Source organism: Mustela erminea, chromosome 5, assembly GCF_009829155.1.
Source record: "Mustela erminea isolate mMusErm1 chromosome 5, mMusErm1.Pri, whole genome shotgun sequence".
In the NCBI taxonomy this organism is placed as follows: domain Eukaryota; kingdom Metazoa; phylum Chordata; class Mammalia; order Carnivora; family Mustelidae; genus Mustela; species Mustela erminea.
Window position 1 is genome coordinate 51,691,094 of NC_045618.1, and position 70,882 is coordinate 51,761,975.

Here is a 70,882-nt window from a genome sequence, read left to right on the forward strand (position 1 = left end):
TTTTATCATGAATGAATATTTGATACTGTCAGATGCTTTTTCTGTATCAGTTGATATGATTATATGACTTTTCCTCTTCAGCCTGCTGATACAATGGATTACATTAATTAGTTTTTTTTTTTAAAGATTTTATTTATTTATTTGACAGAGAGAGATCACAAGCAGGCAGAGAGGCAGGCAGAGAGAGAGGAGGAAGCAGGCTCCCTGCTGAGCAGAGAGCCCGATGCGGGCCTCGATCCCAGGACCCTGAGATCATGACCTGAGCCAAAGGCAGCGGCTTAACCCACTGAGCCACCCAGGCGCCCACATTAATTAGTTTTTGAATGCTGAGACTTCATATTTACAATGAATCCTACTTGGTCATGATGTATATAATACATTGTTGGATTTGATTTGCTAATATTAAATATGAATATTAAATATTTTTGTATCTGTGCTCATGAAAGATATTAGTCTGTAATTTTCCTTTCTTGTAATGTTTTTGTCTGGTTTTCATATTAAAGTAATTTTGGCCTCCTGGAATGAGGTAGGAAATATTCCTTCTGCTTCTATTTTTGGTAGAGAACTAATATTTCTTTTTTTTTTTTAAGATTTTATTTATTTATTTGACAGAGATCACAAGTAGGCAGAGAGGCAGGCAGAGAGAGAGGAAGGGAAGCAGACTCCCTGCTGAGCAGAGAGCCAGATGCTGGATTGGCTCAATCCCAGAACCCTGAGATCATGACCTGATCCAAAGGCAGGGGCTTTAACCCACTGAGCCACCCAGCATCCCTGATATTTCTTTCTTGAAAGTCTGGTAGAGGGGCACTTGGGTGGCTCAGTGGGTTAAAGCCTCTGCCTTCTGCTCAGGTCATAATCCCAGGGTCCTGGGAGCAAGCCCTGCATCAGGTTCTCTGCTCAGTAGAAGCCACAGTGATGTTTTGTTGAAGATTATTAATTCATGATTCAATTTTTTTAATATATAAAGGCATATTAACATGACCTACTTTTCCTTATGTGAGTTTTGGTAAAACATGTCTTTCAAGGATCTGTCTCATTTCACCTAAGTTATCAAACTTATAGGCATAAAGTTGTTTATATTATCCTTTTAATGTCCATGAAAACAGTAATGATACCTCTATTTCATTTCTGGTATTAGTAATTTGTGTCTTTTCTATTTTTTCTTGATTAGCCTATTTAGAGATTTATAAATGTTACTAATCTTTTCAAAGAACCATCCTTTGTTTTCACTGATTTTCTCTATTAATTTCTTGTTTCCAGTTTCACTGATATTTGCTCTATTATTTTTTCTTTTCTTTTGTTTATTTGGACCTAATTGTCTCTTATTTTTCTAGTTTCCTAAGGTAAAAGGCTAGATTATTGATCTTAGATCTTTCTTCTATCCTAATGTATGTATTCAATGTAATAAATTTTCCCCTAGTGCCTGCTTTTGTTGCATCCAACACATTTTGATAAGCTGTGTTTTCATTTTTAGGTCAAAATATTTAAAAATACCATTTTATGTTTCTTTCTTGACCCATAAGTTACTTAGTAGTGTATTGTTTAATCTCCAAATATTTTGGTATTTTCCAACTTTCTTTCTGTTACTGATTTCTGGTTTAGTTCCATTGTGATCTGAAAGGATTATATAGTTTCTATTCTCTTAAAATTGTTAACACGTGTTCTGTGGCCCAGAATGTGGTCCACCCAAATCAACTTACATCAGTACAGCAAGGAGAAAGCACCAAAATGATTTTTTTCTAGCCAAAATCCTGAAGTGCAAAATCTTTTTCAGTAAGGAAGGAGCTTACTCCTTTCTATCAAATACAGCAGGAGAGAACTAAGAAGCTGAAACTATCTGGCAGTTAATGCACAATTCAGCCTCCAAAGCGCCTTTGAGATTTGAATTTGTGAGCCCTGATTTACAATGCCATCACTAACTTCTGAGCATACAGCCTTTTGCAAGCACCATTTGGGAGAGATTCTAAATTGAGCTTCAGAACAAAATTAGGTAGCGTAAGCCCAACTTGAATACTTGCCCAACATGTGCAAGCAATTGCAACTCCAGATTTAGAGCACAGAGAGGCAGATAGGTCTGAAAGAAACCCTGACCTGCCAGGCAAGACTCCCCACATGACACTGGGAATCAGCAGGCCACAGAGATTACTCTTTCCCCTGGTAATGCAAGAGCTGTAAGGTGGCAGTCTTGTAGGTTTTATTGAGGTAGACTGCCTTGATCCAATCAAACCTTCCCTTAGAATCCCTGCTGGGTACACTCACCTGGATTCCTGTGTCCTGGCTTGAGGAATATACGGAGGAGTCTTCACTTTTCAATTGAAGTTCCTATGAGGGAAACCAGGGAAGCTGAACCTTGACTACAGAGACCATGTTGGACTCTGGGGATCAAAGAGAGAGTCCACACATTCATGAAAGAGATGACTCTTTCTCAATGGAGTATTCACAAACATCATTGCTTCTAGACATGAAAGCTTTGGTAAGAGATGGGGGACTCTTGCTCCTGTCAGTTGTGATTCGTGGAGAACACGGGTCAGATATGGTCTTCAGAAGGAGCTGAGGCCTCAATGACCAGCCAAGTGGATTCAAGTATAAATGATAGTGAAAGTGAAAGCAGTATCAAAAAGTGGAAGAAAGGGTGGGTGAGGTACAAAGCCCATGGGCAGATGATCTGATGCCTAGGAGGAGCTGGCCTATTTCTGTTCTTGTGGGTTTATGTATGGTTAGTAATTCTGGCATTGGATATGAAAGGGCCCAAATCAAATCCTGGGTCAGCATAGTTTTAAGACTGAAAGAAAACAGAAAGAGAAGGCAACACTGGAGAAACACCCTTATAGGGAACCTCAGAGCTAGGAGGACTTTGACTTGTAGGTTTGGAGGGACTAAGAGAACCCACCATTGTCCTCCAGGAGAAGGCAGTCCTGGAGGTCCTAGGGAAACTTCTGTTGGTCCATGGATTCCTGACATGACTGGCAGGGTCAGTAGAAGCTCTTAAAAATAATTAATACAGCAGTTCTTTCAGATGGACACAGATCTGTCTATGCTTCTTGCTTGGAATGTTTTAAAATCCAGGGTTAAACCCCAGGACATTTTGCAAAAAGTCTTCTGGACCAAATAAAAAATCCTGCCACCATCATCATCTCCCTTTAGAAGTCCAAATTGCTGTCTCGATCATGCTATTAAACCTTGACCTGCTGCAAGAAGCAGACACCTCCAGGAGGAAACTGAGTGACTGAGGAGCCTGCAGGGGAGGGGCAGGACTGCAGTGGAGCTCTGACAAGGGCCTGGCCTTGGCTAACAGCTCCCCTGTTCCTTTAGAGCAGAGACTTCTTTTCTTGATCATTTTCACCAAGTCGGAGCAATTAGCTGGAAAGAAAGGAAGCAGCACTTGGTGGGGATTATTGAGAAGGGGTGACTGCAATTAAACACTCTTCCAGGGGCCACAATCTTAGGTTAAGGTGACTTTAGCCTTGAGCTTACAGACTTTGGCCTCCCTAAACTTTTTTCACCACTTTTACTCTTCAAATCCAGAGATTTGAGAGTCATTCTAAGAGAGTCTAAGAGAGTCATTCCTCACCTCTCTGAGTACCTGATGGTCATAACATTAAGCCAGGGACTGAGAGAGGTGGCCTGGTGGGACTGGAAGGGCACCAATGACTGTAGCATAGAGTCTAGAAGGTGTGTTTCAATCTTTCCAGGCAGACTTTCCAAACAAGGCTCTTACCTGTGGTGAACAAAGAATTTTCCAAACACTCTCAGCATGTGCCTTTGCTGGTAGAGTGGGGAACTATAGTTTGATCTGTGTAGGGATCCTTAGGTAATTGGTTTGATTCCCACTGGAAGAAATTTCTACAATCTTGTCCTTTGCAAATGGAGCTACCCTACAGTTGGGCTTTATTTATTTATTTATTTTCTTTTTTAAAATTTTAATTTTATTTTTTCAGTGTTCCAAGATTCATTGTTTAGGCACCACACCCAGTGCTCCATGCAATAAATACCCTTCACAACACCCACCACCAGGCTCACCCAAACCCCCACTCCCCTCCCCTCCAAAACCCTCAGTTTGTTTCTGAGAGTCCACAGTCTCTCATGGTTCATCTCCTGCTCCAATTTCTGCCACCTCACTTCTCCTCTTCTTCTCCCAATGTCCTCCTTGAGCTTATTCCTTATGCTCCACAAGTAAGTGAAATCATATGATAATTGACTCTCTCTGACATAATTTCCTCCAGTCCCATCCATGTTGATAAAAAGTTTGGGTATTCATCCTTTCTGATGAAGGCATAATACTCCATTGTATATAAAAATATGGAACACTTCACCAATTTACGTATCATCCTTGCACAGGGGCCATGCTAATCTTCTCTGTATCATTCCCATTTTAGTATATGTGCTGCCGAAGTGAGCACTACAGTTGGGCCTTTAATTAGAACTGGAACCTGAGGATGATGGACACTAAGGTGAGCACATGATGTAATGAGCACTGGGTATTATATAAGACTGATGAATCACTGAACTCCACCTCTGAAACTAATAATACACTGTATATTAATGAACTGAGTTTAAATTTAAAAATAAAAATAAAAAATTCACACACACACACAAAAGAACTGGAACCTGACCTGATCCAGTCAGCCTATTGAATGCAAATTTTTGCTAGTTCTCAGCTGCATGAAAGAGTGGGTTTGGGGGTCTGGCTGGAAGCACAGACAACTATAAGCCAGGTGAGAACTGATGAGGGAGATGGAGAGGAAGGACTAGATCAGTATAGCAAAATTAATATGCATGCCACTACCTGGGAAGTGGGAGGAAGAGGAGAGAATCTGAGAAGAGGACCTGGTACAGCCACATAAAATCACGCATGCAGAAAAACTATCAAGAACAAGGATAAGATAGACATTTTCTGATAAATAAAAACTAAAAACATTAGTGATCAACAGAACTTTATTAAAGGAACAGCCAAAATATTTACCTTAAAAATGAAAATAAGCTTGGAAAGTGAGACTGAGATACAAAAAGGAAAGGTCAACAAAGAAATTGGTAAAAAAAAAATTTAATGGGCATAAATCTGATAGATTGAATACATACATGTATATTCACTCCCTCCTGAAGCCCCACTAGAACTATAGCATGAAAAGGAAACAATAGCAACCGAATTTCAGAAGATGAAAAGCAGATAATTTACCAATAAATGACGTGGAAAAATTGGCTGAAGAAGATGAATTCTAGTCAAGCAGTGAGAAAAAACAAGAATCAGTTCAATTTGTTCCAGAGTCCCTCTACATTTTTGGAAGTAGAGAGAATGGAAGGCTAAATTAAGCATTGGTTGAAAGATGTTTAAGAAGCAGTTTGATTCTCCATACCTTCTTTATTACCCAGGCTGATTGTTGTCCCTCTCCCACTCTCAGCAAGAGTCTAGTTGATTTGTCTCTGAACAGGTAAAGCATAGGGTCTTTTACATTTGAAACTAGGGGATTAAATAAATTATGCATACTAGTTACTGTGATGCCTATTTTGATGCCACATATTTGGCAGCTAGACAGGAAACTGAAGAATTTTCTTTGCATCATCTGACAAGTACAAAAGGAAAGATATGAAGATACTAGCATTGGTGCTTCTTAAAATACAAGCCAGCCATATCACTGTAGAATGAGGCCCAGAATCATCAAGTAGCATCCATATGATGCTTGAAGGTTGCAGTTCAGAGCCGATCTCCAAGAAAGAATTTTCTTGTCTTCAGCATAAAAAGGCGTGTGGGTTTTTTTTTTTTTTTAAGATTTTTATTTGATTTATTTGTCAGAGAGAGACACAGCAAGAGAGGGAACACAAGCAGGGAGAGTGAGAAAAGGAGAAACAGGCTTCCTGTGGAGCAGGGAGCCCAATGTAGGGCTCAGTGTGGGGCTCGATGTGGGGCTTGATGTGGGGCTCAATGTGGGGCTGGATCCCAGGACCCTGAGATCATGACCTGAGCTGAAAGTAGACTGAGCCACCCAGGCATCCCCAAAGGTGGTTTTAGTAAAGCATGGGAACAGGACCTGTGGGCAGCAAGAGCTGCCCTGGGGTTGTGAGAGGTGACTGATTACATGCTATCAAGTTGGGAAGGGGTTATATACAGCATATGCCCCCCAGGTATTTTGGAAACAAGTTTCCAGTACCTTGAGACTACTAATGTTAGGAAAAGGTCATTTATTACTGTCTAGTTATCCCTCAGTCACAAGACCCTTCAGACGTCTATCAGTGGGCCATATGCTAGGAGGATGATTGCCAACATGCATCTTGGGGGGTAGAAATAAGTTTCCAAAGGAATTTTTATAACTTAAAGAAGATGTGCAAGATCCTGGAGATCAGGCTAGGATTGCCTTTTGCCTTAGCAAAGTGTCAACATTAAGGCAACTGAGGTCCCAAAAGAAGGTCACTTTACCTGTTTTAAGGACTTGTCAATGGGCTGTAGGCAGTGAGGAAATTTAAATTTTTATTTTGCCTTTGTTCCCCACATCACATGCACTCAGAGGTTCCAAACAGCTACTTAGTTTCCCTTTCTTAAATATAAACATTTAACTAAGGATCAGCCAATTACTGAAAAAAAAATCATCTAATATGATTTTATTTGTCTGAAACAAGTAAGCAGGAGGAAGTAACTTGGAGGAAACAGTGACCATTATTGGGAGAAGATAATTTTACTTAAAAATTTTTTTAAAGTTTTTAATTTTTTAAAGATTTTATCTATTTGACAGAGAGAGACACAGCAAGAGAGAGAACACAAGCAGGGGAAGTGGGAGAGGGAGAAGCAGGCTTCCTGCTGAGCAGGTAGATGAATGCAGAGCTAGGATCCTGGGATCATGACCTAAGCTGAAGGCAAACGCCCAATGACTGAGCCTCTAAAGTTTTTATTTTTAAGTAATCTCTACACCCAACATGGGGCTCAAACTTACAACCCCAAGACCGAAAGTCACATGTTCTACCAACTAAGCCAGCCAGGCACCCATATAATTTCATTTTTTTAAAAATGTCATTAATGTTCTCAATGATATTATGTTGCAATCATAAGACAAAAAGGGGTATTGCAAAACCAAACAAACAAATACACTCAGAACAAAAAGGAGCTCTTATGAATTAAAAAATATGATTGATTTTTAATATGTACCATAATGTAAGGATAAGTAAAGCAAATGATTACTAATAGAAAATAGGATAGAAAAGATAAGAACATTTGAGGATCAATAAGGGAAGATATATTTTCAGTCAACAAAAGGGAGAGAGAAAAAGTGGAGGCATAGAAATTACCAAAATAACCCATGAAAATTTACCATATTTTAAGGGCATTAGTTTCTTGATGGTGTTGTTCGATACTCAAAAGTCTTTTTTTGGGAGCATCTGGCTGGATCAGTTGGTAGAGTGTGTGACTCTTGGTCTTACAATCTCAGCGTTGTGAATTCAAGCCCCATGTTGTGTACTGGTTACACAGTGGTTACACTGTGACTCATTGTATTATTCTATTTTTAGTATGTTTGAAATATTTTATAATAAAAAAGCCTCAGAAATATGACAATTAAGTCTCTATTTCAAGAAAATTCTAAGTTTTTAGAAATTAGGTATGTACTAATGAATGTCAGAAATACTTTCCTAAACATAGCAACACTAATTCCACGGAATTAGCCAACTAACCACTGGGGAATGTCAAATATCATGTGGGTTACTCAGAGACAGAAAATGTAGAACTGTAATAAACTACCAACTCCAAGAGGAGTTCAACTCTCTCCTCTCTTAGCAACACCCTGTTTTCTGATCCAAAAGTAAAGGAGGCAGGGGCGCCTCATGGCTCAGTGGGTTAAGGCCTCTGCCTTCAGCTCAGGTCATGATCCCAGGGTCCTGGGACCGAGCCACACATCGGGCTTTCCGTTCAGCAAGGAGCCTGCTTCCTCCTCTCTCTCTGCCTGCCTCTCTGCCTACTTGTGATCTATGTCTGTCAAATAAATAAATAAAATCTTAAAAAAAAAAAAAGATACATTTAGAAAAAAAAGTAAAGGAGGCAATATAGAAACCCACACATACACACAGAATCATAGTTCAGGATGGGAACATTGGATTAAAATAATACACTGAGCACAGAAATCTTCTTTTTTGCTATGACAAATTTCTTAAAAGGAAATAAATATTATATTTTCTCTTCCTCCTTTTATTGCTTTTTCATTTTTTAAAAGAGTAACTGCCTGACAACACAGAAAAACAAGACAGAGTGCCATCACCAAATCTTTATATAAAAAGAACTTCCAGGAGGGGAAAAAAAAAAAAGTTGGGTAATTGAATTTAAAAGAACAGAGAAATACAATGGAAATTTAAACTACAAACAGGAGATATCTATCCCATAATTCATAACTGATACATTTTAACTGATACCCAAATATCACCTGGCTTTGAATAATAGCCACAGTGGAAAAAAGAAGGATAAAGAAGGACAAGTGAACTTAGAGGAAACAGGTACTTAAAGAAGAAAAGAAAAAATCTTTAATTTTTCAAAATTCTATTAATAATACAATTTAAATTTTCATAAATCAAGAACAAGTTGTTATAGAAAACAGATTCTAAGAAGCAAAGAGTTCTTTAATTAATAATGAAATTATCAAAATTCACATAATATAAACATATATCAATTATAAAAGGGATTTGGCTGAAGACAAATTTCCAGAACATAGAACAAAGATGAGGGAAATGTTAAGTGACATAAAGGTAGACAAAATATCTATGAAACAGAGTAGAAGGTGCAGGGGCACCTGTTTGGCTCAGTCAGTTAAGGATCTGACTCTTGATCTTGGCTCTGGTCATGATCTCTGGGTTTTGAGATCCACCCCAGGTGTCTGGGTCCATGGTCAGTGCTCAGCGAGGAGATTCTCTCCCTCTCCCTCTGTCTCTCCCCACACTTGTGTGTCTGCACTCTTGTGCACTGTCTCTCTTTAAAGTAAATAAATAAATCTTAAAAAAGAATAGGGGGTGCAGAAGTAGACCCACATATACATAGCCACTTGATTTTCAATAAGAAAAAAAGAATGAATGGTCAAGTTAATTTTACCTATACCCCCAATCACTATTTTGAAGAAAATCCCACATATATTATTTTGCTATAACATTTTTTTGACATATAACATTATATTAGATCGGGTGTACAACATAATGATTTGGTATCTGTATATATTGCTAAAAAATCACTACAATAAATCTAGTTAACATCTGTCACCACATATAGTCACAAAATTTTTTTCTTGTGATGCAAACTTTCAAGGTCTATTCTACTTGTTTAAAAGATTGTATTTATTTGAAAGAGAGCACAAGTAGGGGGAGGGTCAGAGGAAGAGGGACAAGCAGACTCCATGCTGAGTAGGGAGCCCTATATGGGACTTTATCCCAGGACCCTGGGATTATGACTTGAGTCAAAAGCAGATGCTTAACTGACTGAGCCACCCAAATGCCCTCACGATCTATTCTTTTAGCATCTTTCAAATATGCAATACAGTATTATTAATTATAGTTGCCTTACTGATATCACATCCCCCATGTCCTAATTATTTTATAACTGGAAGTTTGCTATAACTTATTTTTTCTTACAAAATGATAATTACATTTTTGATACAATTTCTACCACAGTAGGACTTTTACTGATGAGGAAAATTGGTCAAGAGATATCAAACAATGATTAAAGCAGAAGTGTAATTCAGAAATGTTGCAATCCATTCATTGAACACATTTGTCAATCTAGTAGTTTCCTTAGTTTAAGTATCTTCTTTCGTCTCTCTATGTACAGACAGGAAAAGTTCTCCAGGGTATCTTAGAACAAGAAACAAGGTACAGAACAGCATAAGAAAGTCACAGGTAAATAAGCATTCTGATATTCACTTATATACACAAATACACCGAAAGGATGCACAAGAAAATAATGAAAATAATTAATAAGGCAATGGATATAAGGTGGATGGGGAGGCAGATGACCACACAATTTTTTAATCCATATATTTTTATATTTTTATTTTTGAGTCATACAAGCATGTTTTATGTCTTAAAAATAAATAATAAATAAATAAATATTTTCTTCTCAAATGTTCTATCTCATGCAAAAACTAGGCTATTCCTATGATCAAGTCAATTTGAAAGTACAGTTTTCTGAATACCAAAACTGTTGTCATTTGGACCAATAGCTATGTAGTATTTAAAAATTACCTGACTTTGATCTCATCTCTTTCTGCTGTACTTTTAAGCGTTACAGTTCAATCAGAATTTATTTATTTATTTGAGAGAGAGAAAGATGTGGGGGACGGGCAGAAAGAGGGAGAGAATCCTAAGCAAGCTCCATGCCCAGGGAGGAGCCCTACACAGGGTTTGATCTCAAGGCCCCAAGCTCAAGACCTGAGCTGAAATCAAGAGTCAGGCACTTCATTGACTGAGCTACCCAGGCACCCCCAATCAGAATTTAAAATGTATATAGTTTAAGTGTAGTTATCTATTTTTCAGACTTCATGAGTCTCTCTTTTTGCTGAGACCTCTCCCTCCTACTGCTCAACAAATAAAAGCTTCAGTTTCTAGTTTAGTTTTGTTTGGTTTAATTCAGCCAATTCTACCAGTCCCTACTCCTACTCTTTCCTCCAAATATGAAGTTATGACACTTTTTATGCCTCATCATGCCTCCATTTAGGTATTTTGTTTTCTCTAAAAAGGAGTATGTCCAGAAGGATGGAATCCAGCCGCACTTAGTCCCAAGAGTGTACTCTTCCTCCCATTATTTAACTGGTATTCACCTCACAAAAGCAGCTGTTCCTCAAGTCTGAGGTTCAGAGCAGTTTAGCTCACATACCATTTATTAAGCACCTAATGTGTGCCAGGCACTGTGCTTGGTGCCAGAAATACAAAGATCAAACAAAACATAATTCTCATCCTAGGAGTTCAGAACCTGGAGGGGACAGAGATGAGAAAGCAGAGTTACAGTAAAATGGGTTAGGTATTGAGATTGAGGTGAGCAAAACGTGCTACAGTTCAAGTTGGAGAGTGATGGGTAGGTAGGAGAAGATTCTCAGAAGAACTGATATGCACCAGAGTACATTGAGTATGAATACGAATTAGTCCAGTCTTCAGTCAGGGGCATAGAGCAGACACTAATGGAAAAATGTGAAAAACAGTCCAGAATTCTAAACAATACTTGGGCTTATGGTACAGTATATGCTCCTACTAGAGGATAAAGTTTAAGGCTGGAAGAACCAGAAAAAGCTAGAGATGGCTCAGGGAATCTTTCCCTATCTTATCATACCTCGGGAGCTCCTATTGCTTGCCGGAAGCTAGGATAGGGATTTCCAATATCATTTTAAGTCCTCAGGGAAAAGACACAATGTCTGTGTTACTTGGGGAATAAACATTTCCCCTGAGTGCCCTGCAGAAGAAAGTTGGATGATGCCTATGGCCTTCCGAAGTTGGTCAAAATCCATCTTTTATCTCATTCCCACTGTATTGTCCCCAGACTTTGGGGGCTGCTGGGCTTGGGGTTATTGGCAGATGGAGGCAGAAACATTCCCAGCCACCTTGTTAAATGGAAGGTCACCCTTTTATCACGGATGGAGATTTATCTTGAATAGAGTCTGGGAAATTTCCATTGAATTGCAAATCTCCCTTGGGTCTTTGAGGAACTGTTTTCTCCTTCTCTCTCTTGGTTTTACCTCAATACTTGGGTCTCTCTTCTCTAGCAGGCACTGTGGCTAGCCAGGCTTCTGATGTCTAGATTAATCAATCCTCATTTGGGGAAATCTCCATTGAAAACTGAAGTTATATACGAAAGATCCTATCCTACAATGGAGGGATTGATTAGAAACCAATGATTTCTTCAGCCTTTTCCTTCTATGCCCTTAGGCAAATGCCAGGATTCAGAAAGGAAACCCGACAGTTTGACATAAACTCATCAGCAAAAAAGTGAAGACGTGGCTGTGTAAATGGAACATTTTTCAACTGTCAGAGATGAACGGAACTGTAGGTAAGTGCAATAAGACTTTTCATGGATGAATGGTTTAACCCGTCCATATTCACCATTTGCATTCCAACCCCATGTGATTCTTAGAGTTCCATCCCTTGGAGCATGGTGAGATCATTGTCCTTCACTTGAATTGTGCCTCTTCAAGCCTAAGGCAGTGATCACATTGCAGAAGACACTGTTTCTACAGGGAGGGAGAGGTAGGCCTGATGGCTGACATGCACATGGCCATAAGAAGGGGCCATGTGGATGTAGTTGCCTCAGGGTTAGAAAGCCCCTTTGTTTACAAGGCAGAAGAACAGCATCTAAAGAATTATACCCGAGAGAAAAGCGCAAGAGAAGAAGCAGATTATCCAGTTGCTGCTTGTTTTCCCAAGTGCTTTGCCTTCCTTAGGAACCCCGACCTATTATTGTTAGCCTCACACTATAAGGCATGAAAAGAATCAGGGTGGAGCAGACCACTGAGTCATAAGAAAGGAAAGAGAATTCTAACAGGGTGATCCTCACCCTCATGGAGGAGACATCAAAGAGCTTCAGGGGTAGGTAGGAAAGAGTCCTTCCATATTTAAGGTTGGGATATATTTTCCTCTCACTTAAGATATAGTTAGGTTCAGTTTGGTGGAAATATTTTCACAGAGAGCCAGAAAGAGTCCCGTTTGAGGTGACTAGTTCTATCTTACTCCACTCCACACCTTATGTTCTGTGTTTCAGCCCAAATGTACTATGTGCACATGATACTCTTTTCCATTACAAAACATCTTTTCTCTCCTATCAAATCCACAGTCATTTTTAGCACTTATTTTAGGCATCACCTTTCTCCGGAACACTTCCTGTCTCTCTAAGTCTCAGTTTGGTTCTTTTCCCACATGCCCCCTTAGGGGCTATTCTTACTGGTGTCATTCTGTCTGTGACATATATTACCTTCTATGTTATTCTCATCAGGCAGTGAGCTACATGAAGTAGTGACAATGTCTCCTTTATTTCTGAATCATCAAGTATAGCTAGCACCCAATATATAATCAATACAGAAGAAGACTTGAATAATTTTATTGACAGTGAAGCCCTTTCTGTAGGAGCTGAGGAAGATGAGGCTCTGAATGGAATCCCTAGGGAGAAAGATGACAGAATTTCTTTATCCTAGACAAAGGTACCAAAATGTTTCTACTTATGTGGGACCCACGGTTGAGACACTGTAAGTAAAGAGGTTACTGTTTACTGGAGTGCTTCAAAGAACAGGGCTGAGAACCAAGGCCTTAAGGTAATTCTCATGCTTTGCATGGCTAAAGATGATCAGTATTCTAATAACTGAAGCATTTTTTAAAGTCAAGTTTCAGAGTATCATTGATTTGATTCTTATAACTGGTAGTGGACATGTTCAAACTGGAAAGATTTGAATCAATACTATGGACTTCATTTCTGATTTCATGAGTAATTACGAGGAATTCCTGATTCTGTCTCTGGCAAGTCATCTAATAGAGCCCAGGTTTGTGAAAGGGCGTTGGATTGCTACCATGGACTGAACGAGCATAAGAAACTCATTTTAGGGGCATCTGGGTGATTCAGTCAGTTAAGTGCTTGACTCCTGTCTTCTGCTCCGGTCATAATCTCAGGGGTCATGATCCGTGGGTCTTGAGATCAAGCCCCAATTCTGGCTCTGTACTCAGCAGGGAGTCTGCTTCTTTCCCTCTCTCTCTTCCCTTCCTCCTGTCCAAGCATGCACTCTTTCTTTCTCTAAATAAATAAATTAATCTTAAAAAGAAAAAACAAACAGGAAACAAGATGGGATCGGGAGAGAGACAAACCATAAGAGACACTTAATCTCACAAAACAAACTGAGGGTTGCGGGGGACGGGGGTGAAGGGGGTAGGGAGAGCGTGGCTGGTTATGGACATTGGGGAGGGTATGTGCTATGGTGAGTGCTGTGAAGTGTAGACCTGGAGATTCATAGACCTGTACCCCTGGGGCTAATAATACATTATATGTTAATAAAAAATTAAAAATTAAAAAAGGAAACATCCTAATATTCCCCAGAATACTTAGCTTAATGTTGATATTAAATAAATAGATCTGATCAAATGATTCTGTACAGTTAGAATTATTACAATAATTAATAATAATAATAATTAATAATAATTAATTATTACAATTAGAACCCTAGTCTACCCTTTAAATATGCCATAACTTGCTTTAGATAGGCAAGCATTTTATGAGAAGCTGAGTTCAGATAGACCCTTAGGTTGCTGGGGAAATTCTCCATTAAAAAGGTAGTTTTATATAATAGATGTACTAATGACCTAGCTACCTATGACTCATTCCACAGCCAAGCAGTTGAAGGACAAATGAGCTGGATGTGTGGATCACTTTCCAAGGGAAATGGCAAGCCAAATCTAGAGTCTGGTGCCCTAACTTACAGAGCTTTCTCTACTGCATCATTTGTCAGCTAAGTGCTAGAAATTCTTCTGAATGTTTACACTCTTATTTCACTTGCTTCTTACAACATTTCATGATGGAGTAGTGCAGGGGTGACTAAATAAGTCTCCCAAGGCTACTCGGCTAGAAAATGGAGATGATGGGATTCAAAGCTAAGCAGTCTACTCAAGTCCTGATCCTGGTGGAATGGGGATCATATCCTTCATGAAATCATTTTTTGGATACTTTTGTCAAACTCAGATATCTGGTCAATGATCTCATTATTATAAAAATGAGGCTCGCCATTTAGGATCTAAGAATGGAGGCTCCTGGCATTTTCATACATAAGTGTTGGCTACCCTTTCTGAAATATCTTCTCCAGCTTTAAAAGTAATTAGATGAGGACCTCAGGTTCTTCAGATCTTAGCAGGGATTGGAGAAAGTGGGGATATGTATGCCATATCACAATAAAATAAGTTACGGGATTGTTCTGGAGAAGACTTGTCCTCACTTGGATCATGTTCCTGTTGTCGCACAGGTGGGAAAGATAATGGCTCCAGGTGAGAATCAGAGCAGTGGTGTGACCGAGTTCATCTTGGCAGGTTTCCCGAATCTCAACAACACAAAAGCAGAACTGTTTTCTGTCTTCCTTCTTGTCTATCTGCTGACTCTAACAGGCAACGTGTTGATCGTTGGGGTGGTAGGAGCTGATACTCGCCTGCAGACTCCCATGTACTTCTTTCTGGGTAACCTGTCCTGCCTAGAGATCTTTCTCACTTCCGTCATCATTCCCAAGATGCTGAGCAATTTTCTCTCAAGGCAACACACTATTTCCTTTGCTGCATGTATTACTCAATTCTATTTTTACTTCTTTCTTGGGGCCTCTGAGTTTCTGCTGTTGGCTGTCATGTCTGTGGATCGCTACCTGGCCATCTGTCACCCTCTGCACTACCCCTTGCTCATGAATGGCACTGTGTGCTCTCGGGTAGCCTTGGCCTGCTGGTTGGGGGGACTTTTTCCTGTGCTTGGCCCCACAGTGGCTGTGGCCTTACTTCCCTTCTGTGAACAGGATGCTGTGGTGCAACACTTCTTCTGTGACAGTGGCCCACTGCTCCGCCTGGCGTGCACCAACACCAAGAAGCTGGAGGAAACTGACTTTGTACTGGCCTCTCTTGTCATTGTATCCTCATTGATGATTACTGCTGTGTCCTATGGCCACATAGTTCTGGCTGTCCTGCGCATCCCCTCTGTTTCAGGCCGTCAGAAGGCCTTCTCTACCTGTACCTCCCACTTGATGGTAGTCACCCTCTTCTATGGAAGTGCCATTTTTCTCTATGTTCGACCATCACAGAGTGGCTCTGTGGATACTAACTGGGCAGTGACCGTGGTAACAACATTTGTGACACCACTGCTGAATCCATTCATCTATGCCTTACGCAATGAGCGAGTCAAGGAAGCTCTGAAGGATATGTTTAGGAAGGTGGGAGCAGGCTTTCTAGGGGATCTTCTACTTGTTAAGAGTTTCAATAGGAAAAGAGTAAAGTGAAAGTGAAGGGAGTCTTGAGTCCCTTGACTCCAGTCTTGAGTCCAAGTCTTCTCCGTTGTGTCTCGCTTTCCTGTGGTCATTGTGGACATAACAAAATGACCAAATTCTGGAACCACAAAAGAACTCCAAAATCATCAAGGCTGCCTTTCTCTTTCAAGCAAAATTCCTTGATTCTATTTCATCTATAAATCATAACCAATGCCATCATTACATCATAAGATCCTCCAGTCTGTGAGATCTTAAGCTAAAGGGCCCATGATCACTAAGGAATCTAAGGATGGGTTTCAGAAAACTTTTTGCCTAACTAGAATTTAAATAAAATTTGAGGGTAAAAAAAATTTATAAGACCTGTTAATGTTAAAATAATAAATTTTATGTGTTTGATCTTATATGCATTTTTCTGGGAAGAGATCTGTTTTTGAACTTGCCAAAAGTTAAAAACTTATCTAAGTTCTCAGTAGAGTCTTTCAGTTGTTTATGAAAATCAAGAATAATAAGAAAAAATTCCCTATAACCTTCAAAATCAATAAAAATAAAATAAACAAATTTTCTGTGTATTTTTATATACACTTTATGAGAAACACTGCATTTACTATCAGGTGGAAAAGAAGTAAAGCAAATTGAATTAGGGCCTAACTTTTCCACAGTAATCCCTAGTGTCTTTGCAAAAGCAGTTCCAAGAGCAAGTTCATGAATAGTAGTGTTTAATGTAGTTTTCTAATTTTCACTGTATTACAAGGATGAATTAAAGACATCACTCATTTTTTCACTGGATTGCATACCTTTCATTAGTCCACTTTTGACATTCTTATATCTGTTGTGTTCAATTTTGTTTTGTTTTTAGTAAAATTGGAATTGGGACGGGGACCTTTAATATCAGAGAATTATGAATGCCAACTGTTGTTGTACCAACCAGGAACCAGACTTTGTGGTATGTTTTATGTTCTTCACTGGATATTTGAAAGGTAGTAAGGATTCCTATTTGTAGGGTCTTTGGACATCCTGGACAAATATTCACTTATTTATTTGTTCACTTTTTTTTTCATTTGTTCAGCAAAGTTCTGTGAAGTATCTTTGATATGTGCTGATATGTGCTAAGATGAGCAAGAAATGGTTCTTCACCTCAAGCAACTTTGATTTTAGAGGAGAAGACCGAGAGACAAATAATAATTCAAAGGAATAAGGATGACAAAGAGGTTTACAAAACGACATTGGAGATCATAGGAAAACTGATTTACCCTCTCTGGTATTTTCTTGTTAGAGAAGTTTTCAGAGGTTATCATCCATTAAATGGGGATTGATCCCACATTAGAGTGTGTTTGTATACATAGAGACAATGCTTATATATATATGCAAGTATGGACAGCACATCAACCTCAATACTACTGCGAAACTGGTAAGCTGAGCATTAGCATGCAAAGAGACAGCCATAAAACTTCAGTGGGCACCAGAAATAGTAATGCTTTCATCTAATTTTATTAATAATACACACACACATGAAACATTTCAATACCCAAAGTATTTTTGAGTGAAAACTAAAGGAATGGGAGGAATGACCAGTGGTTTAAAATAGAAAAAGAGGGGCACCTGGGCGGCTCAGTGGGGTAAAGCCTCTGCCTTTGGCTCAGGTCGTGATCCCGGGGTCCTGGGATCGAGCCCTGCTTTGGGCTCTCTGCTTCCTCCTCCTTCTCTCTCTGCCTGCCTCTCTGCCTACTTGTGATCTCTATCTGTCAAATAAAATAAATAAAATCTTTAAAAAAAATAAATAAAATGGAAAAAGAATACTTCTGGAGTGAACTTGGAGTGCTGCTCAGAGAACAGATGAACTATTGCTTAAAAATTCCCTATCTTCACAGAGCCTAAAAATCTGAAGCCAATCCCCAACATTGGCCAAGGAGAATTCATATAACAGTTTATAATATTTTTGGAAATAACCACTCCCATATTTTGGCAATAAAGCACGTTAAACCATCTATTTTCAAAATTACCTTATTGTAGGAAATTACTCGGGACTCAATTCAATAAAAGTTTATCGAGTACAATGTTCAGGGAAATAAGCTGGTAAGGAGAGAGAGGCATATATGGTCACTGCCACCAAGGAACTCATAGACCATATAAATGATAGATGTTACAATACATAATAAAATTATATTAACATATAAAAATAAAAGATTATATATATGTATATGTATATATATATATGTATATGTATATATATGTATATATATATACATATACATATATATATAAAACTGTAGGTCAAAATATAATAAGACCATTGTAAGATTTAAAAGTGGATCTGACACTCTTAATGTCACAAAACAAACAGGGTGGCTGCAGGGAGAGGGGTAGGGAGAGGGTGGTGGGGTTATGGACATTGGGGAGGGTATGTGCTATGGTGAGTGCTGTGAAGTGTATAAACCTGGTGATTCACAGACCTGTACCTCTGGGGCTAATAATACATTATATATTTATTTAAAAATTTAAAAAAAATTATTTTTAAAAAGTGGGTCTGACAAAGTGATATTTTACTAATAAAGCATAAGAGCAAATATTAGATAATTGAATGTGATTAGGAATGGAAATATCACAATAAAAATTGTACTAGGAAGCAATGTGCAATTTTCTTTTTTTTTCTCAATTTTATTTTTTCAATCTTATTTTACAAGTTCCTATTCCATAAGGAATTATTTACTCTTCATCTGAATGTTAACAGCATAATTGATCTTGGACTCTTATTTAAAATCATTTTGTTCTTTGTTTCCCCTGGGACTCCATTTGCTTGGTTTTCTCACCACATTTCCAGCTACTTTGTTTTGTTTTGCAGATGTATTCTTTTCAATAAAGCTATTAAATATTAGCTAATTGTAAAGTTATTCTTAGAAATCACAAATTAAGAGAAAGCTGAAAATAAGAACGTATTTCAAACACCTAGAACAGAGCCTAGTTCATAGAATGTGTCCAGGAAATATTTGTTGAATGAATTAAAGACTCAGAAGCAGATGATAGCCACTGCCCTGAAAGAGACGCTAAACTCAAGTGCTAAACTCAAGTAAGCAACAGTTTGGGTGTTAGTACTCATTTGCATATTAGGCTTACTCCAGTGACTATTTGAAACTGAATCTCTCACGTACAGCTAGAACACTTATGATCAGTGAAACAGTAGACTAGAAAAAAATTTCCCTTGCCACAATCAACAAATTTGTCTGCTTCTAGGAAAAAGTCTTCTTTAAGAATTCTTAATTGAAGCTCTCTTTGACTTCATACACAAAATTTGTGTCATCTGGGGTTACCAGAGGGGAGGTGGGCAGGGAGATGGGTGAAATAGGTGATGGAGATCAAGGAGGGTACCTGTTGTGATGAGAACTGTGTGATGTATGGAATTGTTGAGTCACTGTATTGTACAAATGAAACTAATAGAAGACCGTAGGTTAACTGTTTTAGAATTAAAATAAAAACTTAATAAAAAATAAGAATTATGAAAAAACATTACAAATATTTGTGTCATCTGGGAAACTGTAAGCCAATACATTAATATAAACATGATGCTCAGTTAATAACACCCATGGGCAGAATGAATACATCTCTCAAGAGGGTCACAGCCTCAGCACAGATAATACAAGTCTCCCTTAGATAAAGCCTTCTTGAACATAGCTCACAATCCAAAAACAAACAAACAAACAAAAGCAACCACATACAAGGCATTTCATCATAATTAAAAATTTTTGTGCTTCAAAGGATACTATCAAGACCGTGAAAAAGACATCTCACAGAATGGCAGGAAGTAGTTGCAAATCATACATCTGAGAAAGGACTTGTATCCAGAATATATATAAACATCTATTTTCAAAAACACAAAGAACATAACTCAATTAAAAACAGCAAAGATCTGAAGAGACATACAAAGTTATATAAATAGTCAATAAATACATGAAACTTGACATCACTAGTCATCAGGGAAATCAAATGAAACCACAATGAAAGACCACTTTGTATCCACTAAGATGGCTATAATGGAAAAGGTATTTATAAGTATTGATGAAGATGTAAAGAAATGGAACACTCATGCCCTTCTAGTGGGAATGTAAATTAGTGTGTCCTACTCTAGAAAAATTGGTCATTGGTCAAAAGCTTAAATGCAGTGTTACATATGACTCATCAATTCCACTTCTAGGTATATGCCCAGGAGACATGAAAAATTTTGTGTCCTCACAAAAACTTGTATACCATATTCATAGCAGCACTATAATGCCAAAAAGTGGAAACAACTCAAGTGCCCACCAACTGATGAATGGATGAATAAAATGTGGTATGTCCATTCAACAAAATATTACAAAGGAATGAGGTACTGATAAATACTACAACATGGATGAACCTTAAAAACATAATGCTGGGTGTCTGGGTGGCTCAGTGGGTAAGCCTCTGCCTTCCGCTCGGGTCATGGTCTCAGGGTCCAGGGATTGAGCCCCACATCAGGCTTTCTGCTCAGCGGGGAGCCTGCTTCCCCACCCCCCACCTCTCTGCCTGCCCCTCTGCCTACTTGTGATCTCTCTCTCTCTCTCTCCCTGTCAAATAAATAAATAAAATCTTAAAAAAAATAATGCTAAGTGAAAGAAGCCAGTCACAAAACACTATGTATTGTATGATTCTACTCACATTAAATATCCAGAATAGTCAAATCTATATAACGAGAAAGTAGAGTAGTAGTTGCCTGGGCTGCAGAAGAGGGATGGGAGGAAATGAAGAGTGACTTCTATGTGGTAAAAGGGCTATTTCTGAAGTGATGAAAACACTGTAAAATTGATTTTGATGGTGGTACAAATCCTCAAATAGTCTAAAAAAAATTCACGTGTACATTTTAAGTGGGTGAATTGTATCAATAATTCCTATAATACATTTTAGGCTTCATAACTTATACTGGTTCTACTATGAATCCTAAAGGGTATACTTTTTCTGGCAATTGACACCATTTTCCCTGTTTCCCCATTATTTTGAAAAAGGCCTTGAAGACAGAGACTGGGTTCTACCTGAGTTTGTTTTTTGCCAATAAGAAGAGTACCTAGTAATTTGGAACACAGCAAACTCTCATCACATTGATTTTTGAAAGGACAGATGACATAAGGGCTAGATAAGGGTCAAATAGCCATGATCACTAGTGATTTACCAGGGACTCTTTTGCATGATTCAAAGCAGCGGTGCCACGTTGTTAATAGTGTATTTTTTTTAAGATTTTATTCATTTATTTGACAGACAGAGATCACAAATAGGCAGAGGCAGACAGAGAGGGGGGGGGGGGAAGCAGGCTCTCCTCAGAGCACAGAGCCCGATGTGGGGCTCAATCCCAGGACTCTAGGATCATGACCTGAGTCGAAGGCAGAGGCTTTAACTCACTGAGCCACCCAGGCGCCCCAATAGTGTAGAGTATTAAAGGCCCACATCAGCTCGCATAATCAATATTGTTTAAAAAGCTGTTATACTACCAACAAAACAACCACAAGCAACCAGGACTCTTGAGTATGTTGAGTCAACAACAGACAGACTTAATCAGACCCGTAAGAACTTCTGACAATATAACCATTAATTGGGTCCTGAAACCCACACCTCTCTCCCACCTAAGATGATAATAAACCTATTTTTGCTTTTCAGAACTGGCTTCCCTTCTCTCACCTCCCTCCTCAGGCCATGAGCTAGTTCCCTTTAATTTGCTCCTCTGTGCCTTTCTTCAAATGCTGCGGAGTTCTTCCTGTCTTGATTGTAAGCCCAGCCAGTATGCCTGCCTCCTACTATGGCAATAGGAGGAGTAATGGCGCCACTTTCATCTGTGCTGGTTATAAAAGCCCCTGAGAGTCCTTGATACGCCAAAAAACCTCTGCCTTGTCTTGAGGGCAGGGAAAGAAAGGACCCACTAAATAATCGTGAACTACCCTGAGAACTTGGAGCCAAATGTGAAAGGTCTAGGTCTTCCTCATCACAGCCAAGCTCCTACAAAGAATTCTTTACCTATGTGTCCACACCTTCCCCTCATTCTTCACCCCACCCCTGTCATCTTCCTTACATTTCCTGCTTTAAATGCTGGTAAAGGCTGTCAGCAGCTCCTGAGGAATCAAACTGGCTGTCCGGACAAGTAACTGCCATGATGCTTCCTTTTCCAGTTCCTCCACTCATTGGATTTCATTCTCAACTTTTTACACATAGGGCCTGTCCTTAAATTCTTTCTCTGTGCATGCTCTTTCCTGTGTATTCTTCTCCAAACCAACGTTAACCACTATCTTGTGTGTTGTTGTTGTTTTTTAATTGTAGTTGACACACAATGTTCCATTAGTTGGAACAGGTGTTCCATTAGGTGTACAACATAGTCTATACATTACATTGTGTTCGCCACAAGTGTAGCTCCCATCTTATCACCATACATCCAATTACCTGTTTTTCGTTTGAATCTTTCTTTTGTTTGAATATTTCTCCTGAACCCTTTCTTTCGTTTGAAGCTTTCTCCTGAACCCCAGGACTGTGCATTTCCCAGTAGCAAACACATCCAACACAGAAAAAGCCCAGGCTAGATATGTCACATTTCTGGCGGGACAACCAAATAGGCAGGGCATCCTGGCACATTCTACCCTCTCTTTTCCCTCCTTCCAATCACCAATCACCAAACCCTCCATTCTTGCCTGGCCACGTAATCTTTCCAAGATCGGAACCTCTGTAAAGACAAATATGACCGAGTGAATCAGAAATTCAGTCAAAGGTTCCCCTTGTACAAGCAGGTTCGGAAGGTAAACAAACTTGAAGGCCTATTATTCCAGCAGTTCACAGGTTTGGGCTACTTTCTACAAACCAGAATCTGCAGCCACGATGTAAGGTTTCAGGTAGACACCTCACATTGCTGATCTCTGGTTTTCCAGGTAAGCAACCAAAGAGCACGAAAGGGTCTGGTAGATTCTTGCTAGAAATGGCAAGACAACTATCACTACGTTATACGGACAGAGTCTTGGAAAATATTCAGTTGGGCTCTCTTTGGGTGGAATGGATGTCTGCGCCTTTGGAGCTCAAAGGTCCCCAGGTCGCAACTTTACATTATTCGAAAAGGCACTTGTGACTGTGGGGTAAACGGTGTCCGGAACAGTGAGCGCAGTCGCTCTCCTCACGGGGATCTGGGCTCCCGGGGCGGGGGCTAGATCCCGCACCGCGGAAGGATCGCTGCCGCGGACCCTGGCCTCAGGAAGACGATTCTGGCCCGACACTGCGATGCTAATACACCTCCGGGTACCACTCTGCTCCGTGGGAGAAGCGCACTAGCTTTTTTCCCCACGAGGTGCCTGGGTAAGAACCGCAGGAGCAAGCTATTCCGACAAAAGAGCCTGTCAAAGCCACACCCGTGCACCCCGATCTCAAGAAGCCCTTGGCTCGCGGTGGCATCTTCGTTGTTCCTGTATTGGTCCACAGAAGGTGCGACTTGTCCGGAAGCTGATCTCGGAACAGGTCCAGGCTGGAGCGGTTCTCAGCCTAGGTGCATTTGGGCGGCGTTGGCTTTATTTGGCTCTAAACGGGGGTGTGTCCAAAAAAACAGAAAAACTGGGCTCGTCCGGGATTTGAACCCGGGACCTCTCGCACCCAAAGCGAGAATCATACCACTAGACCAACGAGCCGGCCCTGAAGGCTGGCTTTCCTCTTTTGCAATGTTGATTCATCCTATTAGCTGCCTCACACTGTTTTTGATGCTGCTCGTAAGCCCACCGATTTCCTCCAGACCCCCAAAACATCAGTATGCGCATTCGGAGGAACCTGACCCACACCGTTCCGGAGGTAGGAATGCTCATGCAGAAACTCAGGCTGAACTGTCAGTCTGTCTGTGACCCTTCTGAGGTGGCGTCTGGCTGCTTAGATGGTTGGGACCAGAACCATTGCAGGCACCCAGGGGTGTAAGGATAAAGGAACAATAAGAACCACACACCTCACTAAAAGACGAAGGTTACCTCCAGGACCAGTGGAAGACCTAGACACTATGGCGTCTATGGGGGTCAAATCCTAGAACCACTGTCTTAGCCCGCTCTGCTCTCCCTCTCTCTTTCAACACTTGCATGCATGCGTTGGCTGTTTCCTTCCAGACTTATTTAATAAACTTTGTGCTTTAGGTCTGGATTTAAGGTACCCTTCATGGGCCGGCCGAAGGTGACCTCGGGGAAGAATTGCCCGCTTCCTATACCCTCTTTTAAAGAAGGCTGGACCCCCGCTTCTCTATCACTCAGAAGGTGGTGGGTGGAGAGGGAAGGGAGGGCTTCGTCCTTACTCTGCAAGGCTTTCTGCTTGGGGAACGAAGTTCTTGGGCTCTGACTTGTCTGCCTTGGTCACATTGTCTGCCCTTGCGGCTAACATGTTCCTGGCACAGGGTACAGACTCGGTAAATGGCTATGGGATCTCCTGAACCAGGCACCAGACTCCTGGGCCGCCTACCAGAGGAGAGAAAAGGAGAAGAGGCGCGTTCCCTTCCCAACCCTCCCACAAGTGGCCACTTTCTATTTGTTCTGGACTTCAAGTTGGGCATTTACAAGAGCTTGGGGGCCCAGAGAGGAGTTGCCTCTCGCCCTCCAAGTTGTTAACAGAGTGTTAAAGGACCGAGGAAAGGATTAGCCAAGGTCAGCTTCAGGAGACCTGGAGGATCTCAGACCCAGGTGGACTGTGGCCAAGCTTGATTCAGCCCATAGGCTGGGAAGCGGGGCAGGGAGGTCCGGATGCCTTGGTGTCCTCACCCTCTCAGCTGCCAAATTCTGAGGGTGGGAAGGGTATGAACTGGGCTTAGAGAAAGTCGCCTCCCTTTAAAAAAAAAAAAGAAAGAAAGAAAGAAAGAAAAAGAAAACAAGCATAAAACCACCCCAATCATAATCTACAAGACCTGGAGAGGTTCATTTTATGAATCCAAGCAGATTGGAGACAATGAGGCTGCTGCCATGTCTTCCACCCTTCTCTTCTGTAAGACACCCTCACCCCACTCCTCTTGACCCCAGGCCTCCCTCCACTCCGGGCCCTGTTGTGGCCCGAGTTCAGGGACTTGTCAGGACTGAGGCTGAGGAGCATGTACCATGGTGCTTACGGCCTAGTCAAGAACACGGTTCTTTGTCACTCGGTTGTTTGAGGGTACTTTCTTAAAAACAAATTCCTTTCGAGTCTGAATTGTCTGTTAAACTTCAGACCTAAGGGCCAGTTGGCCACAGTTTTTTAAAACAAGGGATTCAACGCTTAAAAAAACAGCCCGTGAGGTGGCTCCATAGCTCAGGGGTTAGAGCACTGGTCTTGTAAACCAGGGGTCGCGAGTTCAAATCTCGCTGGAGCCTGGGAGGGTTGATTATTTTCCCACATTATTCTCCATTTTTGTCCACTTATTGAAACAGACTTGGAGGGAAAAAAAGCACTGTGTGATCTTTCTGGGAAAATCGGATCCTGGAGATCCAGGATAGAAGATCATAGAATCTGGACTCCCGTGATCCTGAGGGAAAAGTAGGGTGTCTACCTTCCAATAAGCAGGAGAGGAACCAGATTACTCAAGTCTCTGCTGGAAGACAGAATGAGGGTGGCAGGAGTCGACACCTCCCTGTTTGCGGAACAGGGCAACGTAGGCCTATTGACCGCCATGACCCCGTTGGCGTGAAGTCTTGCGCACTTCCCAAGTGCCGGCGGGCGCCGGATTTTTCCCGTGCCTCTGTAGCCACCGGTTCTCGAGTTAATTCCGCGGCGTAGTCCAGAAGCTGGGCAGATACGCCCCCATCGGGCTTCTACCCTGCTTCCATGATCACTTTCTCAGACTCAGAGTCCGCGTCTGACGCCCCAGGTTACTCCCCGGGATTCGACTGGTTATCGGTAAGACTCTCTGGGGACTTGGTGGGCTTCAATTTTAGTCTGAATCGCAAATACAAAGGAGCCAGACGTCTCACCAGCTGTTTACTATAGCCACAAAAATCTGTGCTAAGAAAACGGTGCCGCGCCCTTCGGTAGCTCAGTTGGTAGAGCGGAGGACTGTAGAGGGAAACAGTTGCGGTCATCCTTAGGTCGCTGGTTCGATTCCGGCTCGAAGGAGGTGCATTGCCTTTTAACGATGTCTCCTACTCAATTTCCTGAACGTTTTATCCTCCCAATCGGATGACCTGAACGTTTAGATTCTAATTTCAGGCAACAAGAGAGCAGCTTTCCGCCTGCCAAGAAACTTCACACACCTTCTTTGCGATCATGCGGTAGATGTGCTTCAGTTTACTCGGTTTACTGGCAAATGTAAACTAATGGCTTTCGTATTAGATTTGAATGTTACCTCCTAAACTTTAGGGCCAGTTTAAGTTGATTAAATAGTGGGGTAACATCCCTCGACCTCACCAGACACCTACACTTTTTCATAAGCGTGAATAATGTATGCTAGAGAAATCAGAGGTTAAGGAAAATCCGCCCTTGGAAAGGATAAATACACAATAGAGAATAAGCAATGCAAAAGTCTAAATATACATATGGAGCTGTTCATTCATTAATAAGGGAGAAATACTGATTTAAACGAGAGGATATTGTTTCATCACCGGATTAGAAAATGTTGATTAATATTTAATACTGACTGGGGTGTAGTGAGAAGGACATTCTTTGTAGAATGTTGTTTCTGGAGGGCACTGTTTCTGGAGGGCACTGATCATTATAAATCAGGAACCTTAAAAAAGATAGTGTTTGGCCAAGTATTCTATCCTACTTCTATACATTTATCATTTATACATGAAAAAAGGAAATACGGTAAAATATACTTATTTGTAGGTGATCTGTATTCTTTATATTTTTATTTTTTCTTTCAAAATATATCACGTGTATACATTAAATTAATTTTAAAAAAGTGTTTTACCTTTACAAAATGAAGGTGAAACATACTCTGTGCCACTGTGGAAGACATTTTAGCAGTTTCTTACAAAACTAAACACACTCCTGTCATGTAACCCAGGAATCATGTTCCTAGATAACTACCTCAATGAGTTGAAAGGTATGTCCACAAAAACCACAATAAACTGTGGCACATTGATACAAATGGAATATTTATTCAGCACTAAGAAAAAATGAGACATCAAGCCATGAAATAACAGGGAGAAACTTTAAATGCATATTACTAAGTGCAAGAAGCCAATCTGAAAAGTCTACATATCTGAAAGATGCAAAATTATGGAGACAGTAAATAGATCAGTGGTTGCAAATGGTTAAAGGCAGGGAGGGATGCATTGACAAAGCACAATTTTTAGGGCCGTGAAACTATTCTGTATGATTCTAGAGTGTAATGGTGGATATATGTAATTATACAGTTGTCAAAATCCATAAAGTACATAGTACAAAGAGTAAATCCTCATGTAAACTGTGGACTTGAGTTGATAATGATATATACTTGTTGGTTCATTCATCGTAACAAATGTATCTCACTAGTGCAGTGGGTCTTGATGGTAAGGAAGCTATGCGGTGGGTAGGGAGGAGAGAAGGTAGGTAGGAACTCTGTATTTTCTTACCCAGTTTTGCTGTGAACCTAAAACTTCTAGTCTTGGTCAGTTCAGGATGCTCTAACAAAAATATCATTGCAGCTTACACCAAAAATGTATTGCTCACAGTTCTGGAGACTGGGAAGTCCAAGATCTAGATGCTGACAGAGTTGGTGTCTGACAAAGCCCTGCGTATATAAGACGGCTGACTTGTCACTGTATCCTCACATGGCTAAGAAAAATCTCTCCATTTCTGAGAAAAATATGGTCTCTTTTGTGAAAACCGTAGGTGCCCCTGATTTTCTTGGTGAGAGGTGGGTGAAAAGGAAGGGAACATCAAAGAGGAGTCATTGAAGGGAAATGAAGGGGCCTGGGAGAACATGGAAGAGGATTTTGAATGATGAGGGGAAAAGTCATAAAAAGGAAGGCACAATCAAAAAGTGATGTGAAAAAACCCAAGACCTTGTTTCTTGCAGAGTCTTAGTTCCCTCCTCCCTTTATTTCACTCATTCCTCATGACACTCCTAGGAAGTTCCTCTACCTTCTCCAGGGGAGCTGCCTGCTCAAATGCAGGAGTAGGACTGTAAGGAACAGGGGCTGTAAATGGCTGAAAATTGCAGTGGGGTAACCCTTCTAAGAGGACACCACCAAGCAGTCCCTGAGTACATCATCTCCTCTTTCATGCTCGGAGTCAGGTTCTGCAGATATTGCAGTTGAGTGGTTTAGAGACCTGGACAGTCTCCAAGATAAGTAGATTCATTTGGAAGGAACTGGGGAGTGGCTAAGCCAACACCATTCACAGCACACACTCCCTGGGCCCTATGTAAGGAGTCAGTCAAGAATCAGTTTACAAACCTACCTGCAAAGTCAAATTCAAAACAGCTATTTACCTGCCCAACACCACCCCATGGAGCAATGATGCCTGAGTGAGAGCTTGAAGGCTGGGAAGTATTGGGTTTCTAATTCATCATATTCAATTACAAAAGTAATGGAATTAGAACCAAAATAGAGTCTATGCAGGTTGTTTCTCAGAGTATAGAGCTGCAGCTCTTAAATGAGTATCAGTGGTGGACTGATGGGGGGGCAGGGAGGGCCATTTCTGGGAAGTCTTCCTGACCAGATGATGACTAAGCCACCTCATAAGAACAAATCAGTGTGAGTGTGGATTTTAGAAGAGGAAGACCAAAAACGTTACCGATTGAGGGAACACAAAAGCAGTGTTTTTGGAAAGCCCAGTGCAAATACTAAGCCTGGGAGGGAGTATCAGAAGAGCAGGAGAATCTGAAGCAGTAAACCAAGGTAGTCTGACGTTCAAATAGAGAAATCAATGTCAGCTAGGAACTTACCGAAGGGGAAGAGGAATTTCAAACAGATACTGGTACATAGTCTTCGAACTTCCTTCTAACAAAGAACAGAGTTTAGGGATTTGTGGCTAGATTAAAATGCAGCAATGGCAGCGGTGGGATTCGAACCCACGCCTCCGAAGAGACTGGAGCCTAAATCCAGCGCCTTAGACCGCTCGGCCACACTACCAACTGTCGTGAAGCTTTTTCCCCCCCTTCTCTAAGTTATTTACCCATCCCAGCCTGCGGGCTCAAAATTCCAATCTTTTCTTCCATGGTTAGTAGGGTTCTCCGCAGCGTTTTCATTCATACCTACAGATCTGATTAAATACAGGAAAGGAGGAATCATCGTATCCTCACCCGCCTGGAAAGTGAGCACAAGGTAGTCAGCGATTATCAGCGGGAACGTCCTTGAGAGCTCTCTACCTTTTCTTTAACCCAGGCAATAAGACGCAGAAAAAAATAAAAATCCCGCCGGCGACTTATTACAGGTAATTAAAGAAGATTGAATAAGGAACTCCTTGCTGTTGAGTCATTAGTTTGTGGCTGAGTCTCAGCGCGAATGAGGTCGGAGTTCAGATCCAGCAGGAGGCCAGCCTGCCACCGCGTTCCCGGGGCACTCCCTGGTCGCCTCCTCCTCCAGGTTCAGTCAGAATGGAGAGACTGGGTCTAGTTGGGGCCATCGTAGTCAGTAACCACCGTACGCTGTCCTACCCGAACCGTTTCCCTTAGATAGGGACCAAAATGACCCCCCTCCCGGGCAAGGCAAGTTTCATTCCAGGAGCGTCCCCAACCTAGAAAGGGGTGGGTTCCGGGCTTCCCTTGGGTCCAGAAGCCGCTAGCGCCATGCGCTTTCTTTTGAGAGGAGAGGAGGGAAAGCTAGGAAGAAGTTTATGTGTGATACCTGCATTGTCCTGACCCAAAGTGTGATCTCCTACCTGTCCATGAACTCTACTCTGCCCAAAGCCCTGGATGCTGTCTTAACTCTATTCATATTTTTGCTATTTCTGGTTGGCCCCTTCTGGGTCTCTGGAGCCAGAAATTCTCCCAGGAGTCTACGTTTCCGATCTTCAAGGGCCCGTCTCCCAGCTCTCCCACCTCCTGCTTCTCCTTGCCTGAGGGCTCTCTGAGGTCTTTCCCCAAGTCCTCGCGGCCTGGGGCGGGGGTGGGGGATGGTACGCTGGGTGTGAGTGGAAAGAGAAAAAGTTATTCTTCCCTGGATCTTCACGGAGCGAAGGTCCTGCTAGCTCCCGTCCTCGCTGCTGTGGGAGGGGGCGACGAACAGAAAAGACGTTCCAGAAAAGCTGCTTGGAAATAGGGCGCAGGGAGCACCTGGTGGCTGTAGACCCAGGCGGAGAATTGGGGCCAGGAGAAGGTTGAGTTGCGCGAAGGAAAGGGCCGGGACTGACCGGGGTTGGAGGCGGGGTCTTCCTGGGCGTCCCATCAGCATCCCATCCCCCCCGCCAGGCTCGCTGCCTGCTGGGCCTTTACCCCTCCACCCTGCCACCTCCACCCCTATAGCACCCGACCCCTCTTTGCTGACAATATAGTAAGTGTTGCCTTTTTGCTTCCTGCTTTCCCCCTCTCTAGTTCTAGTTCATGAGCACTCTGAGCTCCCCGGGCAAGACATGGGTGTCCACCCTTAGGCTCCAACCAAGTTCTTTTTCTCTCCAGAAGCTCCCAGAGTCAGGAGCCAGGCACAGGCTTGGAAGTTGTCAGGAGTGAAGGCCATGGGCACCATCCTGTCTACCGGGGTGGTCGAAGGTGTGGCTTCTGGGTCCTACACACTGGAGGCAGAGGGATTTAAATACCTGTAGCCAGCCCTTTTGGCTGAAGGGTACGACGTCTAAGAAATTTCACTTTGTGTTTCAGAATCCTCAGAAGAAAGCCAGTGTGAGCTGACTGCCTTCAGCACTACACAGAAGTCTTTGCCACTTTTGAAAGACTGATGTGGGAAGACTGGTGTTAATCTCAACTTGGAGAGAACCCAGAAGTTATGTGTAACCACCTCAGTAAGATAAGGAAGCATCAGTCCAAAAGGGAGAAAAGAACCTGGGGCTTTTTATGACTTGAAAGAAGTGGGGCGGAAATGGGAAGGGAGAGAACAAATATTTAAAATATCGGTTGAGGGGGCCTGGCTGGTTTGGTGGGTGGAGCACCCTTGATCTCAGGCTGGTGAATTCAAGCCCCAGGTGGGGCAAGGAGTCTACTTAAAATAATTATTAAAACAAGTTTTAAAAATTAAAATGTCAGTTGAAATATTATGCCTCCTACTGAGCCAGACAAGAAACTCAGGGTCTATGGATAGGTCTTGGGAAAGTCTTATTGACACATCGGATGAGATCTTCAGATGTGATTACACAAGCGTACTTGTGTTTGTGTATGTTAGGGCACATACACATTTGAATAAACCACAGTTTGTGTAACAAGGTTTAAACTAAAACAATAACAACAACAGAGATTCTCAAGATGGAAGTGACCTGAGCCCTTCTTGATCAGGCCAGAAAAAGAACCAGTCAACAGGAAAAAACCTGGTCATTACAGCAGAGCTCCGTTACATCATGGGATGCTGCATGTTTGTGCCTACCTTGAACTCCCTGGATCCTTCAGTGGAGAGAGGAGCCTTGGTCTATACCCTTGAAGAAATGGATCCTATGTTGGGCCCCTAACCAATCAGAGAGGGATACCCTGCTTCTAGACTGATTGTCTACAGCTTCCCCATGCCAACAGCCTTCAGTCAAGGCCACCTGAAACCTTCCTTTTTTCCACTATAAAACTTTCCCACTTCTCTGTGTGCCTTTGAGTGTCTGCCGAAACTCAAGTGGTGACAGCTGACGTCCTTGCAATAGCAAGCTCTGAATAAATAGCCTGTTCTTGTTGTCATTTAGCTCCACACTAGAATGTCTGAATAAATAGCCTGTTCTTGTTGTCATTTAGTTCCACACTTCATTTATTTCCACACTAGAGTTAAAATTTTGCAAAACAAAGAGTTGAGGGAAAATGGAAGAAACAGAGACAAATAAAGAGAAAAATGATTAAGAACAACCCTAGGATCACTAGTAGGGGTCAAGTTAGAAGTCAAGAATTTCTAATTGTCCAGAGCACTCTGGAACATGCCTCTTTGATGTTGTTTTCTGGAAGGGACTAGTGGAATGGGGTCCTAAGTCAGACCAACCCAAGTGAGCTGAGGGCAGTGCGTGGCTGGAAAAATGAGAGAGGTAGATGCGAGATCCTGAGACAAACTTCAGGGGTAGGAAATAGACTGTATGTAGATAGGGTCTGTTGGGGAAAAGTTTATTTATCCTGTGAGAAGAGTGAGGGGCCTGCCTCTGAAGATGATCTCTGTGAACAAGAGACAAAAAACAACATCAGGCCCGTGGTTGTTTCCCTGGCTTCTCCTCTTGGAATGTTACTTTGAGCATTTTAAATTCCTTTTAGATGTGTGACAAGCAGTGTATGGGTTATATGGAAGAGATCAGTCCGTACAGGAAATAGAAGTGAGCTTGCCGAGTTGTGGCAGGATGAGGATGAGGAAACAGAGTCTAGAGAAAGGTAAGAGGAGCCAAGAATGCAACAGGAGAGTAAGAGGAGGAGAAACAGCAAGCAGGGGCTGGAGGAGAAGGCTGTTGGGGAGACAGTTTTGACGGGTTAGCAATTTTGCCCTAGGCTGGTGTCTCTGAATAAAAGGACAATAATAAAGATGGTAATAACAATGAGGATAGTAATGAATCCTCATCTCCAAAACAAGGATACTTCCTCTCTGCAAGGCTAAGTAACTGACCCAGGTGTTTTCTAACCACTACACTACATACTCAGTGACTGCACACATCAACACCACCTATGAGTCCACATTTGTTTTGGTTTGATTTTTCTGCCCCAGAGAAACAATCAAGCACCCTGCCATTTTCTTAAGAATTACGACACCTGTCTTTAGGTCCAAAGGGACGAGCATGCTGATTACCTTGGAGGTTTCCACCAATAAAATGCTTTGTGTGGGCAAACGGTTTACAAAAACCAGTTCTGGATTCTCCAGAGCAGAGCAGTCAGTTCAAAGACTTGCAGTTCTCTTCCAGACAAGGAGAGAGAGAAGGACTGAGGTTTGGGCACCACCGGAGCACTGGGAGAAGCAACTGCTGTCAAGCCACAGAAGATCCTATCACCTTCTTGGCCCTAAACAGCTGGATATGTTCATCTTATCTTAGGACCTTGTGAGGCCTCTCCACGACTTGTCCCTGAACCAAGAATATCTGCCATAAATGCCCAATTTTGCCTATCTAGAGATTTCTCTTTCTTAAAAATCTGTAAGTTCAGCGGCATCATGACATTGACACTGTGAGAATTACAGGACACAGTAACCACTGTGAACACAGTAACCAGGTGAACTGCATGTGGTATCTCTCCCTACTAGATGTTGTGTGGGGGGGCCTACATGTGGGACCATGATCTGATGGAAGCCAGTGGTGCTTCATGTGAAAGAATTCACCTGAAGCAGAACATAGGAGTTAGAAAAATTTATTGAATATACCTCAAGGGAGCTGGAGGCAGGAGAGCAAAGGACAGACTGTCTGCAAGGAGGCAGCGGGGAAGGACTGTATTTAAAGGGAAAGGGGAGCCTGGGTGGCTCAGTAAGTTAGGCGTCTGCCTTCGGCTCAGGTCATGGTCCTGGGGTCCTGGGATTGAGCCCCACATCAGGCTCCCTACTTAGCATGGTGTCTGCTTCTCCCTCTGGTCCTCCCCCCACTCCTGCTCTGTCTTTCTCTCACTCTCTCAAATAAATAAATAAAATCTTTTTAAAAAGAGTGGGAGGAGGTGAGGAGATATGGGGAAAGTATGGAATTTTCCCTTTTTGGTAAGTGTACCTGGTTTTAAGTAGCCCATTGGTCAATTAGGGCTTATGGATATGTTGACATGTCACCTGATGTGCCTGTCTATATTTAACCATTGTCTTGATCAGGTTTCTATTGCTCAAGCCTGCTGCCTGAAAGGGGCATCTACACTGTGGACATCCGGGGCCCTGGGGCCTCAACCCAGCCAGAACCAAGGAGTAGTGGGAGGTTCTTGGTTTTGTCATGAGAAATAAATCAAGGACAGAAATGCAACACAGCAGATGAGCAAGAAGCACACCCAGGAATGTTTATTAAGGCCAAAAATACGCTCTTAAGATATGAGAACAGGTGAGCTCAAGAGAGAGTACTGCATCCCTGGGATTTGGGTTCCTATCTTTTACCTGCAGTTGCTAACTAGGGAGTGGGAAATTCATTTGTTGAGGGCCAAAAGCAGGGTTTCCCACTTCTTCTTTGTAACTGGGTCAGGGGTTTCTTGTCTTGGCATCTGCCATCTTGGGCCTGGATGGTTTGGTCCTGCTGCTTATGGATTGCTGCCGGGACAGGCCTCTGACTTTGACAGCTGTCCATGACTTCATCCTCGAGGACCTCCCAAGTATTCTGTTAGAACCTAACTATCTGCCTACTCTAATACAATGAATCACAGGCTTACAGATTTCTGACAAACTTCATGATCGTGGACAAATGAAAACATTAAAAAATAGTGGGTACAAGAGCAGGTGTGTGGGCAGAGGGTCTAAATCTTACTAAACAGAATTGGTTCACTCGGGGTTGCATGAATGAGAGCTTTTTTCCAATGTTCTCATCTATTATTGTATTTGCAATAATAAAAAAGTACAAGATCTTAATTTTTAGTTCCTGTTTACTAGCTTATATAAACAAGGTTTTCAAAAAGTGAAAATCCTTTTTTAAAAATTATATTATTTTTATACCAAAGATGTATATAAATCTGTATATGTCTTTAAGGAAGGATTAAACTCTTTCTCCCCAATATCTCTTTTCCCTACTTGCTCCTACACCTCAACTTTTGTGGAGGAGGCATTAATTCCAAAATACAAAGTTAAGGTTTGGGGCTCTGAAAGGAGTGCATTATCTAATCTTCCCATCAGACACCCTCTCTATGCGCCTCTTACTTCTCAGGTGGGTCTCCCAGGCACCCAAATATCTGCAATTCTTAAATCTGCATCTTTTCTGGACACCAGAGGCACAGGAGGCAATGTCTCAGGAAAGTATCAAGATGAGAGGCACTAAGACGGCCTGGTGGTGGCTGTACTCAAAACTGAGTCTTTTAGAAGAGTTGGCAGAACATGAAGAAAATCTAACTTTGTGGGAGAAGATCTTTTCACTCCGGTCAAAGTTCTATTTAATACTCCAGGATGCTGGCTTTACTGAGTGCTTGTACAAGATGAGTGGTAGGAGAGCCCTAGCCAGGGGAAGGCTCCATAGCTCAGGGGTTAGAGCACTGGTCTTGTAAACCAGGGGTCGCGAGTTCAAATCTCGCTGGGGCCTGTGGTCCTTTTTTCCTCCAAATCTTGCTCCAGACTCAAGAGTTAAACCGGAAGGTCTGTCGAAGGGTGGGTTACCAAGGCCGCAGATTCTCCCAGGCCCTGCGTTCGGCCTGAGGAGGCGTTCAGGCATTCCCTGATTTGCTCTCGGGTTCTGGATGCACCATAGCAGCTGATAAGGACTCCTGTAGCTTGAGACTTACGTTTTCTGAGAAAGCAAGCACGCATTCCTTCCAACAGAAGGCACTCGATGACAGTTTTTTCTGGAAACGCCTAGCGCCGGGAATGAGCCTTGAGGCAGAGTTAAAAGACGCCTATAGGGTGGCTCGTTGGTCTAGGGGTATGATTCTCGCTTAGGGTGCGAGAGGTCCCGGGTTCAAATCCCGGACGAGCCCTGTTTTTGCCTCGATTCCTGTGTTCAGAGTATTTATGCCACAGCATTTTGCTCTCCCCATTCTGCTTTAGAAAGTTGCAACCGAAGGCTCCCTGGCCAATGGGAAATAGCGAAACAGACACAGCCGCAAGCTAGCCTTTGATCTCTGTCTGACGAGCTGTTTCCTCGCTCTCCCCGGCCGACTGGCGGGCGGGCAGGTCGGAGATCAGATCCCTCTGCCAGCTCCGCCTCCGTCGCGAAATGGGAATGGTAACAATTTCCTGTCCGCCTGACTCCCGGGATCTCTGTCAGTCACAAAATACTGTATAGGAAATTTCTTGGAAACTTTATATAGTGCCAAATATACGGAGCTGTTTTCTTTCCTGCGAAGGAACTGGGGCTGATGCATACTGACATTGTCACGGTTTTATAAATATTTTGATGCGTTACCCTTTAAAAGAATTTTTAGGTGTGGTCACATAGCAGTGTCTTTTTTCTTTTCCTTCCTTCCTCCCTCCCTCCCTCCCTTTCTCCTTCTTCCCTTCCTCTTTTCCTTCCTCCCTCCTTCCCTTTCTCTTTCCTCCCTTCCTCCCACCCTCCCTCCTTCTCACTCATTCTGTTCTGGCTACACTGGCCTTCTGACTGTTTCTCAATTACATGGCCCTTATTTCCTGTTCTGGACCTTTCACTTGCTGTTTCCTCTTCTTGGGATATTATTTCCTCAGATATTTGTATAACTTTCTCACTAATTCCTCCTGTACTCAAATGTCACCTCTTTAGAGACAACCTCCTTGATCACCCTTTCCAGAATAGCCTCCAATTGACACTATTCCCTACATTATTTTTTTCTTTACAGCATTTGACGTGATTATGCACATTTGCTTCTTTTTTTCTTCTCTTTCCCCCCTATTAAGATATAAGCTCCAGAAGGCCAAAGATTTTATTATGCTTGCAGCTGTTCCCTAAGCACTTAGCACTGTGTATGGTAAGTAGTGGGTGATTAATGTGTGAATGAATGAATGAATGAGCGTTGCCATTTTCCTAGACATACCTGCTGGCCTCCAGAAGCCACAATTAAATAGCATTTATTTCTGGCTTTTGTAGATGCATATTAAAATCTTCCCAAAGGATAGGAACCATGACTATGGGCTTATATTAAAAATGGAAAACCTAACTTGATCGTCTCTCCACTTGGGCCCCTGTACCCAATTCAGGCTTCTTCTCAGAGAGATACTACCAAATTGCTTATCTGCACAAGAATTACAAATGTCTGTATTGATAAATAACAAGAACTTTCATATAAATTTATTTGTTCTCTGGGGCTTTCTGTAGACAATCTCATCTAATCTGTAGTGGAATTTGAACCCAGATGGGAGAAAAGAAAGGGTAGGTCCTGTAGTCTCAAATGTGGCAAAATGAGTATTTAAGTTATGAAAACACTTAATATTTTTTGACCGCCAGACTCTGTGCTAAGCACCTTAGGTGTATGAAATAATTTTCATGAAACTTCTGTGAGGTAAGCAGTGTTATTATCTCCATTTTACATGTCAGGAAGTTGAGGCACAGGGAACATAAGCCACCTGCCCAAGGCCACACAGCTAGTAATGTGAGAAGTGGAACTCTGGTATTCTAAGAGCAGAGCTGGCCCCTTAGGACTCTCCCCAAATGACTGCCTTGCCTTCCTCAGAGGGCATCTGTCTTCTGCTTGAGGATGCCTTACAGTGTGTCAAGACTGAGTTACTCTTCCAGTCTGGTCAGTGGGCTTCCCTTGTGCGCAGGCATTATATTTTGTTCATGTCTTTGGTACTCCTCAACGGTTCAACAGTGTCAATAACAAGACAAGAGATCAAACTTCGCTCTTTGGTTGAGTGAAGAAAGGCAAAGCTAAGGTTATAGGTTGATGATATTAAAGGACTAGCACTTTACCTCCGGGAAACCATGGGTTCAAAGCATCGTTAATGCGATGGCATTATGCTCTTTGATAAGAACTCTGAGATTTGAAAGACTAAAAAAATATATGAGAAATTGCAAAACAGTGCATACCTAGAGTCCTACCAACTAGAGAAAGCGGTTGGAGGCCGGGCGCGAAAGGAGCCCGAAGACATTCACTGCTCTAACATGGCTACCTCAATGCAATCATCGCTGTCACAAACGGGTTAAAAAAAACAAAAACAAAAAACGGATGGCAGCGGTGGGATTCGAACCCACGCCCCCGAAGAGACTGGAGCCTTAATCCAGCGCCTTAGACCGCTCGGCCACGCTACCTACTGCAACGACAAGCTGAAGCACGTTCTCTACCCTTCTTCTCTTCCCCGCTCCCTCCCCCTCTGCGGTCCATCTATTTGGAGTTTGTTCGGGGTTTTCTATCTCTTTTTTTGCATTCCTTCCTGCTTTGTGTGACTTCCTCTCTCTTTCCAAGCCGCAGTATTCGAGACTGATGGAAAGGGCCGTACCGCACGTCCTGTCCTGAGACAAAACAACCCCCGTGAGGTCTAGGTGTTCGGGGTGCCTGCCCCGGGCCGGGCACAGGCTGCTCAGTCGGGAGAGTCGGGACCCTCCTCCGTCTGGCGGGGCCGCTCACGGAGGCAGTCACGCGGCGGGAGCTCTAGCTCCGCCAGCCACGCCGAGTCTGGGGCCGGCCGGCGGCTGGGCGCCCGGACGCGCGGGGAGGCGCCGCGGGGAGCCGCGGAAGCTTTCCGGAGACGTTCCGTGGAACCTATGGCCGGTCCGGAGACGTTCCGTGGAACCTATGGCCGGGCCGGAGACGCCCGAGCCTGGTCGAACCCAGGAGCCGTCAGCAGTGTGCCGACGCCGGGAGGAGCCTCCCCATCGCCCCGCTCTCCCGAGGGCCGCGGGCAGCCCTCCGGGCGGGGCGCGTCCTCCCCTCCCCACGCCCCCGGGGTCACCCCGCAGCCCCTGACCGTCCCTGAGGCGATGGCCTCCCACCACTCCCGCAGCGAAAATGTGCGGAAATTATTCTCGTTGATGCCTGGGTTTTCCCTGAGAAAAGTCAGTATTCTACGAGCCCGCCTTCCGGCATTGGGGCGAGGGAGCCTGCAGTGATTGGTTCATCCACTAGGCGTCACCCCAAGCCCACAGTTGCAAAAAGAAGATTTTTTTCTTTTTCTTTTTTTCCTAGCCATCTGTGGACGTGGCTAAAATTTTCTTTACTAAACTTTAGAAATAGAGGGGTAGTCGTGGGTGGCTCGTTGGTCTAGGGGTATGATTCTCGCTTAGGGTGCGAGAGGTCCCGGGTTCAAATCCCGGACGAGCCCTGTTTTTCTCCTCTTGTCACCATCAGGCTTCAGGGAGCACCTTCTATAGTTAATGTTACTGAACAGGCTCCGACGTATGCTCCACTAGTTCAGATTTATACACTTAACCTTTGTGTTGTTAAATCAGGATAAATGCCAGATGTTATTATAAATAATTTATATAGCATTTCTTTTAGAAAATCACTGTTTCTAAAGTCGATCATAATTTCTCTTCTGCAGTTTTTTGTCGTTATCCAAAAATCGTTCATTCGGGACTGGGCCAGGCCTATTTTATATCAATCATTTTGCATAACCCTCACTTTTCCTCCACTGCAATCACGGGGGCCCTTCTTTGGGTGCTGGGACCTCCAAAGGTCAGCAAATGCAGCAAGGTGTCTCATCACCTAAAGCCTAGGATCCCTCCCTCCTTCAGGCCTAACATTCCGAGGAACTCGTGCCTATGGGGGTGGCGGAGTCTCGGATGCTATAGCACTGTGGGATGACCTTCTAACGATGACGCTCAGGCCTGCCGGCATATTGGACTCACCTGTGGAGCTTTTCAATCATTCCAATTAAACTGGATTTTGTGAGGGTAGGCCCTTGACATGGCATCTGGATAAGTTTAGTTCTGGGTGCAACCATGTGTCAAATTTAGTTCCTCTGTGACCCTCCTTACTCACCCAGGCCATAGAAACAGACCGCTAAGAGCAGGAAACTCCAAAAGAGAAGAGGCCGCCCCATGGGTCAGTGTGTGTGGTTTGAGGGGGACCTCAAACTATGTGTGGCTTTCAATCCTTACAGAAAGGACTAGATCCTAACATCACACCTTCCCACCACTCTCTACCTGCTGGGTAATTAGTCATGGATCACATCCTCCTATTTCAGTCACATATGCCCTGACTCACCTGATGAATTAGCTAGAAACCAGAGGTATTTTTCACCTCACTCTTAGCTATGCTGCTGAGTCTTTAACTTCTGGTACCTCTTCAATATTTGGAAAAACCGCTAAACAATCTTGGAATCATCCATTAATCCTTTCTCTCAACAATCCACATTCAATCCTTCACCATATGATATTGCCTGTATGGTTAGAATCTTTCCAGAATCCAGTCAGCATATAAGAAAATGACATCCTAATACCAAACCCCAAGTTTTTCTTAGTAAAAATATATGTAAAACAATGATTTTATTTTGGTCTAATCCGAATTCTTCCAGTTTTCAACAACTCCTTTTTGTATCTTGTCATTTCTGTCAGTACATTTGCTCAGAGTTTACTTTAGGTGCAGGCTTTTCACTGCATTTCTGAGGTGAGTTACTTCCTATAATAAAGTGGAAAATACTAAAAAAAAAAAAAAAAAAAAAAATCTTTCCAGAATCCAAACACTTAACTGACTCCACCCCCACTATAGCCCAAGCCGCCACCATCTCTCACCTGTGCTGCTGCAGTGGCCCCTTGCAGGTCTCTCTGGCTGGCCCTTGTGCCCCTTCAGGCTCTTTCTAACAGGACAGACAGAACAATCTCATTGAAACCTAGGTCAGAGCTGGTCACTGCTTAAAACTCTCTGTGGGTCTCCATTTCATTCAGCATAAAATCAAAGCTCTTTGTCATGGCTTAAAAAAAATCTCTGTGATTTTGCTGCTTCGTGGACTCCCCTCACTTTGCTGACCTTATCTCCTACTACTTAATTCATCCAGGTGGCTGCATTCCAATGACATTAACCCCTAGTATGCCACAGAAATTCCCACCTCAGGGCCTTTGCATGTGTCCTTTTCTCTGTCTTTAATCCTGTCTCCCTCCTGCCACCATGGCTCAGTTCCTCACTGCGTTTAAGACCCCTGCACAGATGTTACTACGTACTAGGAAGGACTTTTCTGACCACCTACATGAGCTAGCCCCCACCCTCTTTGCTCTCTGTCCACCTTTCTCCACTCTGAGTTTCCTCTTTGCACATACCACCACCCAACTTTTGCTGCTGCTGCTGTTGCTTTTCTTAATTCTCCCTCTCCCATCACCAGAATGGAAGCGCCATGAGAACAGGGTTTTTATAACTGCTGACATCTCAGAGGCTGGAACAGTTTTTAGCACCTAGTAGATACTTGAGAAATATTTGGTTGATGCATTGTATGAATTGCTTTACATCACAAAGTTATACAGGTTGATAAAGAATGCCTGATGCCATAGCACCCGGAGTACTGGGGGCTTGAATGGAGAGAGGGCTCCTGCAGTGTGGGGAATGTGCCATCTTTGGGAAAGTCTGAGAGTGGGGGCATGCTTGGAAAATATTCTGTGGCAGCTCTCCTTTTGGGCCACAGTATGGCCCTATCAATGTTTTAAAGAAGCCTGGAAAGGCTCTTCCAGCCAGACATACAGGAAGGCACAAAGTAGGCTCTCGGGAGCTGTAAACTGGGTATCAGTGCCATTGATTGCTGTTGCATCCAGGCAGAGTTGCTTAAAAACAGGGCTGCTTTAGGCTTTGATCACTTTCAGCCAATTCTGAACCAGATGGTGTTTGGGGGTCACACTGTAAGGTTGCACAGAGCAGGGTCTTAAAATAATTGATCTGATAAGATGAAGAACAGATGTCCACAGAGGAAGACTAAGGTTAGGGAAAGAATTGTACAACCAACGGGACTTCATAGCCTCATCTGATCAGGCTTTGTGATGAGGGATCACTGGGAATATGAGTCCTAAGGAAATATTGTTGGCATGCTGGGAGGATTTATTGAAGAGAGAGTGGGAACTTCTGCTGGTCAGGAAACTTGCATAAACAGGCAGTGTCTGCTCTCTGGAGCTATGAATGCAAGCTTGAATCTGCCCCGTTGTGGACAAAACAAGTACTGTCATGGATTGTCCCTTTAGGGTCTTAAAGGAGAGACCATAGATAAAAAGTTAATTTCTGGGCACCCCACGACCTTTCTGCTGATCCTCCTGTGTGCATGATATAAAGGTGGAACTTACAGGGAAGAGAGCTGTGTTATCATCCAGGGAGATGGTGCTTATGCAGTTAAACTGAAGCATATTTTTTAAGTAGGCTCCACACTGGGTGCAGCCAAAGAGGGGCTTGAATTCACAACCCTGAGATAGGGACCTGAGCTGAGACCAAGAGTTGGAGACCTAACCAACTGAGCCACCCATGTGTCCCTAAGCTGAATTATTTATTAAGGTGGATAGGATCCCTTGGATCTGGAGGGAGAGGAAAAAATTGAGCCAGCACCACTAGCAAAACTCCGGAGTTGGTCTTTAACAGCTGAAGTGAGTTGTTCTGAGAGAGAACCTTAGATTTGAGCCTTGAGTAGCAGAGATGAACCAACATTTTTCTTTCCTTTCATTGATTGTCGCCCTCAGCCCGCAAGGACGACAATGAGCCTGGTATGGTGTTAATGCTTCATTTCTGTTTATTTAATCAACTTCCTTAGCTTATATGCGGCAGGGTGACCAATAAGGGGCCAAGCAATGGGGAGAGCCAATGAGAGTCCTGTTACTATGCTGATTAAATTTGATACAGCCAATAACTATGTCCTCCTTTAGGCGGGCTTCACCAGAAAGTTCGTTGTATACTTGCAGCGTATTTTGCTAGCAGTGAGCCAAGCGCCATCTTGTAATGGCGGGGACTTTCCCGGCCGGAGGCGGTCCCCAACAATTGATCTTTCTGATCTTATGTCCGTGTGGTGGTACAGGGTTCTACCCAACGTATCACAAAAGATGACCAAGTCTTACAAAGAATAAAGAATAGCTCTCTGATACTATCATTAAAAAAAAAAAAAAAAAAACACACACACAAAATCTTGGGGCACCTGAGTGGCTCAGTGGGTTAAAGCCTCTGCCTTTGGCTTGGGTCATGATCCCAGGTCCTGGGATCAAGCCCCACATCAGGCTCTCTGCTCAGCAGGGAGCCTCTTCCTCCCTCCCTCTCTGCCTACTTGTGATCTCTGCCTGTCAAATAAATAAATAAAATCTAAAACAAACAAACAAACAAAAAACACCAAAATCTTCAGGTCATTCACTCATGCCTTCTTCCAGTCAATCAACATTTACTAAACATTTATTGAGCAAACATTTGTCAAACATCTATAGTATTCCAGGCACTGTGCATGGAACCAGACAGATGAGGCTTCTACTCTAATGAAATAAGCAGATAATTTTAAAAATCAGGAAATACAATTAACTTATTGTACTAGTGATAAAGCCCACAAAGAAAAAAAAATACAGAGTGGTATGCAAACGAAACAGAAGCTGTTCACTTACTCTGGGGTTTCCAGAAAGTCTTATGTGAGGAAAGGAGGGACCCACACGATTTAACCTGTGGGATTCAACCAGGCAGAATGGGGATGGGGAGTGGAGTCAGGAACATTCCATAATGAGAGAACTAGATGTTAAGAATCTTGAGCTGGAAGGAAGCTTGGTGAGTTTAGAGAACTGAAAGGAGGACTGTATGGAGGGATAGAGAGAGACAGACAGAGAGACACAGAGAGAATGGTTTGAGGTGAGGTTCTCTATACAAGGTCTGGTAGGCAGAGGTCATTATTTTAAGACTTACAAAAAGCCATTGACACATTTTTGGTGGGGATGGGGGTAGATAGCACAGGCCCAGAACTAGATGTGTGTTTTAAAAAGATTACCATGGTCAGGGTGCCTGGGTGGCTCAGTGGGTTAAAGCCTCTGCCTTCAGCTCAGGTCACGATCCCAGGGTTCTGCGATCGAGCCCCACATCAGGCTCTCTGTACGGCAGGGAGCCTGCTTCCTCCTCTCTCTCTCTGCCTGCTTCTCTCCCTACTTGTGATCTCTGTCTGTCAAATAAATAAATAAAATCTTTAAAAAAAAAATGGTTTAAAAAGATTACCATGGTATAATAATGTTGACAAAAAACCATGGGGAGCCCTGACTCAGCTTCTAATAAGCACAGAGCCCTGCATCAGGAAATGTTACAGCTGGATGGCTTTCACCAACTCTAAAAATTATCAGTTGTTTTGGCCTCATGCGTTCCAGTTCCCAGCCACCACTAAAAGAGGTCGGTGAGAACCACGGAATTAAGCTCCAAGCCACAGAGCTAGCTAATGGCAGAGCCAGTGTCAAGACAGGAACCTAGCTTTCAGGACTCCCGGGCCTCCTTCGGTCCTAGTTGGGTGCTTCTGAGAAAGAGCTAGTTTATTCATTTGTTTTTTTGAATGAATCTGATTCTTGAGGGCCTCAGTGATTATGTGGGGTCAGGGGACAATTGTTCTTTCAGGGAATCTTATCTGAATTTCAGGGGAGCTGGAACTGGCGAGGAGAGGAGAGCAGAGCTTGGGAGTATATGAAAGATCTGGATGTCCTTGGAGGTGCATGGGGAAGGCTTGGTTAATGGTCCTCCCCAAATGAGCATTCAAAGGAAACTGCTGGGGGCTTGACCTGAGGACACACATGAGAAGCCAGATGTGCTAAGATCAAAGCCTTCTCAGAAGTGGAAATCTGAATGGGGGGAGGCAGGCGGTTACAAAGCAGCTGTTAGAAAGGCAGGTTTATTTGTGGAGCATAACAAATAGCATGGAGGACAAGGGGGGATGGAGAAGAGAAGGGAGCTGAGGGAAATTGGAAGGGGGAGGTGAACCATGAGAGACTATGGACTCTGGAAAACAGTCTGAGGGTTTAGAAGGGGTTGGGGGGTGGGAGGTTGGGGGAACCAGGTGGTGGGTATTAGAGAGGGCACAGATTGCATGGAGCACTGGGTGTGGTGCAAAAACAATGAGTACTGTTATGCTGAAAAGAAAAAAAAAAAAAAAAGGCAGGCTTAGGCAATCTCCACTCAACGTGACCTCCCCTGGGCCATGGCCTGGTGGCAGTCATTTCAGGGATACACATAAAGTTACAAAACAAAACAAAAATGTCTTCCTTTGACCCCAAGGGAGAACAGGATCTCCCCTGTCCACAACTTGGGACTTTTCACTGTGAGGCTGAGATTGACAGCCTGTGATGTGATTGTGAACACAGCCTGCCCAAGTCAGGAGCAGCTTGTTCTTGGACACACACAAGCTCTTAGTCTGATTCTTTCACCTGGAGAAACCTAGTGGGAGGGCAGTTGGCAGCTGGCCCAGAGGCTTAGAAAGGTATCACCTGAATCCTGCAGGTAACAGCTTGTCTAGGGAACTGCTCTGCAGTTGCCAAAGGTAGCCAGTGAACCCTTAAGAGTAGGGGTGCTTCATGTTTCATGCCCCCCATTGGGTAATAGTAAGTGTTCTTGATTTGGGGAAGTGTGTGTCCCTTGGACCAAGATGTCAATTTCCCAAACGATTTCATAGGGTTACTCCACGTTTACCACATTCCTTAATCAGAGCTCTACCTTCTCACTTCTGAACCTGGTGGCCAGGAGCCAGCCCCCCTGTTTGCCCACTGCTCACCCTGACTCCAGGCTGGGAGGCAAACCACATCTCTACTCCCTCTGTGTGTGGGGGCGGGGGGAGGGTGGAAACAAAAGTAGTAGCCGGAAAACTGTCATCTGAAGAGAACAGCTATCGGGGTCATTTAAGTTTAGCTCAGAAACTCACTTTGTGACAGCAGGAAGGGAACCTTATAGAAGTCAAAGTCTTCCTTTATTCGTTTCTCCTACTTCCATTTGAGAATGATGGAACTCAGACTCAGAGGTGACACGACTTTTCCAAGATCACACAGCTAGTTCGTGGCAGAGGGAGAAGAGGATCCGAAGTCTTTCCCTTTTTCGTCTGTTGACCAACACCAGACAGAATGGCAAGCTGCGGAATAAATGTGCGTGGATTCGGGGTCTTAGTGATGGCCATCTGGAAGGCACCAAGAGGACAAAAAGTGTGCTCTGCAGAGACAAAGGAGGTTAGGGTACTTAAAGAGGAAAGAGAATTTACAAGAGTTGTTTTGCCTAAAATGTGATTGGCGATAGCTGCATTAATGCTGAGCTGTTAGAATGAGATTGGACAATCACAAGCAATGGCTGCAAAAAAGAGTGTTTGCAGCCTTGTGGCCAGGGTGCGTGGCCGTTTTCCAGGATGTTGTTTGCACTGAGGTTTGATTCCATCTGGGTGAGGACATGCTTCCAGCTTCCTTCCCCAAGGGCTTTGGGCTCCATTTTCTGGCCCCTTCACAGGCCTGACTCCATCTTAGGAATTTTCTTTCACACACCACACCTTTTTTCCCCCAAAGACTTTTTACTTATTTATTTGGTAGAAGAGAGACAGCAGGAGAGGAAACACAAGCAGGGGGAGTGGGAGAGGGAGAAAAGCAGGCTCCCCGCTGAGCAGGAAGCCTGATGCAGGGCTTGATCCCAGGACCCTGGGGTCACGACCTGAACTGAAGGCAGACACCCAACAACTGAGCCATCCAGGTGCCCCAGGAGACACTTTTTGACTGCTTGTGACATGCTGGGCAGTACTGTGCTAGAACAAACAGGTTCATTGTTCTGAATCTCCAGAAGCCCACAGCATGTGGGAAAGAAGGCCAAATAAACCCTTCACAGCCCCACAGAGCAATCACTCAGCCTAAATTACATACAGGAAGTGTGGAGAAGGGCTTCTCACGGAGACACATGGAGGAGATGGAGGTGGTTAACATAAAGAAAGATTCCTGGAGGAGCTGGTAAGGCCCCATGCCCTTTGCACTGCACTTAGAGATATTTCCTGATACAGGGCTTACTTTGGCTGCCTGAGGGTTTGTGGGAGCCAGCATAGATTTCCTCACAGGCGAGGCTCAATTCCAAGGTTAGAAAGAAACCTATCGGGGTGCCTGGGTAGCTCAGCCGGTAAAGCATTGGTTAACTCACTCACTCACTGACTGTTGGTTTCTGCTCAGGTCATGATCTCAGGGTCATGAGACTGAGCCCCTGTCCAGCTCTGGGATTGGTACAAAGATTATCTCCCTCTCCCTCTGCCCCTCCCCACCCCCCTAATAAATACATAAAATCTTTAAAAACCAAACAAACAAACTGGGCCACCTGCGTGGCTCATTCGTTTAGGGATCTGCCTTCTTTGGCTCAGGTCATGATCTCTGGGTCCTAGGACTGAGCCTTGTATCAGGCTTCCTACTAAGCAGGGAGTCTGTTTCTCTCTCTCTCTCTCTCTCCCTCTGCCCCTTGCCAGTGGTCATTCTCTCTCTAAAATAAGTGGATAAATCTCTAAAAAGAAAGAAAGAAAGCAAAAAAGCCAATCAGCAAGCTAGCTATCATCTGACTGTTCTCCACACCAGGGTAGGAAGTGAAAATGGTTTAGGAGGGTTCCTTAGTGGAAATTAACAGAAAGGAAAGAAATCAGTTCCCAATTTAGAAGTACTTCCAAACTTTTAGTCTTCAGGAAGGGGCATCTGGGTGATAGAGAAGTGGGCACAAAGAGGGTTAGAAAATGGTGGGGTAGGAGAGCCCCTTCTGTCCTAACTGACCTTCCTAAATGCAACCCATCCCCAGCTTTCCAGCTGCCCACTGTGACTCCCTGCCCCTGCCGGGCCCTGCTGCCAGCCCACGGGCACACTGGCACTTCTCCCGCCCTCCTGCCTGGCTTTGGAACCTCCCTTCCGTGGAACTCACACCACCCAGTTCATCTCCATGATCCCCTATGAAATGGCTCCCAGACTTGCTGAAAGAACACAGGTAACTGAGCACCACAACTAAGGAATACAGACCAGTCCTCCCTCCTCCAAAGGGGGTGCGGTTGGGGGCAGGTCCTCCCCCTGTCCAGGGAGGGAGACAGTCCAAGGAACTGCTTAGTCATGTGACATGAGGCAAGCTCATACCCTTTGTCTGGTCTGGGTATCATTACAATATGATAAATAAAAATTGTGAGATGGGTCCAACTCTTTAGAAATTATGCTGTTTACAGTTCGGAGCTCATCTATTGTGGTGACCCTAAACACCTGTGTGCATTAGAATCACCCGAGATGGCCTCCTGATTACAAAAGCAGATTCCAGGGCCTCACCTCCCGAGACTGATTCAGTAGGTCTGGGGTAAGGCCCAGGTATTTTTAATTAGTAGCCAAGAAACTCTGAAGCATTTCAGTTAGAAGCCATCTCCCTCTACGACATATATGCATATCTATTTTTTTAATCTGTGAGAGCCAGGCAGACCAAGGGTGGTTAAGGGTCAGTGTGAGGCCCCCATTTTTTTTTTTTTTTTTTTAGTATAGATTTTGTTTATTTATTTGACAGTGATACAGCAAGAGAGGGAACACGAGCAAAGGGAATGGGAGAAGAAGAAGCAGGCTCCCTGCTGAGCAGAGAGCCTGATGCAGGGCTTGATCCCAGGACCCTAGGATCATGACCTGAACTGAAGGCAGATGCTTAATGACTGAGCCACACAGGTGCCAGATGGTGAGGTTATTAACCCTTCCCCAATACACTCTGCAAACTCAGTCCTTTCCCCTTCTTTGATAGGGGCAATTCATGCTTCCTCAGCTTTGGGTGAAGCACTTAGAACATTCCATCTCCAAGAAGAGTGCCCTTAGCTCCCCCTTGTGGCATGATCACTGTGCCCTGCATCCTCCGGCGGGGGGGGGACACTGTGGTAACCACTGTAGAGGGCCGGAGCCCCAGGACTGGAGGAAGAGGAGATATAAAGCAGGGGATAATAAGGGGAATAAGCAAACCTCATATCAGAATGACCAAGGAAAGGGACGTTCAAAAGGAGTTCTAGTGAAGGCCTGCTGATGGCTGCTAGAAGCTGTCCATGTGAGTTATTGTTAAGATTTTTCTCTTGGGGAACCTGGGTGGCTCAGTTGGTTAAGCAGCTGCCTTTGGCTCAGGTCATGATTCCAGAGTCCTGGAATCAAGCCCCACATCAGACTTCCTGCTCAGTAAAGGCCACTCTGCTTACTTGTGTTCTCTGTCAAATAAATAAATAAAATCTTAAAAAACAAAACAAAACAAAACGTTTTTTTCCCTCTCAACACCATATCCTTGTGTTTCATGGGCTTTAGAGAGTACAGGACGGGGGCGTATCCAGGCTTTGGGAGGATGGTGAAGCAGGTCAGAGGCTGTAGCCCCATGGGGAGAAGCACTTATGAGAGGCCAGGGATTAAGAGCAAGCAAGTCTGGAGAATCAGTTTTTGACAAGAAATTTAAAAAGCACTCCTTTGGAGAGCTTCTAAAACATTTTGGGAAGAGAACTAAAATTCTAGTAGCAGTGAGGGATGCGTTTGGATTTTTTTTTTTTTTTAAGAGTTGGGGAGGGGCAGGGGCGCCTGGGTGGCTCAGTGGTTTAAGCCGCTGCCTTCGGCTCAGGTCATGATCTCAGGGTCCTGGGATCGGGTCCCGCATCGGGCTCTCTGCTCGGCAGAGAGCCTGCTTCCCTCTCTCTCTCTCTGCCTGCCTCTCCATCTACTTGTGATTTCTCTCTGTCAAATAAATAAATAAAATCTTTAAAAAAAAAAAAAAAAGAGTTGGGGAGGGGCAGAGGGAGAGGACGAGAGAGAATCTCAAGCAGGCTCCACATCCAGGGCAGAGCCCCACGTGGGGCTCAATCTTACAACCCTGAGATCATGACCTGAGCAGAAATCAAGAGTTGGACGTTCAACCGAATGAACCATCTGGGTGCCCTTGGATTATTATTTTTTATTAACTTTTCTTTCTTTTTTTTTTAAATTTCTTTTCAGCATAACAGTACCTTGGATTATTTTTATGTGAATATTAAAGAAAGGACAATCCCCCAAACCTAACAAACTGGGATTATTTAAGTTAGTTTCCCTTTGTCTATTGCTTCCTGGGTTCAGACTCAGATGCCATCTATGGCTCCTACTCCCTTGCATCATTTCCCAAACTGATGATCCTTTGGATGTTAATAGTGTTAACCAGTAATAGTCAGATGAAGCTCCATGCTCAAATCAGTTTGTAAAATTCTGAATAAAATAAGATTAGCTTCTCAGAATCTCAGAATCTCATGCTTTGTGAATCTTTTGACTCTTACTAAACAGTATTTTTGAAACTTTTGATCAAGGACACTTCTTTCCTTGAAGCGCACTCATTAACATTTTCCAGAACAGTGTTTGCCTGAAGGCAAGCAGAAGTGCCGCTGGTTGTCCCCCAGTGTTTACTCCCCCCTTCTTCCTTGGTCATAGGACACCAGAATTTGAGCCAGGCACGTGCTCACCCAGAATACACCCAGCGTTTGCCACTGTCCCTTGCAGTTGGATGTGACCACGTGACCAGGTTGTTGCCAGTGAGACGTTAAGGGGCTATGATGTGGGAAACTGTGCCCCTAGAAGGCAGTGCCATGGCCCTTTTGTGCCTTGCTTCCCCCTGGTGGTGGAATGCAGACATGCCGACTAGAGCTAGAGCAGCCATCTGCACTGGGACAGAGAAGCCAGGTGCTGGGATTGAAGTCGAGGACCTTGGAGCACATTGCAATCCTGGACTAACTACCCCGGGCTCTCTTTTATATGGGAAATAAACTTCCATCTCGTTCAGACTACTGTCACTTCATATTTCCTGTCATTAGCTGCCATTGGGGAAAGATGTCAGGATAACTCCTTTAGATTTGCTTTTTTTGTTGTTTTTCAAAACCAGTTGTGTATTAGAATATATGGATAGCCTGGGAATTTATACAGAAGCCAACAAAAATATTAAAGGATATCAAGAAAGATACTTGGAATATGGTGAGGGCTCTTCCTATTAAGAGCATTTAAGATCAAAATGTATATTCTACCAATAAATATGCTAATTATAATAAATTAGGTCATTTGAAAGTATTATTCTAAAGTTTCTGCACATAGGGAGAGTACATAGAAGGGAAACCAATAAGAATGATTTTCTTTTGGTTGGTGCTGTTGGCCAATACAGGTCCCATAGTGGGAAGCAGTAAGAATGGCAAGCCTTCCAGATTCTCAGGGACCCCTAGCTAGGGAGGAAGAGGAAACTTAATGATGGCGTAAGTTGAATTTCTCCCTAGTTTAGTAGGCTAGAAGACTTAGAATTGATTTCAATTTGACACAGAAGCAGTTAAGAAATGTAAATTTCTTGCCCACGTTTGTAGAGTAAGATTCATAGCCACTAGGTAGCAAAATATTTACTTATAGGACTTCACTGATTTTTTTTAAATGACTGGATGATCAGGAAGGGTCTTTATTTGGTCACAAGGTGATTGATGGGAAGGTAGAGGGCATGGGGGGCTGGTGGAATCCCGGAGACCTTGTGAGCTAGCCCATAGAGCAGGGGAGGCTCTCTGGGCAGGGATGGAGAGAGTTGGAGAGTTGAAAAGAAACTTTAAGGAGTTTCACATCAGATGGAGATTTTAAAACTAGCTCTGCAGGGTGCCTGGGTGACTCAGTCCGGCAAGCATCTCAGGGTCCTGGGATTGAGCCCTGCATCAGGCTCCTGGCTCAGCGGAGAGTCTGCGTCTCCCTCTCCCTCTGCCTGTCTCCCCCCACCCCTGCTTGGGCTCTCCCTCTCTCTCTGAAATAAATAAACAAAATTTTTAAAAAATAAATAAAACTAATTTTGCTTTACTGTTTGTGTGAGAACCTATACTCCATATCCAGGAATACTTCAGTGGTATCTATTACTTCCTTAACCTTTGTGGGATTGGATTTGCTTTGGGAGATTTAGCGAAGTGGCAAGTCCTGTGCTCTGCCTATCTACTGCTGCTTCACAATCACCTTAAAACAGTAATGGAAAATAGGAACAATTAGGTGGATCCTGAATCTGGAGGCTGACTGAGCTCAGCTGGACAGTTCTTCTTTGAGGTCTTGCCTGTTTTTTATTCACGTGATGGCCAGAGTTGGTTGATTGCATAGGTTTTTCCATCCCACAGTCTGGCATCTGGGCTGAGAAGACTCAAGCATCAGGGAACTGGAACGGGTGCGGCAACCTGGGCATCCCTTTCTACCCAAGTGGCATCTCCAGGTGGTAGCCTCAACATTGCTAGACTTCATACGCAGGCGCTGAAGGCACCTGGAGCAAATGTCCCAAGAGAGCCACAGCCAGACAGAAGCTAGATGACCTAGTCTCAAAAGTCACACAGGACCCTTTGCACTATACTACCTTAGTGGGAGCAGGCACAGAGGCCCACCCAGGTTCTCAGAAAAGCACCCAGATGCTACCTCTTAATTTTGTGGCCATGTTTGGAAAACATCATCTGCTACATTGCCTTAAGTTGAGCACAGCATCAGGTGACTGCAGAGGCCTTGCAAGGGTGTCCAAGCGCATCCGCAGGACATGAACAACCTCTGCAGCTTCCTGTAGCAGAGCCGAACCTGGGAGCTCTTGGAGCATTTCTCCCTAGCCACGCGTCCTCTCCGTGTGGGGGCCTCAACACAGGACGGCTGGAGGCACCCAGCGTATGTGTTCCCTTCCTCTGCTGTCGCTCGGAGACAGAGATGGCTGCCTGCTGTCACCGGAGGCGGGAGCAGGGGAGTTCCCTGGCCACTCTGCAAGGCAGCTTATTCATGTGATGAAACGAGTAATAATGATGTTTTACAGCCTGACATGAATTTTAGTTTCCAACAGCTATGTGGCTACTCTAGTGCCCTGTGCATTGTCCTAAGGTTCAACAAAGTAGGGGGTGGTCAGGGTATGGAGAAGAGTTTTAGGACAAGGGCAGGCATCTAAAAACAGAGCCGATTTCTCTTTTCCTTTCCTCCTTTTTTTTTTTTTTTGTTTAAGATTTTATTTATTTATAACTAAGACACAGAGACACAGCGAGAGAGGGAACACAAGCAGAGGGAGTGGGAAAAGGAGAAGAAGCAGGCTTCCCGCTGAGCAGGGAGCCCAATGTGGGCCTTGTTCCCAGGACCCTGGGATCCTGCCCTGAGCCCCCCAGGCGCCCCTCCTTCTTTTCTTCTTAATCTTTTTCATCTTCCTCCACTCCTCCTCCCCCTCCTCATCTCACCGCCCCCCCACAACTCCTTCCTTTCTTTTTCTTCCTCCTCCTGCTCCTCCTCGCCTCCTCCTCTTGCCCCTGCCCTCCATCTTTCCTTCTTTCCTCCGTCCCTCCTCTTTCCAGACACACGGAATTGGGTATGTCCTAGTCCATTTACAGGCCATGCTAGGCTTCTCTTTTGTTTTATTCAATTTTATTATTTCCCCTCTTATTCCTTGTGCCTGCTTCGATTCCTCTCTAGGCACCTATGCTAGAGTATTTAATCCATGTACTTAGATATTGTGAAACCTTGGGAAATTCGTTGTCATATTTTGGAGCATGCATGTTTTAAATTTAAATAAACTGGAAAGAATTTTCATTCTGTTTCTTACTATTTTTTACACAGCACCGTGTTTTTGAGTTCTATCCATGTTGCTATTTGTAAATCTAGTGCATTATTTGAAACTGCTTCATACTATTTTATTTTACGTATCCAGTGCTTCTTTACTGGGGGACACTTAAGTTGCTTCCAGTCCTGTTTGGCCACCAATAGTGCTGGAATGAATATCCTTCCATGTGCTCCATCTGGAAGAACTCACAAGGGCTCAGGGTATACCCATTCTTCATTTCACCAAATACTTCCAAATTATTTTCCAGCATCACCACACTGATTTTCATGGCCACTAACATTTTTACCAGCACTTGATGTAAGATTTCTCATTTTTGGCAATCTGGTGGTTATGAACTGATACCTATTGGTTAGCTTAATTCCCATTAATTTGATTACTAATGAAGTTGAGCATCGTTCAATTTTGGCTTTCTCTTCTCAAATTGGCTTTTTGTTGTTTTTGAGTTTTTTTTCCTTCTCTGTTAATTTTTGTTAAAGATCTTCTTTATTTATTTGACAGAGAGAAAGCAAATACAAGCTGGGGGAGTAGCAGGCAGAGGGAGAGGGAGAAACAGACTCCCTGCTGAGTAGGGAGCCTGTTGTGGGGCTTGATCCCAGGCCCCTGAGATCACGACCTTAGGCTTAACTCGCTGAGCCATGCAGATGTCCTTGAAGTTTCCTTTTTATTGCTGACATGAGTGAGTCCATTATATCTAGATGTTAACTCTTTTTTTTTTTTTTAAACGACTTTAAGTAAGCGGAGAGGCAGACGGGGAGGGGTGTGGGGGAAGCAGGCTCCTCGCTGAGCAGAGAGTCCGATGTGGGGCTCGATCCCAGGACCCTGAGATCATGACCTGAGCCGAAGGCAGAGGCTAAACCCACTGAGCCACCCAGGTGCCCCCTAGATTTTAACTCTTAATTGGTTTTAGGCATTATAAGTATTTTCTCTCAGGGTGCCAACACTATTGAACAATTGAACCCAGTCTCAGTTCAATTTCTACAGGGTAATTTTCTGAAATGTACAGACAGGTTCAGCTGCCTCAGATGAGGATAAATTTTGTGATAAATGTTGCCTTCAGGTTTGTAAACGTAACATACCATCTGTAATTCAGCTACTTGGAAGTCTCAGCAGGATATATTGAACATGTTACAATATGTATATATATTTCTCCTTATACAGTGGAAATGTTTCTGCGAATAGTGTGTGAATCAAATTTGATCACTAGAAACAATTAATTAATGCATTTATGTCTTGGTGGCACTGGGCAACCCACACCCCAAACAGGACAGTTTGAATTCTGAAATGATGCTCATTATGTACATTTGGGGAAAGTAAATAATAACCTCCTCGTTGTTCATTTTCATGCTCTGGAATTATGCTTTTGTTGTTATACAGAAAGAGATCCCATTCTTTGAAGCCTTTTCCAGTATTTTCCACCCCCAAATCCTTTTCTTTTTACCAGTTAGAAAGACACCAATGTGCACAGGAGAGACTATGTAGTTGTCTCTCCTAAAGAGAAATCATGTCAGGGCAAGAAGTAGTAAAAATAAGTCCATTTTCCCATTTCTATATAAAATGACCAGGAGATGATAGCAATAAAAAGTCTTCTATTTTCTCAATGCCTTATGACACTGTCTTTCACCAAACCCTCGTCTGCTCGTTCCCCATGTCAGTTTGCTAAGAATACCATAGGCGAGTGATTCCCAAATTTTGCTCCATATTAGAATCACGCGGGGAGCTTTTACTAATCTCAAACTCAGGTCACACCCAACATCAATTAAAGTAGAATGCCTCAAGGTGGCATTGAGAATTGCACAGGGGATTCCAATGTTCAGCAGGGTTTAGGAACCATTGCCACCCCCACCCCCAGCAGCCCAGGGCTTTATCAGGACTAATGTTAACATCAGGGAGTTGTTTCTGTCCTATCCTGGACACCTCATGGGAATGACACTTGCTACAACTTGGTGTTCAAGTGTGAAGTGTTGAGAGGGTGAGACTCTTGCTACTCTCGCCATCTCCCTCTCTGCCTCAAGCTCTCTGCAACTATCTCTTCTTTAATGAAATGGGGGTAATGAATGAGGGTAATAGGGGTTTGTAGTAAGGACTAACTGAAAATCTGGAAAACAGAGGATTCTCTGTCTGACACACATCAGGATCTTAATAAACATTTGGGAAAGTTCAGCTTATTTAATGAGGACACATTTAGGACCTTCCTTAGTCAACTCTCCCTCTGAAGGTAACTTGTCCTTTCCAGTGGCACCCAAGCACACTCCCCCCAGGCTCCTCCCTCTTTATATTCTGGCCCTCCCCACACCCAACTGGCTGCCTACCCATTATTGTCAAGGAACAGCTAGGACTTTCTCAGATCCATGATCACAAGAATATGTTACCAGTGAGAGCTACAGCAAAAACAACAGGTGAGAGGAACTAGCCTAGTAGGAGAGATCGGGAAGAACTGGGAAGAACAGATTGGTAGGCAGTGCTGAAAAACATGTGGAATTGGATAGAATTAGTGTTGATACAATTATGGGAGAGGAAGTCACTTGGCAATAGGAAAAAAACAATCAGGCATGGGTACTTCTGAGCATCCTTCTATATGTTTGGCTCTGTGGTAAGCACTCTGATGGATTCAAGAGAAACAGCAGCTCTCAAGGAGCTTGCAGAAGCAAAACAAATACAACACAACAGACTGATCAGAGAACAGTTCAGTGCCAGACTTGGAGAGCTGAAATAGTCCAGAAGGGCTTTTGAGTTTGCAGGGTCACTTGAGAATTTATTTATCATTTTTAAAGATTTTATTTGTTTATTTGGTTAGTTATTTGACAAAGAGAGAGAGAGAGCACAAGCAGGGGGAACAGGAGAGGGAGAAGCAGGCTTCCCACTGAGCAGGGAGCCCGCTGCAGTGCAGGGCTTGATCCCCAGGCCCTGGGATTATGACCTGAGCTGAAGGCAGATGCTTAACCGACAGAGCCAACCAGGTGCTCCTCACATGAGTTTTCAATTAGCAGAGAGAAGGAAGTAAAATATCTCAAGTGTGGGGGAGAAAATCATGGGCTGGGGCTTGAGGAATCTGATTACCCTTGATTATGTCCTATCTCTTCTTACTCTATAGGAGTTAGAGCAGAAGATGTGAAGGGACTCTTACCTCTGATGATCCTAATGGTGGTCATTTTTCTGCTGCTTCTGTTCTGGGAGAATGAGCTGAATGAGAAAGGAGAGGGGCCAACCATGGAGCAGCTGCATGTAGACTACCCTCAGAGTGACATTCCCATACGGTACTGCAACCACATGGTCTTGCAAAGAGTCATCAGGGGACCTGACAACACCTGCAAGAAGGAGCACGTTTTCATCCACGAGAGGCCTAGAAATATCAACAAGGTCTGCACCTCTTCCAAGAAGAGGATTTGTCAGAACCATTCTTCCATTTTATGTTACCAGAGCATGACCAAGTTCAAAATGACTGTGTGTGGGCTCATTGGAGGCACTAGATATCCTGCCTGCAGGTACAGCGTATCCTCCATAAAGGGGTTCATCATGGTCACTTGTGATGACATGGGGCCAGTTAGTCTCCAGAGGTATGTTGAGTAAGTTGAGAGCAGCACCTGGGATCCTCTCTTCTCTCTCAGGGGTACTTGCTGTCCTCGAGGCACACCTGAACTGTGGACCTGGGGTAATGCCTTGAGCGAACTGGGTAGCCGTTAGTAATTCATTTATCCTTCCCTTATTGCTGAGCTGGAATCTTTTTATTCTGCTTTAATAATAAAAAAACTCTACTGAATTAAATCATAAACTCTGCATGTGTTTTAATTTCTTGTCCCGTTTCTTTGGGTCATTTGTTGAGAGCCAAAAGTGAATCTGAGGCAGAACTGAGATTAGAGCAAGGCATCTTTAGAATTAGAAGGCAAGGGGAGAGAGAATGAAAAGGAAAATCCCCTTATTCCGGGGATTTGATTAAGTCCTGTTCTTCTCTGAGCATGAGTCCCCACACCTGGGAAGTGAGGGGCTTGGACTAGCTAGGTTCAAAATTTAAGGGGCACCCCAAATCCCAATAATCTAGATACACAAATTTAAGAAATTAATGCAGAAATCTCTGGTGAATAAAATATCTAAGTTTTAAGTCAAGATCCAGTCTGACGGGGTTGGAGTTAGGGTGTTAGTGAAATGTGCCAGTACAGGGTCAGATTCTTGATCAGATGTTATTTTGCATTAAATTAAGATTTTTAACTATTGCATTAAAATGTTATTTATCTTGATTACGGGGCTTTTTGGTAGCCTCCTTAAGTTTTGTACCTGGAGTTGAGTGTCTCCTCTCATCACGTTGTACTCCCACACTTGATCCTAGGTGTCGAGGCACTTGGAGTAGTCAGTTAGGGACTTCTCTAAAGACGGCACATGTAATTCAAACTGCACCTGTTTCCATTCAGCAGCTGCCTCTGTGCCTTGAAAGAAAGGGAAAGGGAGATCGATCGGAAGGATTGCCTGACTGGTCAGAAACCATATCCCTTAAAGACTGGAGAGTAGCAAATCAGAATTTCTAGGACGGGATTGAGACTCTCAGAGCTCTGTGCCCCTCCTCTTGCATCCCTGGAAGGAACAGAGAACTTGCATCCAGACTCCTACCTTGTTTCCCTTTTTAGATCTTACAGCTGAGCTGGTTGTTTAGCTCTACCACATCCAGCTGTGGGCAGGGCATCTTTAGAATTAGAAGGCGAGGGGAGAGAATGAAAAGAAGGAGAGGCTCCTTATTCCGGGGATTTGATTAAGTCCTGTTCTTCTCTGAGCATGAGTCCCCACACCTGGGAAGTGAGGGGCTTGGACTAGCTAGTCTTTGAGGTTTCCAGGCCTGTTACTCCACAATTCCATCTCTCCTTTTTGGAGGGGAGGGTTAGTACAGAGGAGTAGCGAGAAACAAGGGGTAACTGGCAGCTAAGCGCCAGATTATGGGGTCATTGATTCTGAGCTATGACATTTCCATCCTGTGAGAGTCAGAAACACAGTGACCTAGAGCGGACACAGGCAATGCACAAGATTTAGAGGGCCCTTTCTGTTCTTATCTTTTCAGTCGAGAGACTTCAACTATTGCATTATTTATATGGACTTAGTTCAAGGTCAGATCAGAAAAGGAGGTACACCTATGCTAGTTGTTAACTCTGTCTTTTGCAAGCATCAAGTTCTAACTGATTGATTCAGTTCACAGAGAGAGGACATTTACAGTTGCAAGTAAAGGACACTTTGCATCCTTGTAAGTAGGCAAGGCTTGCTCAAGACCCATTTCTCCAGGGAAGTCCCACTGTCATTGCTGTCTTCATGGACGTTTGGATGTCACCAAAGAAGCTGAGCAGGATCAAGTGGTCCCTAGCATATGACCTATAGCCCCATCATTTCTTGGGCAAAATTTTGAAGTAGCTGAAATGAGTCTTTAAAGTCTCTATTTCTATGTTCTGAATTCTGATTCCTTTTCCTGGACCTCTCACTAGGCTTTATTGTCTCTTTTTTCCTTCCCGCTGCTTTTTCTTTCCTTCCTCCCTCAACCTCCCTCCTTCTAAGTAGAAACAATAACTTGCAGATAAATGCATTCCCACCAAGGTGTGAGTAACTGAGACTCTCCAGTGGAATTTATTCTCAGAATATTTTCATTCAATAGGGATCAAGACCCAATTCAAATGAATTGCAATGTCTTAGACATTTGTAGTTCAAGAAGGTTTTTGTTTTTGTTTTTGTTTTTTTTAATGGACACGTAGTAGTCCAAATCAAACCCAGGTAGCTGTGAATTCTATGCACTTGAAAAAATGTTTCAGAAAAATAGTTCAGTGCAGAATCTCTGCACTGTTCTTCTTTTTCATTTTTCTCCTCATTGTCTTTCTGTTTTTCTATTATCATCTCACTACTGATGTTGACAGTAGAAGATATTTAGGAAAAAAATCTAAATGCTTCTTCTCTATTCCCTTCAACTTGCAGCAAGTCTATGCTCAAGCCACACACATGAATACATCCATTAATTCCTGATCATCTATCAATAATCTAATCAACCCCAATTATTAAGGCTCATATATTCTTAGTACTGGGTCTTTGCTCTAATTTCACACACAGAACATTTTAAAATCAAATATAAAAAAATACAAGTCCATTTGTGTTCATGTCAAATGAGTGGCATAAGAAGTGAATGATTATATAGAATTATAGAATCAATATGTTGCACATCTGAAACTAACATAATATTGCCTGTCAACTATACTTCAATAATAATAAAAGAAAGAAATGAGTGATAAGAAGACCAGGGAAGTGAACAACGGATTTGGTAGGCTTAATTAGTGAAAAATGTGTTAAAGAAAGAATATGACTTAATTGGGCTTTGAAGGATTTCAAAGAGGCAGAAAAGAGTAGGCTTCCAAGAAAGGACCAAAAATGGAGAGACAGAATAGGGCGTATTCAGAGAAGGGTGGGTCACGCTGATTTGCCTAGGACAGCTTTGTGTACCAAAATAATGGGAGAGAGCCCTGAGAAGCAGGTTGAGATTAGATCAAGAAGAGCCTTGACTAGGTGGCCTCAGGGGGTTAGAATACCTCCAGCAGGCAATGTGAATATTTTAAGGTTTTTGAAATAGTAATTTCAAGTGCTCTTTTTAGAAAAGTAGTATATCCAGGGAATTGGAGGGGCAAGGAGAAGTGGTTAGGAGGTTAAGAGCGATAATGCAGGGATACAAGGAAATAGAGGCTCTTAGAGGTGGTAATGAAAGAAATGCTTTCTAGAGCAAGAGAAAGAATTCTCACCCTGAATATCCATTCTTTCTGAGATTTTCATTATGAATTTCCCAAAACTGATCTTAAGTAAAGGATTTTCTGCATTTGTCAAGCCATGTTATGTTGTTAACAAATGTTGATAAACAAGCATTTTTGCAGTTTGGTGTTTGATTCTGTACAGAATAAAAAGATGCAGAAACTAAGTTCCAGGCTCAAGGAATTTTCATACTTAAAAAGGAAAAAAGAATTACATATATCAACCAACGTGAAAATTTTAAAAAGAACATATAAAATGAAGTCAATAAATTTAAAAGAACATAAGAACATATAAAATGTGGGGCGCTGGGGTGGCTCAGTGGGTTAAAGCCTCTGCCTTCAGCTCAGGTCATGATCCCAGGGTCCTGGGATCGAACCCAGCTTCGGGCTCTCTGCTCAGCGAAGAGCCTGCTTCCCTCTCTCTCTGCCTGCCTCTCTGCCAACTTGTGATCTCCATCAAATTAAAAAAAAAAAAAAAAACCTCTAAAAAAAAAAAGAACATATAAAATGAAGTGTGATATAATCTATGCTATAGGGTTTCAAAAAAGCTAAAAACAAATCACTCTGGGTTAAACGATAAACAGGGAAGTTTCCACAGAAGAAGGAACAGTGATGCTGCCCATTTCACAGGGATTCTGGCGACCAAAGGCTCATTTATGAAGTTCTCAGAGCATTCTTGTCTCCTCCTTCTGTCTCATGCCATTCTACCTACTCTTTCTTGCTCCTCCTTCCCTCAGCTAGACCAATAGCAGAAACTTTCAGGAAACAAATACAGTTTCACTTCATGCTCCTGTAGCAAGCTGGATTCTTTCTCTGTAGGACCCACTTGCCAAAGGAACTGGTAAAGAGGAATTCCATGATGAGGATGGGTGGGAAAAGAAATGAGCGATGTTTTTAAATGGCTGGCATGCGTCAGGTACCGTGTGAGGCTGTAGGAGACCTGGCAGTAGTAAGGAATGTGTTGGGTGAGATTATTGAGCCACAATATGGGTTACAGACCCTTCCAGTGAGATTATAGACACCGGAAAAAGGGAGAGAGCTAACTACTTGGTTTGGGGCACTTTAAACACATTCCCTTATATAAGTCTCACCTTTCCTTTTATCACATGGGGGAAACTGCGGTTAAAAGAGGCAGAGTAAATTGTTTATGAGTGGGTAGGCAGAGATTTGAAGCTGGGTCTGCAAATTCCACAGCTGATTACCTTTTCATGCCATCATCCTTCCATTGAAGGAGCCCAAGCTTGTATGTCGGAGTCAACCCTGAACTAACTGCCATAAGGAAAAGAGAATGATCTCATTAATATTCTGCTTATTTTCATCTTTTACTTTTTTACAATTTCCATTACAGAAGAGATTATCCTAGATCTGAGATGGAGACCTTCTCTCTGCTGCTACTCAGCCTAGGTTTGGTTCTCACAGGAGCTTCAGAAAGCATAATGGAGATAATTAAAGAGGAATCTTCAAGGGGAGAGATGAAGTATGACTTGGCAAACAGTGACCAAGAAAAACAGACTCTTGAGGTATTAATGAACTTGACTCTGTTCTATAAAAATACCAGCCTCAGTTTGTCCAGGGGTATCTTGTCTTCCTCATTATTGACCTTCGGAAGATTACATTATACCTTCGCCAAAGGAGACAGTCCAGGTAATGACAAAGAGTACTGCAATGACTTGGTGGCCTGGAGAAAAGTTTCAGAAGCTAATGAGTCATGCAGGTTAAGCTACAACTTCATCCATGGTTCCATGGAAGTGATTCGTGGAGCCCCCAAAGGCTCCAGCTGCAAGTATGGACAGAATCTTGGCATAAGCTGCTCTAGGAGCCCAGACCTGGACACCACTATGTGCCAACTCACCATGGGCAAACAATTCCCCAGATGCCAATACCAGAGTGATACCTCACTAAAGAAAATCTTGGCAGTGCTGACAGGTCATTCTCTGATGAGTTGGTTAGTTAGTGGCTCTAAGTTGTAAATCCTATGGAGCTTTGAGACCAGAGTCCATCTAAAGAAGGACATACTTATTTTCATTGTGTTTATTTACTTCTATTACCTGTATCTACCCTTTCATTTCTGTAGTAAACTCTTGATTATCTATACTAACTGGAAAGTGAAAAAAATCCCAAATTGTGGAGAATTTGATTAAAATTTATAACTGATCCTGGAGTACAGATACTCTCTTTCTTTTATCTCTTACAGTTTCTCTGAACTAAACTGAATTCCATCCTAGCATAGCTATAAAGCCAAGAAGTAGGGTCCACCCAGCTTGACAAAACTGAGGAGAAAAGGCCCCAAACCAATATTGGTAATTGAAAGTTAATGGTACTGCCACTGAGACTATTCAGAGAAATAGTGAATGAGCATCAGGGATATTATTATCACTGTTTCTTTTCAAATAAATGTGTACATTGATACACACAAACTTGAGCACCCGGCCATGTCACCAGGTGTCTCCCGATCCTCCAGAAGATGCCAGAGGAAAAAGCTGCTTTTTTGCTTAGCTCTTGCCCTCAGTCAACAGGTCTGGCCCTGTGCAATCTCTGTTCCTCCATTATCCATACCCCAGGTTGCTAGAGATGGAGTAATAAAGATCGTACTGCCATTTTTACTCAGCATAGCCGTAATTTCCTGAGGGATGGCAAGCCCCGGAGGAATAGAGCAGGTAGAAAGATGGCAAATGAGACATCTGAGCCAAGTGCTGGGCAGGCTTAGTCTTCAATCTTGTTTATGATGCCATATTGGATTTTTTAAATTACCAATTATGTATTTATACGTTTTTATGGTTCAACACTCTACATAAAGCATGGGCAATGATCTCGTTCATTAATGTGTGCCTACATGTTCTGGCTCCCTCATCTTACATCCTCCCTCCGCCCCAAGACAACTCTTTTTTATGTCCTGATTTCAAATAAAGGCTTGTAAATAAATGTTACATCATTGAAACACTTTTCTTACTGTGCATCACTCTTTAGATGTCAGTTTTCCTAATGTTGTTCAAATTTTGTGCAGAATCCTCATTGCATTAAAACTGCAGAACTCTGGCAATCAACCAGAATGAGGCATTAAGGGCAGATATTTGTGTATCTTTTAGCTGGGTTTTCCTTGTCAGTGTGTTGGGTGCTTAAGTTAACAGTCACTATGGGCTTGGTAAAATAGATGGGTAGTTGGCACTCCCTTTTCTCTTGGCAGCCAGAGGAGAAGGTGATAGAAGGAAATGCTTGGGGCTCAAAGTTTTCTTCTCTGTAGGGGGAGAACCCAGGGCCCTGGAAGGTAGACGTGGTCACTGGGTTCCATTCCAGGGATAAGATTATGTAGCAAGGCTGGTGTTACCGCTCCCTAACCAGACATGGAATGTAGGTTCTATGGTTAGCAGAGAAGTCCAATGGGTCTCCTTTTGGTTCAAACTTGGTTCAAATCTGAATAACTTCTTTCCTACAGTAGAGTCTTACTATAGAGTCTAGCTCTAGGTGATGAACATGTCAGCCCCAGAGACAACAACAATTCAATCTCTGGCAGAGTTTTTGGGTAATAGGTAAGAAAAAGTAAATACAGCCTCATTCAGAATTTAGTACAGATTTCTTCCTTCACCAGGAGAGAAGAGCAAAGACCCAGAGAAGATACCTCTTTCTAGACCAGGAACATCCTCTAAAGAGTCTTAATTAAGACCAAACCTCTCCACTTCTGTAAAGGAATCAGGAGCTCCCAGGATCTTGCTAATGATCATATTATGAAGTCTGAAAGATATCAAATATGGGGGCGCCATTGGGAGTCAAGGCTCCTGAGTGCTAGCATTTCCTACCCTTGAAGACTGTCACCTCTTTGGCACAGTGGGTATCCTAAGATCATTCATGATGACAATAGGCAAGGGAGTTCAGGTTTTAAAGCATTAAGTCTTCATAATGTCCCGTCTCTCCTTCCAAACCATAGAGGGCTAGAGGGCTTTTTTTTCTTGTAGCTTTATACCTAAATTTCTCAGGCTGGCTTTCAAAGCTGTTAATGCCCCATTCTTATCTCACCTAGCCTAACCCAGCACTGCCTGGCTCTGTTGCTTTGAGGCTGTTGTCTTCACAGCCCACAGAACTTGTATCCTTGTCTTCGCTCTGCTGCTGGGCTGGTCCTAATACACCAGCCCAGCAGCAGAGGGTCCTTTCTTATTCTATCCCCTCACTCTGCTCAATCACACAAGCCCACCTGGCTAGGGAGGGCCCAACAAATATCTCTTACACTTGCTAGAAAGTTACCTGAGAGTGGATATGTGTCATCTCCCTGTAGTGGTAAAGAAACATTAGAAAGGATGAAATGAGGGAATAAAGGAGACAGATCTAATCACAAGACCCATGGGAGGGAGAGTCAGATAGAGAGAGGACACTGGGGATGTAGTGATAGAGAGGTTTGAGAAAGGGATACTAAGGAGGTTACTTAGCATAAGAGAAGTGCCCTTCTGGCTTCTAACCATTCCCTCTGCTTTTCCAACATAAAGTGCACTAAATTCCCTTTAACGAACAATTCTAATGCAAAACAAGTCCCTGGCTCCAAGGGCCCAGGATGGTACTGAAGTAAGAAGAGCCTTCCTGACATCACAGGTAAGTCCTCATATGCTTTACTGACTCATCGTGCTCCCCCAACCCCGAGTCATTCCACATGACTAGGATTCAGTTTCCTTATCTACACAATGCAGAGGCAGGATTGGATCTGGGTTCTTAGGTATGCATCTGAATCATTTCAGGTTGCCCACCCCCAACCATCCTCCTTGGTCTCAAGTGGAAGGGGTCCGGTGAGGCACGGAGCTTCCTAGTGAGACTTCTCTTTTTGGGCTCTCAGAGCTGCCATGATGCATGACATTTCAACATCCCGGTCTTGTGACACTGGACTGGTCTCCTCTGTGATTTTTTTCTCTTCCCAACAGCTAGATCCCAGAATGAAATGTGTGTGACTCAACTGCAATCACTCAGATGATAATAGCATTCTAGGCATGGGCTGAACAGCAAAAGGGAAGGAAAGCGTGTGCCTGAACACCTGTGTGAGGCAGAGTTATCTTGCCAATTTGGACTGCTTAATTTGGGACTACCATATGAGAGAAAAATAAATATGTATATTTTTAAGTGCACTGTATTTTGAGATTTTGTTCTGTTAGCCAAGCCCTACCCTAAAAATTTACTAGCTTTTGGAGCTATTTTTAAATAGTTTTTATTAAATCCCTGGGCCCCAGTCCAGGAGATTTGGGTTCGAAAGCTCAGAGATAGGACTAGAACGTGTGGGATTTTTACAAGTGTTAGGTTTGCTGATGTGGTTCGAAGTTTGGACACCAACAGATTAGATGAACTATGTTTCCAGGTACAAAACATTCTAATTCTAGTCCCAATGAGAGAAAAAAAAAAAAAAAGGTTGCTTAGGCATTCAGAGCTTTTGAAGACAGCACTAGGGCAAAACAAGTCAATTTAACTCAAAAGATCATCTACTTCATATACAGGGTCCCAGAACTACCAAGACAGTATTTTGCTGTCCTGAAGCTCCCTGGCCATGGGATACACCTGGGAGCAAACACATCTGCACTTTAATGGCGACTCCTGTTTCCCAAAATGCAAGAGTTGCCCACATGTTAGAAGAAGGATCACACACATGAAAGGCATTCTTTTCACTCCAGCAAACAGAGAACTGGCAGATTGTGGAGAAGATGGCTGTTTTAAAGCCCTACACCTTCCTGTTTATTAATATGTTAAAATTTTTCAAGATCACATATGAAAATTACCACAGGGATGATTCCTAGGTAATAATAGTAATTAATAACAATTGAGTGCTTCTAAAGGGTCAGGTGCTTTTGTATTCTCAGGAAACCTCCACAAGATAGGTTATTATCATCCCACTTCAGTGAAAAAGAAACTGAAGCACGAAGACTTTAGATAATGTACAAAGTCTCACACACACAGTAAGCGGCCCCCCGCCCAGAACAAACAAGGATGGTCTGATTCCATAGGCCACGCTTTTTTAATCCTAGGAGAAAGCAAACTTGCCCGTAACTATACAGAAAGATAATGGTGAAATGCTCCTAAGTAAAAACCCCACCTCATAGGAATGTTTTGAGAATTATCATTTCTATTTTCATTATGATTAGATTGGTGCACTGGGTTAAACACAACTGAAGAAAAGCATTTGCAATATATATATGGCTGACAAAGGGATGATGTCTTTCATATATAAAGAGAGCTGTCTGTTTAATAAGATAAAGATGAATACACCTACAGAAAAATAAGCCAGGAACACAGACAGAAAATTAACAAAAGGAGAAATAAATAGTCATTAAACATTTGGAGATTTCCCCTCTTTCTACTAACGACAATATAAATAAAAACAATGTGATATTTTTTACCTGCCCAATTAGCGGGAATAAGATTTAAAATAATAACATAGGTGGTATAGGTACAGGAAAGGGGACATTCTTGTGCACTCCTCCTGGGAGAACAAATTAGTACACTTGCTATCTGTCTGAAGAACAACTTGAACTAAGACCCATTCTAGTTTTCAGGTTCTCTGCACATTTGATTTCTTTACTTAACTGATGACACTCCCTCCTCTCATACATCCTCTAGGTAAGAGACTAAACTCAGTCAATTCTGGCCCTTATGACTTTGAGTTTGGGATCTCACTGGGAGCCTGAGTAGGCCTGTCCTGTATATGGTCAAAGAATAGGACCTGTCCTGTATATGGTCAAAGAATAGGACCTCCCCTGGCAGAGCCCGAGGCATGAAAGCTCCAGGCTATGCCGCTTGGTTTGCTCCCCTCGCTCTCCCGAGCTCAGGCTGTTCTAAGAATTCCATGTTCTCCTTTCCGGGAACATGAGTTGAGCTCTCAGACAAAACCCATTAAACACCCCTCCTGGCCACAGGTCGCAGGGCCCCTCAGAGAAAGAATCAGCGAGACTAGGGACATGGGAACGAGGCTGGAAGGATGAACACTTGAGACATGCCCACAGGAAGAGTGACCACTCTTCCTGTTCCCCTTCTGACACCTTTCCCCTTCTATGCCTTCCTCATCCAAAGTCTGTGTTCTCTTCTCTTGTCCAGATTGTGCCCCCAACACACGTCTCCCTTTTGCACCCTATCGTGGTCTCTGCTTTCTCTTTTCCTTTCAGGCTTTGCACGACTTGACTTTAGTGTTCTTCTCTGGTCTTGCACTCAGACTCACTGATCAGGCCTCACTTAGGGGCCACTATTCAATCTGCCATGGTTTCAGCACCTGTCAATCCAGGCTCCTGGAACACATGGCTCTGAGTTGCCCAGGTGGAAAAGGACAAGAACAGCATGAATTCCTGGACTCCCCCTGGGTACACATCAAGCCCTTTTGTGGGTGCCTCTGCTAGTCTGCTCCCTGGTCTGCTGACCTCTCCCTTGTTTTCCTTTAGAAAACTCTGGATTGCTCGGCTGTCTCCATTAATGTCATGCTCATTGTTGTAACAATTTTAATGAAGTGCTTCCTTCTGTGCTTCATGACCAGACAATATGATTGTGGCTATGAACGTCGCTCAATGGGTAGCAAATTGTACTGATGTAAATTTGTTTTTATCACAGTTCAAAAATTATGTTCATCTTTTTTTTTTAAAGATTTTATTTATTTATTTGACAGACAGAGATCACAAGTAGGCAGAGAGGCAGGCAGAGAGAGAGAGGAGGAAGCAGGCTCCCTGCTGAGCAGAGAGCCCAATGCGGGACTCGATCCCAGGACCCTGAGATCATGACCTGAGCCGAAGGCAGCGGCTTAACCCACTGAGCCACCCAGGTGCCCCATCATCTTTTTTTTTTTAATCACTTTGTAATTTTATTTCTCACGTCAGGCAGTCACCTGTCCATAAATTATAAAAGTTGAAAGGTGGAGAACCAGGCTGGCTCAGTTAAGTGTCTGACTCAATTTTCAGCTCAGGTCATGATCCCAGGGTCATGAGATTGAGTCTCAAGTCGGGCTCCATGCTCAGTGTGGAGTCTGCTTGGAATTCTCTCTCTCCCTCTCCCCTGCTGGAGCTCACTCTCTAAATAAATGAATAAAATCTTAAAAAAAAAAGAAGATTGAAAGGCATCTTTGTTTAGGCTCAGAATGGTTGGATAAGCATTTGGACCTGTGTGGAGAGAACTGTAATGATATTACAGTGACATGGCCTGTTAAGGGCACAGAGTAGTTAGAGCAGTTAATGAGCAGAAGATGTTTACAGGGAAGCAATTGAGAAACTTCCATATGTAAGGCATTGTACCAGCTACTGTGAGGAAAAAAAATAAATAAATGTACCCTCACTTCCCAAGATATTGGATGCAGGACAATTGAAGAATAGCTTAAGAGAGAGAGAGAGAGAAAGAGAGAGAGAGAGAGAGACATACATATATCTCTTTTATCTGGAGTGATTAGTGTAGGTACCTATAAAAGAATAAAATCTTGAACTTGATGGATGATCTGTTCAAATCTTAGAAGAAGAAAAAGGTACTAGGAATGGAAACAAACACATAAGGAGAAGGTGGGAAGATCACTGTAAACAGAAGGGGACTGGATCCTTTGAGTAATAGAATAAACAATGCAGATGCTGTTTTCCCTACAGAATTGTGGTTGCCTGAATAACGGTTCCCAGAGATGTCCAGGTCCTAATCCCTAGAACTGGCAGATGTTATACAGCAGATGCAGATACGACTAAGTTAAGGAGCTTGACATGTGGATTATCTGGGTTGGTCCTGTGTGCAACTGTACATGCTCCCATAAGAGGGGGGAGTGTGGCCATTTGATTACGACAGAAGACAATGTGACTGGAACGGGATAATTGCAGAGCATTGACTTTAGCTTACAGTTGGGCAAAATCATCTGCCACAAAGCCTATTTTATAACAAAGTGTTGAATATCTTATGAAATTTTTGAATAATGTACTGAAAGGGAAAACAGAATGCTTGTATGGGTACAGAATGGTTGTAAGTGTATCAGATGTTTACCCTCATGATCTGTGGCTGCCCAGCATGAGAGTGTGGTACCGTGTGTCCCTAGCGAGCCCAGGAGAAGGACCAAATTCAAAAGTCAAAGCACAGTTTCTGCTGAATGTGTATCGCTTTTGCATCATCATACAGTTAAAAAATTGTTAAGTATTTAAACCACCATAAGTACAGACACAAAATAGATGAGACCTTGCCAAGGGCTGGTGGGAGAATGGGGAGTGATGGCAGAGACATTTGAGGGATCTTTTAAGGGTCATGGAACTGTCCTAAAACTGGATTATGCAACAATCGCACAACCCTAAATTTACTAAAAATTGTGGAATTGTGCTTTTTTTTTTTGTAAAATTAAATTAATGTATTTATTTTCAGAAAAACACAGTATTCATTATTTTTTCACCACACCCAGTGCTCCATGCAATCCGTGCCCTCTATAATACCCACCACCTGGTACCCCAACCACCCCCCGCCACTTCAAACCCCTCAGATTGTTTTTCAGAGTCCATCGTCTCTCATGATTCACCTCCCCTTCCAATTTACCCCAACTCCCTTCTCCTCTCTAACACCCCTTGTCCTCCATGCTATTTGTTATGCTCCACAAATAAGTGAAACCATATGATAGTTGACTTTCTCTGCTTGACTGATTTCACTCAGCATTATCTCTTCCAGTCCCGTCCATGGTGCTACAGAAGTTGGGTATTCATCCTTTCTGATGGAGGCATATTACTCCATAGTGTATATGGACCACATCTTCCTTATCCATTCGTCCGTTGAAGGGCATCTTGGTTCTTTCCATAGTTTGGCGACCATGGCCGTTGGTGCTATAAACATTGGGGTACAGATGGCCCTTCTTTTCACGACATCTGTATCTTTGGGGTAAATACCCAGGAGTGCAATTGAAGGGTCATAGGGAAGTTCTATTTCTAATTTCTTGAGGAATCTCCACACTGTTCTCCAAAGAGGCTGCACCAACTTGCATTCCCACCGACAGTGGAAGAGGGTTCCCCTTTCTCCACATCCTCTCCAACACATGTTGTTTCCTGTTTTGTTAATTTTGGCCATTCTAACTGGTGTAAGTTGATATCTCAATGTGGTTTTAATTTGAATCTCCCTGAGGGCTAGTGATGATGAACATTTTTTCATGTGTCTGATAGCCATTTGTATGTCTTCATTGGAGAAGTGTCTGTTCATATCTTCTGCCCATTTTTTGATATGTTTGCCTGTTTCGTGTGTGTTGAGTTTGAGGAGTTCATTATAGATCCTGGATATCAACCTTTTGTCTGTACTGTCATTTGCAAATATCTTCTCCCATTCCGTGGGTTGCCTCTTTGTTTTTTTGACTGTTTCCTTTGCTGTGCAGAAGCTTTTGATTTTGATGAAGTCCCAAAAGTTTATTTTCGCTTTTGTTTCCTTTGCCTTTGGAGACATATCTTGAAAGAAGTTGCTGTGGCTGATATCAAAGAGATTACTGCCTATGTTCTCCTCTAGGATTCTGATGGATTCCTGTCTCACGTTGAGGTCTTTTATCCATTTTGAGTTGATCTTTGTGTACAGTGTAAGAGAATGGTTGAGTTTCATTCTTCTACTTATAGCTGTCCAGTTTTCCCAGCACCATTTATTGAAGAGACTGTCTTTTTTCCACTGTATATTTTTTCCTGTTTTGTCGAAGATTAATTGACCATAGAGTTGAGGGGGAATTGTGCATTTTAAATGAATGAATTTTATGTTATGTAAACTGTACTTCAATAAAACTACTAAGGAAAAACCCAAAGAATTTATCCTTGACGCACTTTCCTGATTTATGTTAGGTCCGTTATTAAACGAAATGAGACTTGGGGTGCCCAGGTGGCTCAGTTGGTTAAGTGGCTGCCTTCGGTTCGGGTCATGATTCCAGGATCCTGGGATGGAGCTCCGCATCGGGCTCCCTGATCAGCAGAGAGCCTGCTTCTCTCTTTCCCCCCCTCTCCCTGCTGCTCTACTTACTTGTGCTCTCTCTCTAGCTCTCTGTCAAATAAGCAAATAAAATATTAAAAAACAAAAAAAACGAGACTTAGACAAAGTGAAAGTTATTTAAAGCTTTGTTTTATGCCAAGTGTTAGAAGTCAGACTGATCGGCCAGGGCCGTCTTCGAAGAGAGCGACCCCTTCCAGCCTCATAGACTAACTTTTATGGAGCAAAAGCCTGGCCACACATAGGTGGCCAATGAGATTGGAACATTGCATAGTCATGTAGGCCACACGAAG

At 43.1% G+C, this 70,882-nt stretch overlaps 3 protein-coding genes and 9 non-coding genes across 12 annotated transcripts; 8 read left to right on the forward strand and 4 right to left on the reverse strand.

Annotated features, from left to right (window-relative positions):
• Positions 1-4,293: 4,293 nt before the first annotated feature.
• Positions 4,294-4,400, reverse strand: LOC116592116. Its single transcript, XR_004286309.1, has one exon. It is a non-coding gene; the product is annotated as a U6 spliceosomal RNA (small nuclear RNA).
• Positions 4,401-14,951: 10,551 nt separating this feature from the next.
• On the forward strand, positions 14,952-15,947 carry LOC116590042 (olfactory receptor 6S1). The gene has a single exon (XM_032341726.1). It carries the CDS (start codon positions 14,952-14,954, stop codon positions 15,945-15,947), a length of 996 nt encoding a protein of 331 aa, XP_032197617.1.
• A 7,571-nt stretch (positions 15,948-23,518) lies between these two features.
• TRNAP-UGG lies at positions 23,519-23,590 on the reverse strand. Its single transcript has one exon. It is a non-coding gene; the product is annotated as a tRNA-Pro (tRNA).
• A 1,610-nt stretch (positions 23,591-25,200) lies between these two features.
• On the forward strand, positions 25,201-25,273 carry TRNAT-UGU. The gene has a single exon. It is a non-coding gene; the product is annotated as a tRNA-Thr (tRNA).
• A 648-nt stretch (positions 25,274-25,921) lies between these two features.
• Positions 25,922-26,012, forward strand: TRNAY-GUA. Its single transcript is given in 2 exon segments — positions 25,922-25,958; positions 25,977-26,012. It is a non-coding gene; the product is annotated as a tRNA-Tyr (tRNA).
• Positions 26,013-28,875: 2,863 nt separating this feature from the next.
• TRNAL-UAG lies at positions 28,876-28,957 on the reverse strand. The gene has a single exon. It is a non-coding gene; the product is annotated as a tRNA-Leu (tRNA).
• A 6,090-nt stretch (positions 28,958-35,047) lies between these two features.
• TRNAT-UGU lies at positions 35,048-35,120 on the forward strand. Its single transcript has one exon. It is a non-coding gene; the product is annotated as a tRNA-Thr (tRNA).
• Positions 35,121-35,439: 319 nt separating this feature from the next.
• Positions 35,440-35,511, forward strand: TRNAP-AGG. Its single transcript has one exon. It is a non-coding gene; the product is annotated as a tRNA-Pro (tRNA).
• A 2,161-nt stretch (positions 35,512-37,672) lies between these two features.
• Positions 37,673-37,754, reverse strand: TRNAL-AAG. The gene has a single exon. It is a non-coding gene; the product is annotated as a tRNA-Leu (tRNA).
• A 938-nt stretch (positions 37,755-38,692) lies between these two features.
• Positions 38,693-38,764, forward strand: TRNAP-AGG. Its single transcript has one exon. It is a non-coding gene; the product is annotated as a tRNA-Pro (tRNA).
• Positions 38,765-56,061: 17,297 nt separating this feature from the next.
• RNASE12 (ribonuclease A family member 12 (inactive)) lies at positions 56,062-56,499 on the forward strand. The gene has a single exon (XM_032342266.1). It carries the CDS (start codon positions 56,062-56,064, stop codon positions 56,497-56,499), a length of 438 nt encoding a protein of 145 aa, XP_032198157.1.
• A 4,558-nt stretch (positions 56,500-61,057) lies between these two features.
• On the forward strand, positions 61,058-61,657 carry RNASE11 (ribonuclease A family member 11 (inactive)). The gene has a single exon (XM_032341838.1). It carries the CDS (start codon positions 61,058-61,060, stop codon positions 61,655-61,657), a length of 600 nt encoding a protein of 199 aa, XP_032197729.1.
• Positions 61,658-70,882: the final 9,225 nt, after the last annotated feature.

What these genes read in the sequence shown, in the direction of transcription:
- LOC116590042 (XM_032341726.1), top strand. Translation starts at nt 14,952, where the DNA reads ATGGCTCCAGGTGAGAATCAGAGCAGTGGTGTGACCGAGTTCATCTTG.
- RNASE12 (XM_032342266.1), top strand. Translation starts at nt 56,062, where the DNA reads ATGATCCTAATGGTGGTCATTTTTCTGCTGCTTCTGTTCTGGGAGAAT.
- RNASE11 (XM_032341838.1), top strand. Translation starts at nt 61,058, where the DNA reads ATGGAGACCTTCTCTCTGCTGCTACTCAGCCTAGGTTTGGTTCTCACA.